Source organism: Gymnoscopelus braueri, assembly GCF_963280865.1.
Source record: "Gymnoscopelus braueri genome assembly, chromosome: 8".
In the NCBI taxonomy this organism is placed as follows: Eukaryota; Metazoa; Chordata; class Actinopteri; order Myctophiformes; family Myctophidae; genus Gymnoscopelus; species Gymnoscopelus braueri.
The window spans coordinates 22,824,762-22,896,850 of NC_137609.1; the positions used below are offsets into that span (position 1 = coordinate 22,824,762).

The 72,089-nt window shown below is 41.0% G+C and overlaps 4 protein-coding genes across 5 annotated transcripts in view; 2 read left to right on the forward strand and 2 right to left on the reverse strand.

Moving 5' to 3' along the window:
• The window catches only part of LOC308091125 (vacuole membrane protein 1-like), a 76,756-nt gene extending 76,434 nt beyond the window's left edge, over nucleotides 1–322 (reverse strand). The window contains exon 1 of the mRNA XM_080436496.1: nucleotides 218–322. Within this exon, the coding sequence (XP_080292622.1) occupies nucleotides 218–220 (3 nt within the window). The 5' untranslated portion in view covers nucleotides 221–322. The remainder of the gene's footprint in view (nucleotides 1–217) is intronic.
• A 4,231-nt stretch (nucleotides 323–4,553) lies between these two features.
• ptrh2 (peptidyl-tRNA hydrolase 2) lies at nucleotides 4,554–6,631 on the forward strand. 2 transcript variants are annotated; one of them, XR_013933588.1, is made up of 3 exons: nucleotides 4,554–4,673; nucleotides 5,380–6,107; nucleotides 6,146–6,631. XR_013933588.1 is itself a non-coding variant. In XM_080435221.1 (2 exons), the coding sequence occupies exon 2, from the start codon at nucleotides 5,392–5,394 to the stop codon at nucleotides 5,914–5,916; it is 525 nt and encodes a 174-aa protein (XP_080291347.1). In that variant the 5' UTR covers nucleotides 4,554–4,673; nucleotides 5,380–5,391; the 3' UTR covers nucleotides 5,917–6,630. The 2 variants fall into 2 exon arrangements, 1 of the variants encoding a protein (XP_080291347.1); XM_080435221.1 differs by having other exon boundaries at nucleotides 5,380–6,630.
• A 2,015-nt stretch (nucleotides 6,632–8,646) lies between these two features.
• Nucleotides 8,647–57,489, reverse strand: cltca (clathrin, heavy chain a (Hc)). The gene is made up of 30 exons (XM_080435027.1): nucleotides 57,214–57,489; nucleotides 40,708–40,915; nucleotides 33,461–33,729; nucleotides 32,589–32,750; nucleotides 32,367–32,480; nucleotides 31,999–32,172; nucleotides 28,105–28,302; nucleotides 27,606–27,806; nucleotides 27,236–27,388; nucleotides 26,429–26,551; nucleotides 25,145–25,282; nucleotides 24,393–24,557; nucleotides 23,885–24,065; nucleotides 22,777–22,940; nucleotides 20,266–20,391; nucleotides 19,927–20,069; nucleotides 19,008–19,242; nucleotides 18,455–18,577; nucleotides 18,219–18,364; nucleotides 15,822–16,005; nucleotides 15,433–15,625; nucleotides 15,184–15,341; nucleotides 14,625–14,897; nucleotides 14,114–14,431; nucleotides 13,469–13,600; nucleotides 13,208–13,318; nucleotides 12,936–13,106; nucleotides 12,615–12,836; nucleotides 10,350–10,425; nucleotides 8,647–10,041 (listed from the first exon to the last, which is right to left on the reverse strand). Exons 1-30 carry the CDS (start codon nucleotides 57,253–57,255, stop codon nucleotides 9,899–9,901), a joined length of 5,046 nt encoding a protein of 1,681 aa, XP_080291153.1. The 5' UTR covers nucleotides 57,256–57,489; the 3' UTR covers nucleotides 8,647–9,898.
• Nucleotides 57,490–67,551: 10,062 nt separating this feature from the next.
• spata22 (spermatogenesis associated 22) lies at nucleotides 67,552–71,275 on the forward strand (the record flags this gene model as incomplete). Its single annotated transcript, XM_080435984.1, has 6 exons — nucleotides 67,552–67,591; nucleotides 68,264–68,445; nucleotides 69,133–69,369; nucleotides 69,551–69,683; nucleotides 69,773–69,870; nucleotides 71,067–71,275. 6 exons carry the CDS (start codon nucleotides 67,552–67,554, stop codon nucleotides 71,256–71,258), a joined length of 882 nt encoding a protein of 293 aa, XP_080292110.1. The 3' UTR covers nucleotides 71,259–71,275.
• Between the last annotated feature and the right edge of the window lie 814 nt (nucleotides 71,276–72,089).

Genomic DNA, 72,089 nt, shown 5'->3' on the forward strand with positions numbered 1-72,089 from the left:
GAAACCAATACCATGCTTTGGCTGAGAGCATAACTAAAGCCTAACAAAAGCTAAATATACTGTGGGCTGATAAATTTTATATTTCACAAAATGTCAACTTGCAAGCATAATGATGGTGAATTGTAGAGCTAGTAGAGAAAGTACCACAAACTTGGGTTCTATATTGACAATCTAAATTAATTTGTAGCGGTTTATTACCAATAATAAAGCAACTCACCATTCAGAGGATCTTTAATCCAGGGTGAGCTCTGTGCTCAAATAAACCTCTGGCGGACCAGTAGCAATGTAGGGCAAAAGTAAGCTATACATGAACTGCATCATAGCTTGTGTGTGTGGTGTGGGTGTGGTGATGGAGGGGGCCAGGAGGGGATAGCACAGTGAGAGCGGTTTGAGGTTTGTCGGGGGAGGGGATGCAGATTGACTAGAGAGAGAGCGAGACAGACAGACAGACAGACAGACAGACAGACAGACAGACAGACAGAGACAGGTTTCATCATTTGCCAAGTAGAACCTTAAGGGAACCGGACTAACTCTATGTCTCTATAAATAAGTAGATCACTTTCCTGGATCACACTTCTAACACTTCTCAGTTCTAAGTAGGCTTCATATAGAATAGAACATGAATAGCAGATGGGTAAAGAGACCATGGCTCTTTGCAACAGTGAGAAAAGCATTCCAGGACATCAGAGTTTTCAGGTCATGAGTAGAAGCAGAAGATGTGAAGAAAAGTGTCATGTTAATTTTGGTAGAAGTGGGTTTTATCTAAGTGCAAACAGTACCTAACACAGTACCTCTCCAGATAATCAGAATTATTTTTATTGTCAGGTATCATTGTATATACGAGAAGTTTGTCTCTGTGAAATTGGTGCATATGAATAAAAAATATATATACACGATAAGTTCTCAAATATACTGTGTAAATTAAGTGTGTGTGTGTGTGTGTGTGTGTGTGTGTGTGTGTGTGTGTGTGTGTGTGTGTGTGTGTGTGTGTGTGTGTGTGTGTGTGTGTGTGTGTGTGTGTGTGTGTGTGTGTGTGTGCGCGCACGCACATGCGTGTGTCTTGTGTCTTGCTTGCTCTCCAGTCCTGGAGCAATACATTTTCCTTGTCCTGGAGAGATTCAGAGATCCGCTGCTGCAGCAGGAAGGAAAAACATCTTGCTGATGGAGGTGATGTTCTCCCAGCGATTATTATAGGAATCTGAATGACGCCACGGTGTCACACAGTGTTCAAGGACTCACACAGAACGAGGGGGGCTGGTGGGCTCTTACTGAAGAGCACCACCATCTCTACAGTCTGAAGAGTGTTGAGCTCTACTTGTTCAGGCTGAACAGGTGCGTGCACTCCAGGTTGTCAACCTCCCATCTGTAGGCAGACTTGTTCCCACTGGAGATTAATTCAGAGAGTTGTGCCGTCCACAAACTTCAGAAGCTTGACCGATTGGTGGCTAGAGGTACAGCTGTAGTATAGAGAAAAAAGTGTGTGTGTGTGTGTGTGTGTGTGTGTGTGTGTGTGTGTGTGTGTGTGTGTGTGTGGTGTGGGGGGGGGGCAGCCCTGCAGTGTTCCAGTGCTGATGTCGCTGATGCTGCTTCCTGGCTTCCTGTGTTAGAATCTAGGAAATCAGTGATCCACCTACAGGTGGACGCTCAGCTGGATGTACGCCAGAAAGAACTCGGCTACTGTAGGGCTACTGTCACCAGACTGATGTCCCGATATTCTTTCTGTTGGATTATTCTAACTAAGCAAATCCTATATTTGTTTACACTTTACCATCTTTGCATTGGATTGAGATGCTCTATCTATGCTACAATGGTAAAAAAAAAAATTACTGCAGAGATTTCTCATGAATGCAGTATTTCCATTGCCCATAAAGAATGACATTATGTTTGTGGAGAAAACTCAATTAGTGTTCAACCAGAGGATCTTCTGAGTTGCCTGTCTTCCTATCAAGTGGCTGATCGAAAATAATAAATATAGACAATAATATAGAAGATTGTAAATGCTCTACTTTGCACAATATTTTATATAATCAATAGTGTGTTTATCATCCTTTTTAAATTAATCTATTTCCAATTAAATCAGTTTCTGAATATGAAAGTAAATACAGTTTCTAATATTAACTATTCAACTTTTAAGTCTGTTGCTAGTATTTCACATCCTGAATCAATGTTCAATGTACAGTCTTTACTATTAGTTTAGAACAACATTTCAGATTTTTTCCCTCTCCATTCTGAGTGTTTCTCACAAAAATCAAGTAGCAGGGAGGAATATATTGTGTTGGTGTTCTATCTATAATACCACTTCTGCATTGTCTTGCATTTTAATTATAATTCATTAGGGCTCTGGTAAAATTCAGTAGGCTATGCCTAAAATCACTTACATGTGCAGTGCAGTGCATAAATAAAGATTACAGAAACATTGGCAACCCACAGACACAAGGTGTCAAACGCAGCGCCAGCCAGCGACACCTAGTAACTTGCACAAAGCAAATAAGCTATGGTAGGACCATATAGTTATAATATATCGGTGATACAATAGCCTATTCGTGTGCTAAATTAATCACAACATGACACACACACACACACACACACACACACACACACACACACACACACACACACACACACACACACACACACACACACGCTCAATTCTTTCCCTTGCTTACCTTCTCCTTCACCAGGGCTGTCATCATACACCGCAGCCTGCAGACGCACACCACGCATATCGTGTCCTTCCTTTCTGAAAGATAAACAGTACGGTGTGCAACTGTACCGTACAGGTAGCCCTGAAACATGACAGTCGTATATTATATGACAGTCATGGATGAACTTCAACCTGGTGTTTGCACTTTCTACCATTGTGGCCCGTACATCTACATAAACGTTCTGATTTCAAATATAAAGTGCTTACCTCATGGCCACGGATGTTACAATTACGTATGGGCCCTCAGAAGTACCTGTATCTTCCGTATTGTTCAATAAAAAGCATATTAATCCGATCGGTGGCTGTTTTCTCCGTATTTTCTCTCTTCTCTTTCAGTACGCGACCCTATCAGTTGGAAGGTGCATTGCACTCTGATTAAACATTATGAGAAAATGGCCACAGATCGGATTAAAATGCTTTTTTATTGAACAATACGGAAGATACGGGTACTTCTGAGGGCCCGTACATAATTGTAACATCCGTGGCCATGGGGTAAGCTTTTTATATTAGAAATCAGAACGTTTATGTAGATGTACGGGCCAAAAAGAGAGTAAGTGCAAACACCAGGTTGAAGTTCACCTATGACGGTTGTGACAGACGATCCATGGCTATTGGCTAACAGTACAGCTCTGGTCCATAGAAGGAGTTCTCCTCCTTATAACGCTATGGACCAGTCCAGAGCAGTGGTGTAAAGTAACGAAGTACATTTATTCAAGTACTGTACATAAGTACACTTTTGAGGAATTTTTACTTTACTGGAGTGTTTCCAATTTTCAATGCTTTTACTTAATCCACTACATCTTCAGAGGCAAATATTGTACTTTTTACTCCAATTACAATTTGAAAACTTTTCTTTGTAGATTTTTATTATTATTAGGAACAACATACATTAACCACTTTATCCCTATATACCCTACTTCGGCTATTTGAAAATAGCAAATCTACAAGATCACAACATGTTGCTTTGCAACCTGAGCTTGTAGATCTACTATTTTCAAAGCATTTTTATACATTTAGGAAACTTGTGAAATAGGACATTCTGCATAATGAGTACTTTTACTTTTGGTACTTTAAGTACATTTTGATGCAAATACTTTTGTACTTTTACTCAAGTACATTTTGAATACCGGACTTTTACTTGTAACAGAGTATTTCTGCATTGCAGTATTGTTCCTTTTACTTAAATAAAACATTTGAGTACTTTTTCCACCACTGCTATGGAGCAGGGCTAATAGGCTACAGGGCTGTCAAGCAGCAGGTGCAACCACACAGTACTTAGGCCTACAGAGCAGGTGCAATCCATATAACATCAGCGATGTTATGCTTTAAAATCCTTGGTGTTAATGAACTTAGAGGTTATGTTGTACTTGTACCCTCTCTGACACTGAGTTACAAATGGATAAATGAATGAACACTGTGGAGTTCACAGCGTAAAGCTACGTCGTTTCAACATAGTTTGTATAGATTTTTGTTGTCATTTACATCGAGCTGTGAAGTGTGAACGCGATACGACGTAACCATGTGGTCAAAAAGTGTTTATTATTTGACGTTAAACACGTCATCAGTGTTGCCATGTCGGCCTATTATAAGCGCCTTTGGGCTTCTTTTTCTGTAAAGTTGCTTGTAAATATTGGTAGTTGCGGGTTACGCCTTTTTTGGGCTTGTTTCTAAAGTGTACTTGCTTATTTAAGCTTTGCTTCCAACATTTGTAATTATTATTTAAACCAGTGGTTCTCAAATATTTTCATGAAAATGTTTTGCGCCACAGGGAGCATTTGTGTTGTTAGAATGTTTCAATAGCTGCCTGCTTGTTTATATCACAGAATATGGCAACACTGACACGTCATCAGTAAGGGACTAGCCTCGATCTCCAGGCTTTTATTGTTTAGTGTTGCTAAAAAATAAAAAAGAAGGCGAGGAGGGAAGGAGCATTAGCCTAGCCTCCATAGCTGCTCATAGTAACACACAGGTAAGTTTTGTTTTTAAAACATTTTGTTTACTAACCTGATAGAAGTGAGGTTGTACATTATGACGTTACATATTATTCAATAGTGTAGTTGTAATGATGGAGTACGTCGCTCTGCCATCACACTGAAAACTAGCACATGTCGCTGCCTCAAATCAATCAATCAAAGTTTATTACGCACGTTTCATACATCAAGTGCAGTTCAATGTGCTTCACAGAATAGGTTTAAAAATAAAGATAAAAAACCCCCCCGGAGGATAACAACAAAATAGAAAATAAAAACATTTTTTTAAATAAAATGGGAAAAACAAACAATAATATATTGTGTGTGTGAGAGATAAATCTAGAGTGATGCAGAAACATAGGTAAAAGCAATACTAAAAAGTGTCTTGCAAAAAAATAGCAAAGGTAAAGACAGACAGACATTGAAACGTTGTTAGTTTTGGATCACAAGACCAATATATACAGTCTTGTATCACGGCTATAACGTTGTATGATGACATATCAATGTTGTTATATGACACATTGATGTGTCATATTACGTCGATATGACCGTTGATGTGTCATATGACACGTCAACGTTATATGACGACATTAACGTTATAAATATGACACAAATTACATATTCCGCCATTGATTGTAAAACTAACCTTTTAATCAAAAACATAAGATAACATTACATATCTTTTAACATTTTGTTTTTGTGTAGGTTCATGGAATTATGGAATCCTTGCTTTCCCCTTTGGTCGTTGGAATTGTAGCTGGAGTGAGCTCTGGACTTTGTCTTGGATGGCACTTACGAGCCCGGATTGGCCAGTCATCCAAAAGCCTTGCAGCAGCCATGTCGAACGGGAAGAATGGCACAGGAGAAGACAGTGTCATGGGAGAAGGCGGCGAGTTCAAGATGATTCTCGTTGTCCGAAATGACCTGAAGATGGGGAAAGGGAAGGTAGCAGCTCAGTGCGCCCACGCTGCTGTGTCGGCCTACAAGCAGGTCCAGCGCAGGAACCCGGACCTGCTCAAACAGTGGGAATACTGTGGTCAACCCAAGGTGGTCGTGAAAGCCCCTGATGAGGAGAGCTTGATGGATCTCCTGCGCCATGCCAAAGAGGTGGGGTTGCCCGTCAGCCTCATCCAGGATGCCGGAAGGACACAGATTGCACCAGGATCGCGCACTGTGTTGGGAGTTGGACCAGGCCCTGCTGATCTAGTTGATCGTGTCACTGGACACTTGAAACTCTATTAGATCTACGACTTAATACTGATGTCTTGTTGAAATGACCTGTAAACTAAATCAGACTTTTATTTTTATATAAGATCAGAAACTGCTTCATTAAGTTAATTTGTTTATCTTTGCATTTAAACATTGACATAACCCCACAAAAACCTTTCTTGGAACAAGGGCATTCTACTTCAGCTTACTGGTTACAGCTGAAGGTCATGTTAATTGTAGGTGTGCTTGATGTCTATGCCAGCATGAAGTTAACTGTACAGGAGTTGTCTGCTGGCACACCTAAAAGCACAACCACATTAAAGCTGTTGTTTACCCATCAAAATGTGCTGTGTGAAAAGGATCAATTTAATGGTCTGTGATGGCATCGACACTGGAGAAAAGACATATCTCCATATATGGGCATAAAAGGGTCACAGGCAGACAGCGTATCTGTCCCCATGTATCTTGAGAACCATTCGTTTGTGTCGATTTTGCGGAGGGCCAGAATGAGCTGTGCCTGGTGTGAAGTCTGTCTTCATAACTGGTCCTCACCACCAATGCAGATATGGTGTCAGTCATTTTGTCTACTCAGTCTGTCAGGAGGGCTGTGGTCATTTCAGAAACCCGGCTACCAGTGACATCGATGGGGATTCCAAGCTAATACGTCAGGCTTTCTATCCCTGGAAAGTTAGCAATTAGCATGCTAAGGCATTGTTACCCTGATAAAAAAATAAGTCTTGTTCGAAAGAAAAGCAAACTAGAAAATGTGCTCCTCGGAGCACAAGTCTCCGCCAGCAGACTATAGCAATTATATTATCATAGCAATAACTAATGAGATACAGTAGAGTAAAAGATATATACTGTAGTTAAATAAAAAGGTGTATGTTAAAGAAATATTTATTAAAAAAAAAATGATTTAAAAATCATATTTTGTCTTATGTTTAAAAATATGTTTAAAAAAATGTTTAAAAAAATGTTTAAAAAGAGAGGATGAAAAAAAGAGATCCAAAAAATTATTTATTTATGTATTTCTTACAAAAATGTATATACTATGACGCATCTGATATATATCAATTATATTATAATAGCAATAACTAATGAGATACAGTAGGGTAAAATATATATCTTTTAGTTAAACAAAAAGTTCTAATACTTGTCTTCCAATGTTAAAAATAAAATAAGATGAAAAAAGAGATTAAAAAAAGATTAATATATTTACGTAATATTTACGTATTCCTTAAAATAGAACAATAGAAATTGTACACGCACAGACGGGTGACTTGGACTTACTGAAGGTACTGTTCCAATCAAGTCTGATTGATCCTGTTTTACCTCACTTCAAAAAGTAAGGGCTTTTTGAAGTGACACACCTATTTATAGAATTTTATTTCGTCACGCGTCCCTCTAGCCAATCAGAGGCATTGGTGTCAACAAATTGACACGTGTCACGTGGAGCTTGCCCAATGTTAGCTTGGCTAACAATGTTTGCTCACACAAAGCGAAAACATATTTGTGTAGTCTTCGTCTTTTGTCATTTAGCGATTTTTTGTCTCTGATTAATTTCATTCTTTCTTTATGATTCTTAGCTCTGTTTAATTGAAGCAATGCTCTGTTTACATTGAAGCAATCTATCATATGGGAGTCGTCATAATTGACTGGTTTGTTCAAATACTTGTCTGTCTTCTTCATCTTCATTGTCTTGAACAGTTTCAGCAGTTGATTGGTGTGTTTGATCAGCTTTGGCCTTCTGCGCCTTTGTTTGACCAATGTTAGGTGTTCTCAGAGGGACACACACACGCACGGACGGGTGATTTGGACTAGAAGATACTGTTCCAATCAAGACTGATTGATCCTGTCTTACCTCGCTTCAAAAACGTAAACGGTTTTTTGAAGTGACACACCTATTTATAGAATTGTATTTCGTCATGCATTCCTCTAGCCAATCAAAGGCATTGGTGTCAACATATTAATACGTATTAAGATTTCGGTCTTGTTGTGGGATCAATTCAACTCTAGTCCTCTTCTGTGTTACTGTTGTAGATGAGTATGCTTTCTTAGCTTTGGCCTTCTGCGCCTTTGCTTGACCAATGTCAGGTGTTCTCAAAGGGACACACACACGCACGGACGGGTGATTTGGACTAGAAGATACTGTTCCAATCAAGACTGATTGATCCTGTCTTACCTCGCTTCAAAAACGTAAACGGCTTTTTGAAGTGACACACCTTTTTATTATAGGATTGTATTTCGTCATGCGTCCCTCTAGCCAATCAGAGACATTGATGTCAACATATTGACACGTATTAAGAGTTCGGCTTTGTTGTGGGATCATTTCAACTCTAGTCCTCTTCTACGTTACAATTGTAGATGAGTATGCTTTCTTAACTTTGGCCTTCTGCGCCTTTGCTTGACCAATGTTAGGTGTTCTCAGAGGGAAACACACACGCACAGACGGGTGACTTGGACTTACTGAAGGTACTGTTCCAATCAAGTCTGATTGATCCTGTTTTACCTCACTTAAAAAAGTACGGGCTTTTTGAAGTGACACACCTATTTATAGAAATTTATTTCGTCACGCGTCCCTCTAGCCAATCAGAGGCATTGGTGTCAACAAATTGACACGTGTCACGTGGAGCTTGCCCAATGTTAGCTTGGCTAACAATGTTTGCTCACACAAAGCGAAAACATATTCTCCACCTTCGGCGGAGACAATAAGTAGCATGTTTACCCAGTAAATACAAAATGCCAATCACAAAAGACACAATGTCAGTCTTGACAAACAAGAAGCCTTTATTTTAAGTGGAAAACAAAACCGCCGTTTCATTAATTATGATCCTGATTATGCACAAATCAACTATCTTTAAGTGCACACTTAAATCTAAACTCATTTGTTTAAGAATATAAGGTCAAGGGAGTTAATGATTGATTTTATGTATACATGTAAGCCTTTGATAAAAAACTCCAAATTACCACAGTCCTGTAATTTTATTTCAGAAATATATGACAGGGTGAACTAAAAAAATAAGTAGAAACCCTAAGCAGGACATCAAGGTTATTGAGTTTTAAATTCCCGCCTGTACACTCAAAGTGGCCTAGAACACCATATCCAGCATACAAACCGCAGCACAAAGAGGGGGCACAGGGCAAGTTGAGCCTGATTTATACTTCGTCATATGAGGGAGTATAAATTAAGCATTTGTCAAATACACACTGGTCTGAAAACAGCAACAAAAACAAAGGGGTGTCTTTAATGCAGCAATGTCCTCTAAAATGGAATGATCCCACACAAACATTATGTAAAGCATAAGAACAGGTAAATGCAAAGACCCCAACCTCATTCTACAGAGTACAACTGGATAAGCTTTGGTGGGAAGAATAAACTATGGGGTCAAGGCTTGGAATTCATACTTTTGTTAAAATAATCTCTTGGGTTTTTCCTGATCCCCCTCCTCCCAGTGCATGGGGATGTTACCTGTATGATGTAGTGTTTCTAGTCATGATCATTAGAAGCGGCTGTCTCGTGCTCAAATATAGAAGAACATTGGAGCATTTTCATTTCCATTTCTGAATATACAATAATTAAATGCATTTTACAGACAGAACAAGCTGCTCACACACATCAAAATGAAGATTCTACATTAATTTCTCACTACAGAGTGCAAATCAGATGCTTCACAACAGACCTTTTTTAATTGAGAAGAGTACTTGCTCTTCCCACAGCCCCCCACCCCACCCCATTGTACATAAACCATTTCCCATTCAAATACAATAGAACAAAAAATGTATAATCTAGTAAATACGGAATGTGGAAAAAGTTTTTTCCTTGTGATTCGATCATTTTCTTTGACAAGAGAAATAAAATAAAGAGTCCTTCATGACAGTTTTAAAGGCAAAAAAAATAAAGTAAAAAAAAATAATTGCTTGTTGGAATTTTCCCTGTGGTGCGTAGAATACAATGATGGGCTGGTGAAGGACTGTGGGAGAGATGGATGGATGCTCCAGCCTGCACAGTGGGGCTTTACATGCCATAACCGGGTTGGGCATATCCTGCAGCGGGTTGTTGGGCATATCCTGCAGGTGCCTGGTATCCATAGCCGTAGGGCTGCTGAGGGGGCACGGGCACACTGGTGGGGCCCGCTGTCAGCATCAGCTGGGGTGTGCCTACAGAGCGCACGAAGCAGAAGGGGTTACGCCCAAGTTATACCTAGTAGTGCACAGATGTCGTGCAACGACAATAGCAGATCTAAGCGCTGTGATGCGTTGTGAGCTTGTGAATAGATCTGCTACCGTATTTTCAGTGCGTGACACCCGCACGCAGTCAACAGTCACTTTAACTAACCAAGTATGAATCAGGTTTTAGCCATTGAGAAAATTGTATCACATGCGTATAGACAGCTGCACTGGATTTGAAGTCAGTGTGACTTGTTATGAAGCAGTGTAGTGTAACGTTGAAGAGTTCAACTTCTTACCATAGACAATGGGTTGTGTCTCTGTTGCCTGTTCCTCCTCTTTCCTTAGGGACTCTGAGCTTTCTAACTTGTCAACCTGTAAAAATTAAATAACATCTTTGAAAGTAGTCACAGCAAAGCTATTGGGAGAAGTTCACAGCTATAGCGTACACAGTTCAAGAAAAGTTTCCGCATGGAAGATGGTTATCAACAACCAAACTATCTTGTAATATAAATAACACAAGCTACAGGTTCCTTTGTAGTACAATGCATCTGTGGGCATAAATAACCCCTCCATAAAACATCAGAAACAAATAAATTAAATGAAAAGCTAGTACACTTGCAGCAATATTGAAATGTCACCTTCCTTTCCTTTGAGGCCAGAACATATGAACAGATAACCCTGAATAACGCAAAAGAAAAGCTACATAGCTAACATAGGAGGAAACAGTGGTTGTGACAGGTGAAGCAAGATGCAAAACACAAATGGCTGTGAGGGAAGCAGCATTGCTTGATCCCAGGTCATTTCTGACCTTCCAGCATTTGCTCAGTAGTGAACTTGGTGCTATATTTTAGAAATGGAAATGGGCTCAGTATCCTTCATAACACTTAATAAGTACATTAGCACTATATTAAACAGATGACATATTTTCAACACGCTAAGGCTTCATTGAGTGGAAGAGGAATCCCATGCTGGTTATGTTAAACAGCTGGCTGTAACATGTGCACAACAAGAGGCAAAAGTAGGTGCATTAGGGGAGTGCTCACTACAGCTGCTCAGTCTTAGAAAGCAACGCATAAACAACTAACAGCTTGCCAGCTGCTCAGTGCTGCTGCTCATGAGCAAGGGTTCGCATGCTTGTTTTAAAAACAAGAGCATTTCTAGACCATGCATTTACTGTTAGCATTTACTGTTAAGATGTGAGCATTTTTTAAACAGCCTTTCTGTAATGTGCAGTGTCAACATCCATGAAGAAATGCACCTTTAAATGTCGACAAAAGATGACAATATTATTATCACAATAACATTTTCATTTATTGGGTCCAAAAATGACTAAACCATTTCCGAAAAGTTATTTCTATAAAAGAAAAATGAAACACCATATCTTTCTTGCCCTTGATATTCATTTATACAACTCCTTTGCATTCTTACTGTACTCTACTGTTTTACATTATCAAGGCTCCAAACATCCCAAAACAAACTTGTAAGGCTACTTCTTGGCCTCAATCACAAAGCCCATCTAACCCCTGCTCATTTTGCTAGGATTGGATGGCTTAGGGTTGAGGACAGAGTACAGCAACTTGCTATGGGCCTGGTCTTCAAGATACACCACAACATTGGGATCCCCCTGTATTTGTCAAAATACTTCCAAAATGTTAATGAAGTCCATGATCATAACACCAGAGGCAGCTCCACAAATCATGTTCAACCCAGATTTGGCTCAACTAAGGGAATGAACTCGTTCTCATGCTATTCATCAAAAATGTGGAATGCCCTACCAAAAGGAGTAAATGGCCCCTGTCTAAGTCTTAACCTACCCCCCCTACCCCCCCCCTCCTTCATTTTCCTCTTTTGTATATATATATATTTTTCTCTCTTCATACCAGTAACCTGAAAGCTGATTGTATGACATTCTGTATAGTAGTGTGTATATCTGTCTGCCTCTTATATGTCATCATGATTTGTGTGCATGGGGTTCTCATCTTAAACAAGCTGCGTGCTTAATGAGAGTTCCAGTTTAGTAGACCTTGTATTGTGAATTTGTACTTCCATGTACTGTTATGTACTGTCATGTACTATTCTCATGTCTTACTAAATAAACTACATCAATCAATCAATCAGGTCAAACACAGACACTTCCTTAAATAACAAAAACGGCTAGCCTCCCAATAGAGTGGACACAAGCACACCTTGGTCATCACTTCTGTTTGATTTCCTAAGCCTAAAACGTTCACCAATGGCTGAGCTACAGGCCTAACTTGGTGAGTGCCTCCAGGTAAAAGCAGCAGTGTATTGTGCAGAACAACTTAAAACACACAACCCATGCACACTCCAGGCTCCAGTCTTCCAAACTAAAATAAAGCAAACTTGGAAACGGACAAAAACTGAGACTGACTTTCACCTTTTCTCTAATTTCATCAACCTGGAAGAGAAGTCAAAAAGTTCAGCTTAGAACATTTTTACACATTACCCCATAAAGGATAATGACAAAGGAGGCATATGAGGGTGATTGTATACTATACTATTTATTTGCAGGAGAAATAGAATTCATTAGGGACACTCACCTTGCTGAGGTACTCCCTCATGACCTGGATGAAGTATGGCATAGAAAAGTCCATGATGTTGTGCCTCCAGGCCGTCTCCAGTACCACATCAGGCCGCAACAAGTCATAGCAGGTGAAGAGGCAGGCGGCAAAGCACTCCTTCTTGTCCTCCTGTAGGAACCAGGCCAGCAGCTCCTCTGCCAACTCTGTGTCCTTGGACTCTGACGCGTACAACATGGCGTCCTGTGGGATAAGAAGCGTGGACAGGGTTAATGAAAGGCCCCATTTAACATTTTGACAGACTAAAAAGCAGGTAGCAGAATGCAAACCGTAGTCAGGTACCTTGTATAGTTTGTCCTTCTTGCAGAGCTCCACGCTTTGCTTCCAGCGGTTGTTGCCCTTGAAGAGGTAGGCGGCGATTCTCCTGAACTCAATCAACTCATGCTTCTCCAAGCGCTGGGCCAACGAGATGTTGTCAAAGTTGTCGTAGGCGTCTATCGATGTCCTCAGTGCCTAAGAGGAGGATGAGACGATTATGACAAGACCCAAAACAGGGGAGATGAAATATAAATCTAGAAACTACCCCACAAAGTAGTTCTGTGAGAGACGGTCACCTGATAGTCCTCCTCTGTGATGAACAGGTTGTTAAGTGCTTCATTGACGGACTTGTTGTTGTGGTTCTGTACTGACCGCAGGTAGGGCTTGACCAGAGGCAGCTGTTTCACCTGTGGACACATGTGCAACACTCAGTTTACATTCAGATAAAAGTGTCTTGTTTTTTTTGTTCCTTTGTTTTTTCCCCAGACATTATTTAGACCACTAGTCTGAGCTACAGTATACATTTCAAGAGTTAAGGAGATGAGGTTAAGGTGTACCTTGGTGAAGAAGTTGACGGCGCGGGAGTGGTCCAGTCTGGGGGACAGCACTATCAGCAAGTCATTCAGTAACAAAGGTTTGAACTCCAAATAGAATTGGGTGGCTTTATAGTACAGCTCCACATTGGCCACCTGAAAAAGGACACAAAAGAGATTCAAACATCACATTCATTAATACTCTTTTCATAACACACCTATACTGAGATCCACAAACTACGTAACTTTGTGTATCAAAGATGAACGTGTAAATTACGCTATCCATTCACCATAGTGTATCCCAAAGCCACTTACCAATCAGTCAACAGTTAATTTCAATAGTTTTCCAATGAATTTAAGAGACTGAAAAGAACCATCTCAAGTGGGCAGTACAGTAAAAAGTCACAATGACTAGGCTTTCTGGCACGTTCATTTGTAGTGAGATTAAAACATGTTCTTTTCTGCTTTTCCAATTGAAAAAAACGGTAGACAGCGAGAGGAGGCTGAGGGGAGAAAGAGGGTACGGCCTACAGCACAGGTCCCTGATCAGGAATCAAACCGGGGATGTTGCGATTATACAGGTTGCACTCTATTGCAACTGTTTATTACACAACAGGAGCAGCCACTATAGCAAGACAAAATTACTGTAAATGATAAAACATGTTAAACCTTGGTGATGATGTCCTTGAACTGTCCCTCCTTCCACGCATCCGTTGCGTGGTTCATCATGGTTATGATGGCATTGTCGAACTCCTCATACTTGTCGTACAGGAAGACCAGCTCGGCCCACAGGTGAGCCTGCTCGGCTGCCCGCAGCACCTTGGGAATGTTGACGCGGGACCAGAAGAGCTCCAAGTGCTCCCGCATCTTCTGGGGCTTGAACTTTGAGTAGAGGATGGCCAGCTCCGTGAACATGCCCATGTGAGCGCGCTCCAGACCAAGCGCTGCCTCCAACATGGTTATCAGCTCCTCGAAGTAGGCACGGTCCTGAGAGAGGATACAGCATATTATGTGTAAGCATCTGTAAAATGTGTATATAGCCTACAATGTATAGAATATAAGGAGATTTCAGGGGCAGTTTTTGCTCTTTTTCCCGTCTGTGTATTTGTGACACTGTCATGTCTGTTTGTGCATGTACACTGGATATTTTGTTTGTGCACTCTTATCTCGCTTATTTCACCTGGTAGTAGTTGATGAGCTCCTCCAGCTCGTCAGCATGCACCACGATGTGGAGGCCACACATCTGTGCCAGTCTGAACTCCTTTCCATCTACGCAGGCGAAGCACACCTCCTTCCAGGTGCGGGTGCTGTTGGCCTTGCGGGCCCCATCAACGGCTGCCTGGTACTCGCCCAAGTGCACCAGAGTTGAGGCTAGCCGCCCGAAGTTGGATACGTTGTTGTACAGCAACTTTGCCGCATCATACATTTTCTCGTCGTAGCAGCGGTCGCCCACCTGAGATTTTCAGTGGAGAATTATTATTAAAAATACAGCCATACTTATGATCATCATGTCATATCAAAACATTTTTGCAGCAATAGCCATTCAATGTAATCATATTCTGTAAGCACTCTCTATAGTTGATGGTGGCAGGGGCTGCCATTTCTGGCAAATACACACATTTTGTGAATGCATAGGAAATAATGGATGGATCATTATTATGAAAATTCACTTTATGTGACCACCAGTCACCACATGGTGTCGCCAAACAACCAAACAGACGATCTTCAGGATGATTTACCTGCTGGATGTGGGCATTGTTGGGTCCGTTGATAAATTCTTCCAGTTCAGCCAGACGGTTGGTCTTGGCCAGGGCAAAGATCAGCTCCGTCTCCACATAAGACTCGCGGGCTTTCTTACGGGCCATCTGCAAGAACTTCACCAAGTCCTCCCAGTTACCTGAACCAGAGGAGACACAAAACAGTATTAATGCCATGTTAGAAATTAAAGGCAAATTCATTCCACCTACTCCACAACCATCAGTCCTTACCGCTCTGATCGGCAGCCTGTACCACCTCCATGTATGCGGAGGGGTCGTCGGCCTTGATGTAGGAGTCAATGGCCTCCTTGACCAGCTCCTTCTGCAGCTGAGCCTTAGCCAGCTGGCTCCACACAGCAGGCTCGTTGCAACGCTCTGCAAATTCATAGGCCCGATCCAAGTTGCCAATGTGCTCGATCAAAACCTGTATTAAGTTGGAAACAAAGTAAAATAAGGGAGTTTGTTGCACCCACTCCCAAACCCCCCCCCCCCCATCTTTGACTCAAGTGAGACAAAGAAGAACAAAGCAATAGTGAATAATCAGGGTCTACTACTAGGGACTAGCCACTAGGCTAGTGTCAGGGTGAATGTCACAGAGTTGGTGAAGGCCAGTGACTGACCTGCACGGCCGAGGTGTTGACATCGAATTTCTTGAAGATGGCGAAGGCTTCCTCAAAGAGCTCATTGCTGATGGCGATATTGGCAATGTCCGGGGCATCGTAGTTGTCTAGCCTGTTGATGTATTCCATCACACGCGTACGATCGGCCTTGATTGCCGTCAGGATCAGCAGATTCTGGAGGTTTCTGTGAGAATGAGAGAAAGGTTAAGAGTCTAAAAGTTCTGCTCGTAGTGGCCACTAGAGGTCATACTGCTCCTTATGCGACTGAGGGTAGCATAAAGGTGCACAGCAAATTCCAAGACAGTCCAGTCAGTAGTTTTAGTCTAGACTCTATTACAGGACAAAAATAGCACAAGAGAAACAGAACCGAAAATGTTCATATCACATATATATATTTCTGCTTTTACTAAATACTCTCTCACCAACTGCATTTTCTTAATCCTTGAAGTGTGTAATTTAAGATTCTGCCAGGTACTAGATGGAAATAATGTCCCATGTTGTTACATATATTGTACCCAAACAATAGCATATAGCAAATCTTTGGATTACAGGAAACCGTAATTAACACATTTTCCATACAATTTGAACACAAAGAATACATTAAAATTGCTATTATTAAGATTCAACCATATCTTGACTTTAAATTCAGAATTTTCAAAATTAGGAAAAAACAGATCCAAAAATGTCTATATTCCTCTTTTTACTAAATATTTATTGTTGATTGTTTTCTTGCGTGTTTTCGTGTGTGTGTGTGTGTGTGTGTGTGTGTGTGTGTGTGTGTGTGTGTGTGTGTGTGTGTGTGTGTGTGTGTGTGTGTGTGTGTGCGCGCACGAACGAACATGCGTGCGTCCCTGCATTCCCAGTATCAGGCTCATCTCCTGTGGAACCATCTTCAAGGTTTGGTCCAGGAGGCAGACACCCTAAGTTTAAGAGCAGCCTTAAAACCTTCCTTCCATTTGGGGAACAACAGCACCATCATCATCCATAGTCTCTAATGTCGTCATAGCCAGTGCAGTGCCATGTTTGATTACCTCATTAACAAATTACATGATCTACCTGGTTAAACATGTTCAACAACAAAAAAGTGTTGAACATGTTTCAGCACTAAGAGTTGTTGAACTCATGAGCTGCAGGGTCTATAGGTCATTCTTCGTACCAGGTTGGGCGGCAATAGTTGAATGGTGAGCCCGCCTGGGAAGCCTAAGGTTCAAAGTGTCCCTGAGCAAAATACTTAACCCCTAACTGCTCCCCCCCCAAAAAACATGCCCTTCTACAGGTCTCTTGGGTTGTTTTTAATCATTAAAATGCTTCGTGCTGTGTCTTTATTTCTGTTGTATGTAAAGCACTTTGTGAGTTCTCTCTGTGAGAAGTGTCATACAAATAAAATGTACATACTTACTTACTTCACCACACTACACATTCATAAGAGTTGTTGAACAAGCATAGCACTTGCCCTAGCCTTGACAACCTTGCAGGTTTATGCAAAGGCTAAAATGTAAATTAGATAGCATGTTATGTAGACAGATGCCAGGTTCATTTGTAGCCCTGGCATCCTATAGTGTGTATAGTTTAAATGTCCAGATTATAGATTTGTTTTATATTATACTAACTGATTATAGGTTCTTGGTTTACCTATGATCCTAGATTACTATTTCTATGCATTTGATGTATTACCTCGTGTTTACCTTGATTACTGTAAATCACTCTGGATTAAGAGCGCCTGCTAAATGCCTAAATTGTAAACATGTTTAACCGGGCAGGTCATGTCATTTGTTAATCAAACGTGGCACTGCACTGGCTTTAACGATATTAGAGACTATGATGATGGTGCTGTTGTTCCCCAAATGGAAGGAAAGTTTTAAGCCTGCGCTTACATTTAGGGTGTCTGCCTCCTGGACCAAACCAAGATGGTTCCACAGGCTGGTACCTGTTAGAATTTTAAAATACACACTTCAAGGATTGAGAAAAATCCACCTTAACTATTTAGTAAAAACTGAATTATATATGATTTTTTCGGCTTAGTTTTGTTGCGTTTTTTGTCCAGAAGTGCTTGAATCTGAATAATAACCACATTATTGAATTCCTTGGGTCTAAATTGGGAGAAGATTTGTCTCTGTAGGTTGTTTCTTTCAAAAGTTGTGCTCTTTTCTATTTTTAGTTGCTTTGGGAAAATGGGTCATTATTTCAGCCTGTTACCTGGCAGAATCTTAAAATACAGACTTCAAGGAATAAGAAAAACCAGGTGGCGAACAAAAATCCATCCTATGTGCGTGGACCCCACTTTCCATCTAGACCATTTTACTGATATCTTGTTTGGGACTTCAGCCCATTTCAATGTGCATCTAATAAGCCTTTCTTGGGGATTAAAATATATAGAGACCGGTTGTGGCTGAATACCTGTGTTCACTGAAGACAGAGTTGTCCAACACAATCTTTTCCAGCAGCTCAATGAGCTCGTTGGGCAGGTCTGCGGTCATGAAAGCCTTAACTGTGACTGACACCTCCTCTGGGTCCTGGGTCTCTGACAGGGCTGTCTGCACCACCTGAGACCAAAGACCAACACAGAATTATGTGTAAACAAAACCGCACAAAACCCACACAAATGAAATTCCACTTGACCCGTCCCGTCCTACCTGATCAATTAGTGGTCTTCTGAAGGGGTTGGTCTCTATCAGCACACTGGCCCACAGCTCAGGGTCCTTGCGGCGCACAAGGTAGCGAGACAGACTTTTGAAGAGGGAGTTTTCGTTGCACACCTGTAGGACGAAGTGGCACATCACAAGTCTCAATGCTAGTTAATTGACGGAATGGCTGTTTAGACCAGTGGCTCTCAAAGTATGGTCTGGGGACCCCCAGGGGTCCTTGAAGGGGTTCTAGGGGGGCCCAGCAAAATGTGTTAATAGAGAATCAAAAATCTTTTCGCATTCATCAGTCTAAGCCTATTTTATACGTCAGCTATTCAAAAAGGGCAGGTTCACAATGTGATGCTTTCTGAGTTTGTAGATCTGCTACATCTAGACATTTTTAACAAATTCTTCTGTTATGGTGGTCCCTGGCTGCCTGGCACAACATCCTTTCAGACGGCAGTCCATGGCCAAATACACATACATTTGGGTGTGCTTGACATGAAAATGATTGAGAACCACTGGTTTAGGCAGATTAATTGGTGTGTGGACAGATCCTCACATTGATGAGCTCCTGGTCACACTGTCCTCTCTCATAGGCCACGCAGGCCAGGTGGGGGTCTCTTTTCTCACAATATTTGCCCACAACGCGGCTGTCGTAATAGGGGTTCTCCCTGAGGAAGCGCTCTGGGTTGTTGTTGCTGTCGATGTAGATCTTTGCCAGGGCATTGTGGGTGGCTGGCTCCTCGCAGCCTTCATGGATACGAGCCTCCAGCCAGGGCAGGAGCAGCTTCAGTCTATTGGTAAAGAAAATAAAAAAGATTTAAAAATGAATTAAAAAAAGGATATTTTCTACTGCTGCTTTACACCACACCAGGCCTGGGTGATACAAGCTTTATTCTAACCTGGTTGCAGTTCCAGTTGGATGGATGGAGATGTAGCATCAGGTTTATAACAGGGATTACTTATCATTAAAAAATGGTTCTAAGTACGGATGCGCAATACCGAAATTTTGGCCGATATCCGGTTAATTGCACGGTCAAATTGATTGAGAACGATACTGCAATACAAGTTTTCCAGTAGGTTAACTTATAACTGTTATACAGTGATACTATGCATTTTTATGTAAATATAATACCGATAATGAATGATTAATTGTGCAACCCTAGTTCCAAGAATAGACTTTTTCTTAGAATATGCCCGACAAGTCATGCACATCCCTAATTTATAAAGGCCATATCATCTAAGCTCCCAATGTCAGTATAATTAAATGATGATCATCTAAGATTCCAATCACAGGACAATTGGATTCAATTATTATATTAATAATTGCTTGTAACCTGATTGATTTCTTTTAACCCCCATTTCCCCTCTCCCTGAAAAGGCCTAGCCTTTTGCCAGGCCACAATTGTAAATAAGAATCTGTACTTAATTTGTCTTCTCCGTGTGTCGATGTATAAGTGTCAGCAAGTTCTGTGTACCTGTTCCTCTTCTCCACCTCAGCCACCAGTTCATCAGTGGAGAACTGTCCTCTGACCACCAGGATCAGGCTTTTGATCACATCTTCAGAGCAGTCCACGTCCAGCAGACCTCCAATCACCACAGGTAGACGACTGGGATTCACCTGGACACACACACACCATTAGTCAAATAGTCCTGAAGTAATTAAGTAATGTTAACATCACGACGACAGAAAGACGACCAAAGTCTATTCATCACTTCAGTTCAAAAAGGTACATTTTGGCCTATATCCAGGTGACAATGCAACAAAACTGTCAAGGTAAATGTATCATCGTATTGGCCTAAGAAGTGTGCCTTACCTTCTGCACGTAGATCTCAATGTACTTCTGCAGGTTATTGCGGTAGAGGTAGAGGACCAAGTCGTGGACAAAGTCAAAGCGGTCGCAGACGATGATGAGTGGCAGCTGGTCGGTAAGCTTGGCCTCCTGTCACATGTGAACACACACAAACACAAGAGAGCGGGAAATTCAGCATGAAATCAAACAAGTCAACACCCTGACATAGGTCCCCACTCCCCACTGATCACAGTAGCACCTGGTTTGGACATAACAGTCCACTGGGAGGTGATGAAAATGTATCATATTATTTGGTTGATCAAGAGTAAGACATAAATCAGAATCTAAATTTGGTTCGACGGAGTGTTAGGCTTTTAGCTGGAGCGCTACAGCATAATATGCTTGACTGTGATCTGAGGGATCAATGTGAAAACTTGCGTACAATGACAAAATAGTATACAGTATATATATATATATAAGAATCACTGAAAATGAATGAGATCATTTTCCGGTTTACACCGATCCTGTGCCCAAGTGATTCGAAAATAACACAATACCCAGGAAAAACAAACAAACCACGAAAAAAACACAAAAACTACAATAAATAGAAGGATGATGCCACATTTTAATATAGGCTAAAGGATGATTAATGTCATAAAATTACTTTGTTTACTACTGACTGAGCAGAAAAATAGTAAGCAAGTAAAAACAAAAACACACACACAAGGAGGACAAGAACTCCCAAATAATTTTCAGACTTCAAGCCAAGGTCATCCGTTTTCATACCCACACAAGGAGGGGAGAGGCAGGACTCCCAGTGCAGACTCCACTGAGGCAGCCAGACTGACAACTTACTAGAGAAAACACACTACGAGTCCTCCACTACTACAGCTATACACACTGCTGCACTGTCTGCCATTGGGACATGTCTGCCATTCCCACTCCTACAGGATTTTCCCACTCCTACAGGATTAATAAAACTGGGATTGTGCACCTCACAGTCGTGCCCCAGTTCATCGAAAAGAAGACATGCTGCGATGGCTGGAAATGGGCTCTTACTGTATGTACAGTATACCAAGCAACACCTGTGGTGTCTTAGAGCTCTCAGTATGTATATTGTGTGTGTGTACCGGCATATACTGTTATTTCTGGCCAATATATTTTATGTATAAACACATTTATTATTAACTAATATCATACACAAGAAAGATAAATGCTAGGACTAGTCCTGATCAGTTCAAGACATGAGAATACACAGCTAAATCTCCTCAGTGTCATGGTCAATTGCGTGTGTACAGTATACGTATTATGCGCCTCCATATACAAATCCCAGTTTCAATCCTGTGCCTTAAGTCAGGGATGAAAACAATAAATAGAGTGAAATAAAGGTTGGGGGCAGGGAGGGTCCTATACTCAAGGGGGAGAGATTTACCTTATACATGTCCTGCCATTTCAAAGACAAAGGGAAAAGCACAAAACATAATATCTGCAATCAGGATGACTGTTTATCTTAACTGGTGTTACAATTGACTGCTTTGTTGGGAATGCTTTAACAATGTTATTAGTATAAAAGCATAGTGATTCAAAGAATGTCCAGATGATCCTATGAAGGATGGTTCTGCTCCATGTGTAATGTAATGTGAGATCAATCTGGTTCACTAAAATATAACCATAGTTCAGATAAAATAACACTCTAAGAGCAAAAAAAAAAGGGGGGGAAAGCAACAAACACAACAAGAGAAATGCCCCCAAAGATAACAAACTCAGATAAAGCACAATTAAACAGAAGGAGGTAGAACTGAAGCAGGAAGATATAGGGTGAGAAAAAAAAATATTGACCACATTGACCCTGGTGTCCCTATTTTGGGGGTGTCATTATAGGCAAAAATTCTCAGTAATAGCCTGGGCCTATATGCTCAATATTTTGCTACGTCATACGCACATGTCACGTGGCGAAAACAACAGATCTACAATATCACACTGTTCCACGTCACATTGTAAGCTTGTAGTTTGGCCATTTCTGCCACATGACACCGTCGTACAACATATATATCAAGCTTAAATAAAATAAATCTTAAATAAAGCTTAACCCAGTAAGACCTGAGGCCGATTCTAAATCCTACCAAAGTTTTCTGGAAAAGTAAAAAAAAAGTTTTGCTACAGTATAATATCGTCTGTCGGGTGGAAACCTCATATGTCCAAAACTGTGACTTTTCAGGATTCAGATTCAAAAGTAGCAGATCTAAAAACTCCAAACGTGTCACTTTGTGCCACGTTTCGAGCTTGTGGATCTGCTACTTTTGATACTTTTGTGTGACGCTGTAGTATGATGAATTAGGGCATTAATTTACGAAAAAACATAGAATATGGCAATACGAGGTTTCAGCCCGACAACAGCAACTAAAATGACACTGCGGCGTTCCCAGCTTGAAGGGCATAACAACGTATAGGTGTCACAGGTCTAAATGGGTTAAGTGTTTAAGGATGAGGTAAAGCAAAACATCCATTCCAGATACCCCCCCCCACAGTCCTGACCTTGAGGAAGTTCTTGACTCGCTCTGGGTCGTAGCAGTTGCTCTCCCTACAGATCCTCTCCACCTCTTTGATCTGGCCCGTCTTGCAGGCCGCCTGGATGTACTTGAAATGGACCTCCGGGTCCTGGCTGAAGTTCACAATGGAACCCAGGAAGTAGAACAAACCTGAAGCACACAGATCACGAGATCAAACAGAAGCAGCGACTGATCTATAGTAGGCAAGTACTACGTTACGGTACACTGATTATCAACCCTTTTCATTTCAAGGACCCCCAGTTCGATACGCATTACACCACGGACCCCCAGTTGATACGATTTCATCTCTGGGAGCCCGGGCCAATCTACAAATTTGGTAAAATCATCCGTGTTAATTTAACTCTGAGCGTGTACAAATGGAACCAAATGGACTCCAAGGGTTTCACCATAGTGTTATTATAGTATTCATTTTCTTGCTATTAATGTTGGCAATTATCTTCTGCAGGTAGGCTAGTTTGCGTTGACTCCAATGATATGTGCCAGCAGCTTGTCTAACCAGATGGCAACTTAGCAATGGTTGCTAAGCTGGCATTGGATGATCACTACTGGGGGTGGGGCTTTCAGCTTATTGAGCTGTGACTTATTATCTCAGTAGTACTAAAGGCGCTCCGAGCTCATCACCTCCAGGCCGCTTTACACAGTGTATTGATTGACTAGACCTGCCCCTGATCTGGCCTACTTGGCTAATTACTAGTTAGTGGGTATTTAGGCAAACACGGGCAGGAGAGGAAAGGAATGATTAAGCTCAAGGCTAAGTCAAGGTCATCCTCCAGGCTATTGTGTAGTTGGAGAAGAGAATTCTTTTTTTAAATGTCCATAATAAATAGTGAAGATATACTTTTTGTTTACAGTGGTTACAATGTTTTTGTTCCGGTGGAAAGAAGAAAGACTCGTCTCTCCACGGAGACATCGTTGGTTTACATCCAGGTTGAAAAAAAAAAAGATCGCTGGATTGTCAAAAAGACTCAAAATAAGGTAAAACCGCTGACACTGGCGGATGAATTAATTAATTAATACCTGACAGTGAATGTGTTAAAAGAAATGTAAGACACAGTATGGAGATGAGGTCTCACCCTCAAAGCTCTTGAAGGACTCAAAGAGCTCTGTCAGGGACTGTGTGGAGAGCTGCTCGTGGTACTTGGAGGCCACTTGGACACAGATCTGTAGGTTCTGGCGGATGTTGGCCGACAGCATGGCCCTGAGACACTCCAGAGAGTCTTCCACTGACAGGGAGCCAAAGAAGTTCACCAGCCACTGGGAGGAGGAGAGTGGAGTTAGCTGGGATTGTAGGAGACTGCATGATTTAGATTTTTCTTTATTTAAGTGTCATGCTTCCAAGGAAGCCCAGCCCATATGGACTTACAGGACACTTTTACTTTTCATTTGACATAGACAATGAACCGACATGACAATTCACAAACAATTATCAAACGAATAACCAACTAAAACACCCAAGATTGCATAATTATAATAATACAACCTAAAATACAGTGCACTGCAGTACCGGCATTGAATCAGCACTCGTGACGAGAACGGTTCAATTAAATAAACAAGCCAGCTGGCCCTCACCGAGTGACCTACCTCTGGGTTGAGCAAGTGTGTGTGTACTACGGCACGTTTGATGTCATATAGGTCAGTGTAGTGCTCCAGCGCCCTCTGCAGAAGACCAGCCTTCTCACACAGCTGGGCGATGTGGGCGCGATCATAGTTGGTGAACATCTGGTTGCCCAGGATGGCATCAGCAACCTACACATAAAAATGTTAAGTATTTAAGTCCAATAAAGCAGTGTTCCACCTCCTCCCAGTTATAAAGCCATTCAATATATTTTGAGAATCACAGCTACAATTTATCTCCCAGTTATAAACCCATTCAATATATTTTGAGAATTACAGCTACAATTTATCTACTTCCATTCCATTTACCCCGTAATACTCGGAAGTTGGGAACCCACCCCCCCCCCTTCACACAGCAGCCATCTGGCGCTTACATCATACTCTGGTAGTGGTAATGTATCTGTGAATATGGTCAATGTAGGTGCAAATATGATGCCATAGCTAACAAATATTAGCCTTTTCATATAATTGGTTATGCTTTAATATTTCAACCCCCCCATTTTGAATAACACTCCTTGCAGGCAGCAGCGCCCCTCTCTGGCAGGCAGCGCCCCTACAGTTATAGTAGGACTTATTTTTTCGGTCATGAATGCTCAAAGTGTTACCTTTCCATTGGAAATGACAAGCCAACACTGATTTTACAGGTCTCTGATGGACATGATGTCCATCAGAGACCTGTAAACATGTGGCCTAAAGTGTGTGTGTGTCCATGTGCCTACCTGGGGGGCATGCATGAGGTTCATCTCCAGCAGACGAGTCTGCAGTGGGCCCTCTGAGGGTCTGTTGTTCTTCAGGGCGTCCAGGAGGAAGGAGGTACACTGCTGGATCAAGTTGTACTCCATGAACACATCCACAATCTGGACAGAAATGGAAACAGCATGGCGACAGCTTTAGTATCCTAACAAATACCCATAATAACTCCAACACACATTATGCCTCTACGTTAATGACCTCAATGATATAAATGAACATAAAATGTAATGCAGATGTGAGGAAGACAAATCAATGTCAGTGTTTTAAGCCAACAAATACTTGCTTTCAAGAAAATTGTTTGAGTTGGTTAAACAAAACAACCCTTTCCCCTTTTGTTGTATTTTTTTTTATAAACATTGTGTTACCTGCCAGCACTACAGCAGATGCAGAATTGCTGGGTCAGGAGTTTGCATTCGTAGCGTAGGGAGTTTGCATTGGCAAGACAGAGGTACTTTTGATTTGGACTACAGGCTATGTGAGATATGCCGAGTTTGGCACACTTCATGTTTGATGATGTTGTGATACAATTTGCGCTTGTGTGAGGAGGTCTTGGGACAAATTCCAACAGCTGTTCTCAAACACAAGATGAGAGCATCCAGAGTATTCCTCACAGTCAAGGCTGTAATCTTAAACTCAACATGGGCCTTGAATTAACCACTTAAGGCCATTCAAACAGTTAAGAAATGGCCAATCTACAAGCTCAAATGTTGCAAAGAAACACATTGTGAGCTTGTAGATCTGCTATTTTTTTTAAACTTCTCTTTTTCTTTTAAACTTCTCTAATGACGTACCAAAAATAGGGATTGACCCAATGGCAATTAAGTAAATTAAATAGGGCCTGGTCCTGTTTGACTTAATCAGGTGCCATCAGAGTGTCCTTGGTAAACTTCTTGATAAACATACACCTAGGACTGCATGTATCAGTACCACACAGCGCTAACGTCTTGTTGACAATAACTGCCACTTCCATGGTTGCCGTAGTACCATTTGTGCATTTTGTTTTTCCTATGGCAAGGTAAGAGGAGCACTCCTTTTCCTCCTGTGTGCAAGGTTTTACAAATCAAGGCAGATAACACGTCGATACACTCCAGTACCTTACATTCATTTGCAACTTCTTGGTTTGTGCTGGCAGTCGTGAGGACTTTCTTGTAGAAATTATTCATGTAGTGAAGTTGTTATAAAAAAATAATATTGGGATATGTCTATGATATTCATATTTGGTAGCCATTTCGGAAAAGCAATAAGCCAACCTGTGTGATGTCAGCCAGAGGCTCCTCGTCTTGGACCAACATCTGGGCAAACTGCAGGCCCTGCTCTGGATTGATCCGCATCACATTCCTCAGCAAGAAGATCCAGTCTGGAGTGTAGCCCACCTGAAATCACAGCCATCACAAAGGCTAACTGTGTGAGACAATGAAATGGAAGCATAGACATAAATAGGTAGACACCTCACTGTCCACTGCAAGAAATATGTCTGAGTTGTATTTTACCTATTAAAACCGAGAAAGCATCTGTGTTATTTTAGATAACAACCACTTTAACCATTATTTTATACTTTGGCTATAAAAAAATAGCAGATATACAAGCTCATAGCGCCTCACTTTGTGCCGTGCTATGAGCTTGCAGATCTGCTGTTTTTGAAAAATCGTGTGTGTGCAAATCTTTTTTAAAGACATTTTAACTCCAATCTTTGCTTCTGGGGGTCCCTGGAACAAAATATTTTGAGATGGGGTTTCGTGGCCAAATACATATAATTTTGGGGGTCCTTGACATGAAAAATGTTGAGCACCACTGATATAGAAACATAGGTTTTTCAGAAAAATGTTAAGATTTAGAAGACATTGTAAGAATCAGCTTAATGGGTTAAGCAGTGCACCTTTTGCATAACTCCACTGGAAGAAATATGTCCGAGATACACCCATGGAGTGCCATAATCGTAATATTACGTTTTTTCACATCGCAGCAGGGTTTTATTGTTCTGTAATTACTTTATACAGCATAACAGGAGTATGCCATCAGTGCCAACGCCATTTGTCCCTGAGAAAGATCAGCCATACCTTCTTGGCGTACAGGACAATCTTGGGGAACTGGCCAGTCTCGGCAAAGCACTGGATGACCTTGTTGGGGACGTTGGCCCTCAGGTATACGCTGAGAGCCAAGGTGGGGTCCACTGCCTTCACCAGGTCACCCAGCTCCTCAGAGCACTCCAACTGAAATATTAAGCACACACACATCATGAACAATGGTAAAAGACAACCTAATACTGGACAATTTTAAATTAACTTATGTTTACTAGAAAGTCACTTTGTAGCTGGAGGCAAAACCCTTCAGATGCCCGTCTTACATTAATTCCAAATTAATTGGCAGGACATGTAAACAGGCTCCCCGCTCAGGAAAGCTCCGGCCAAGATAGTGATCTGGAAATACCTTGTCTTCCTTCAGCCATTTCTCTAGCAGCTGCTTGCGTCCCTGCTGGAGGACAGGCCGACACAGCTCCAGGGACTCAAACTTGTTGAGCTGGCCCTGGTCTAGTAGGATGCCAAAGTACTGCAGCAGGGGAGAGGTCTGGCCCGGCTGGGCTGGCACGCTCTGGAAGCGCCGAATGGTGTCTGGGGTACGCAGGATACCCTGGAGAAGAGAGGAGGTAGGTGGGGTGGGGGGGGGGGGGGGGGGGTCAGCTGTAGTTCAAGCAACACTGAAAGACATAAGACAGCCGATGTAAACCAGACAAGTGTGGGTGGTGGCTTGACAGTGTTGTGGAAGCTGGGAGAACCCAAAGACAACATGATAGCTTAAATGACAGGAAGTGAAGCATTTTCCATTAGATTAACGTTCTTCACAGTACAAATCATTAAACAAAAGGACAAGCCTTTTGTAAAAGACTGAAACTTCAACTGAGTGAGTATGTGTCATTTGGACGGCTAACCTTTGGTGCGTTAGCAGCCACCTTGGCTGCTTCTGAGTAGTTGCCGCTGGCAAAAAGGTTGTTGAACTTTCGCGCAAAGAGCTCCTCGGCACCAGCCAGATTGTTGCGCACAGCTATGCGCAGAGCCAGGTCTGGGTTCTGCAGCACGTTGGTGATGTAGGGTATGATGTTCTCCTCCTCAACACACACTGACAGCACCTGGATTACACACACATACACAAAGTAGGTGAGACAGGATGTTGGGATAAGAAGCATGTCACAGTAAAATAGAAACTGTACAAGTGGTAGTCTAAGCCAGCGGTTCTCAAAGCGTGGTCCGGGGACCCCCAGGGGTCCTTGAGGGGTTCCAGGGGGTCCCCAGCAAAATGTATTAATATAGCATCAAAACCAGTTTAACCTTATACATCGGCTATTGGAAAATTGCCGATCTACAAGCTCACAACGCGTCACACTGTGAAAGGTTGTGAGCTTGTTGTAGATCCGCTATTTTTCATAATTTGAAAGAATTTTTTAAACCTTTTAACACAAATCCTTTTTTTGGAGTTAGTTGGCACAAAATAGTTTCAGATGGGGGTGCACGACCAAATACATATTGATTTGGGGGTCCTTGACATTAAACAGTTTGAGAACCACTGGTCTAAGCTCCAATCACGTCATCACAGAAGGCAATTCTTTTCATGGCAAAAGTATATCCTGTTGAAAGCTGGTGATGTGTAATAAATACTACTTATTCATCCATTTCTAATGGAAAATCTCCTCATTTGCTGATCATATTCGCATCCCAGACTGATGGCAAAGTTTTCTTTCCATCCCCTGTCAAACATTATTATTCTGTCTGCTGGGCTACACTGACTGAAAGACATTTTTTTAAGTCTCTTTAGATCAAGTTACAGCCATGTAATGCTGGGGGAAAACCTGGTTGTAGCGTGTAAAACAATCCCCGGCAATCAATGTGAACATTAATGGACACAGCCAAGTGCATGGGTGGAGGGGTGGCAGAGTTGTAAATCGTTCCTTCCAATCTTGAAGCCCTGAGACACCAACCCAACATCAGCTGAAAAGCCGTCCTTGAGCGTCTGTGTGTGGATGACAATTTTTTTGCACCGTGACCAGCACCATTGGTGGTAGTCGACAATTTGTGGTGGCCGTTCAAGACAGGGGGGTTAATTGTCCCCAACAAGGCGGACAATTCAGATTCTGTCAGAGGTCAAACCACAGAGAACACCATTTACTTTTGCTACAACTGACAGACATATTGAAAATGTGGTTGAAACCACTTCCATGAAACGCTGGGATTATTCACCTTGTGCTCCGTTGACTCAGCAGGATCCAAAAGCTTACAGAGTCAATGAACTCCAGTAAGCTGAATTTCACTGTGGGCACTTAGGCATTAATTGCCACTGAATTGATTTCTGGCCCTGGGGTTGTGGCTTGCTGAATGGCAAATGTGTTTATTATTGGGTCAGTCTAACAGTGGGTTTTGCAGTGGGTAAAATGAGAGAGGGTTTGGGGGGGGGGGTGGAGATAAAAGATGCAGAAGGAGGCCCCCACAATAAACATAGTCTAGCAGGTCAATGCCACAGATGTTAACACGGGTGAGTGCAGCTCATTCGTCCTGCCTTCCAGGTCAATTGGCACTCTACGGGAGGAAAAATAAAAAGCAACTGGGAAAGAGAAAAGAAAAAGAATAGGCCAAAAATAGAGCTATGAGAGAGATACCATTTCACAATCTGTGCTTTAGTGTGTATAGGTCGATGAGTGGATTAGGTAGGAGGTAGGCCTAGGCAGGCATTATATTACATTTCTACAAAGTAATGGATATATTTTATGGAAAATGTGAAACATTCCATATAAAGATATCGAACATATTTTGTGCATTAATTTCGAAAGTGTAAAGGAAAAATTATTCTACCTAAGTCATCTATTCTCTACCAATGCTAGTTTGTTCCCTTGCAACCTGTGATATTTTGGATGGCTGATTTCCATAACATAATGATATCAAATTAAGATGATTAATGAATTGTGCATTTAAGGGAATTTAGAGATGGCTGGAGTCCAGTGTTCCACTTCATTCCCCCTCTCTGGCCACAGCTTACAGGACTTTTACACTTTCCTGTCTAAATAAAAGCAAAACACTGGCCAGACAAATTATGTGTAGAGAAATTTGTATTATATTGAGACACATTGAATTTAGACTTTAGGCTAGTACTAATGTCAATCGCTGAAGACAGTGTGTGTGTGTGTGTGTGTGTGTGTGTGTGCGTGTGTGTGTGTGTGAGCGTGTGTGTGTGAGCGAGCGAGCGAGCGAGCGGCAAGGGGATATTACAAAGCCTGTCCAGACATAAGTCATTGAACGCCGTTTTCACACCGGCGTGACACTTACAACCAAACATCAAAACAGCTGTACTGACTAAGCTAAAATGGGACTCATCCAGATAGGCGCCATTGATATGCCCGGCAAAACACATCTTTCATTACTGCCTATATCGATTAACCGGTCACTTGGACCATTGAGTACAATTAATATAATTTAATTACAATGGTCATGGGGACTGCAGGGGGCAGCCTGTCTGAACAGTTTCATTGGAGATGTGAAAATGTCCAGCATCCCGGTGACAGTTGAGCTGGAGTATCGAGTGGTTTGCTGGCCCAGAAAAGAACAGACAGAGTTTGCGTGGAAAAGGGAGGTGAGGGGTGCGACAGAGCCGACACTAAGAGGATTGAGGGCGCCGGGCAGCGCCTCCCACCACACAATCACATGCCTTTTTACCCCATTCCTACTGCTATTTTCTCTTTCTTTATCTATTCCCTTCCTTATGTGTCTGTTTTTCTCAAGGATCCTTCGATCTGAAGGACAGGTCAGGACAAGGTGAGCACACGCACATACATACACACACTAAACACACACATGGGGTGCTGCCAACCACGCAGCCCTCACTGAGACGAGTATAGGCCTCAGTCTGGCATGTTTGCATAAAAGCCCTCTCAGACATCCCTTGGTATTCTGCTTCGGGGTCAAATACAACTAAAAGTGGTAATAATGCCTCAAAATTCATGGCATGACTGCATTACAATTCTATTTACCATTTTATACACTGACTAACTGACCGACTCAAATGTAGCCACTGACAGACCTAGACGGTCAGATGAGATCACTACCGGTGTATGTGGGTACACACTACACACACACACGGTCAATTGCCTGGTACAGCAGGTCTCTTGTCAGCCTCCTCAGATCGGCTTTCCTCGCGTCACTCAATTATTCATGTGGTGTGCGTGGCCTGGCTGGAACATTATTCATCAGCTGGATGGATCCAGTTCTCCTCACTGGTACAGATTCTAGATGGCAACCAAAGACACAGCAGCCTTCTCTTTCCACTCCCTCTGTCAAACACTACACCTTGGATTATTTATAATGCCTCCTGGCAGAAAGAACGAGCTTGCCTGATAATGAAAGACAAACAAGGGGCGCAACAATGTCAGCGCTGTTGTTGTCCCGTTCAAACGCGTAGATTTTTGACTCCACCCTTGTCAACATTCATTTGACTCTAAATTAATGAATTGGGCCTGCTTTTCCTTGACATTGTGATTACATATGTAATCTGCGTTATCTGCCACAGCCTGCTCTACTATCATTTTGAGACGTGTGCATTACGGTTGGAGGTGCTGCAGAGTTGTATTGAACCAGTGGATCTCTAATGAGGTGAACACACTGCATTTGCATTACAGGAGAGGCTCAAGTGCTGACTTAACACTACCTCCATTTCAATGACCTCTGCTTGCTGAATGTGGTCTATGCAGCTGAAATGCTCCTCTAACCATAAATGTCACACCTTTCTACATTCCAGACCAAGTGGGACGGAGAGGGTCGATCGAGGGGCTTATTTTGGTTACCTGTCCCTTCCTGTTGACTCCGATTATGCCGGCGGTTGCTTCATGTGGGGCGGTGACGAAGATGGTCTCGCCGCTGATCCGGTTCATGTAGATGCAGGTGCCCGTCTCCAGGTCGTACAGGTGGATGTAGCCATATTTGGTGATGAGGAAAACCACATCCTGCTTGGAGCTTATCTAAGAAACAGGGGGAGATGTTAGAGAAATTAAAGCCTTAAAGTCTGTTGTGTTTATATTCACTGAATATGGCTTAAATTGTGAAAAGGATAAATGTCACAGCTGAAGTTCCTTTACAGGCCTGCATCGTGTGAAGGCCAATTTCCCAATATCGTAGCCACTAAAGTGGCAGTAAAGTGAATAGGGCTCCATACCTGCATGGCTACGGGGAAGTCATTCTGAGCCTCTGGAGGGAAGAATACATCAACTGCTTTCTTTGGAAAAGGCTGGTTGCCAGTCGGAGGGGTGCCCACTTCAATGATGTGCAGCTGTGATGCAGTGTGAACATAACATTGGTTAGCTGCTAATACTTACGGAGGACGTCTCCTCCATTCAAAGCGGTGCCATGTATAATGTGATTGACAACAATCAGTCACCTTTCCTCCAGCCTGGCCTCTGACAGCAAAGCAGAACAGGGTCGACTCTTCTGTGTTCCCCTCCATCTTGAACTGGGCAAAGCTGGCAGCGTGGCCTTCGATGGGCTGGGACACCTTTCTGTCTACAGAGTACAGCTGCATGGCTCCCACCACACGATTTTGCTGAACAATACATACAAAAAAGAAAAAACTATCTATATACTGTATAAACAAACAGAATGGCTAGTCTTTCTGTAGGGTACAGCTAGGGCAATTTGTATGTGTAAATGTTTATCTACATCTGTAAACGGACTAATCTTTAATCTCAAAGTGAATATGAACCAACCCAAACAATTTATAGAATATTCTGTCTCATATAATGAATCCACATTTAGGCAAAAGCCTGTGACACTACACCCTGGTACTAGACTACTATTGGTTTTCACTCAAGCTAAATTAGAGACTAATTTAGATCTGGGACACCAGACTACTAATAACTACCTGGTATAGAAGAGAAAAACTAGCAGTGGATTTGCGCTTCCCCAAGAGCCCAAGAGATATAGTACAAGTAGTAGGGGTGTCACAATTTGCCTAATCCACGATTAGATTTTTTAAACGTCCTTTTTTCAGCAGTGAAGGCTATATCATAATACATGCAGGCTATTGAATCTTAATTTGTAAATAAAAACACTAGTTTCTCAATAAGTAACATTTATATAATTAACAAATAAGTCGTGGCTGCCCTCAGTCATGCGCATGCATGATTAACAGAACAAAATAACGAGAATCACAATCCTGCTTGTAATTTCAATTCACTGAATTGAACATCAATTTCAATTCGATTTGTATTGAAAATCGTGACGCTCTTAAGTAGACATGAATCAGCCAATAACCTGGGCCGAGATGCCGATGAGCAGGAGCCACTTCTGCTTGGCGTCCGTGCGGTAGTTGATGATCTGGCAGCCTGCCAGGCTGGAGTGGCGGTCAAAGACTTTGACAGGTTGCGAGTCGCCCTCCATGCTCCAGTGGTATACGGCATTGTCGGTCACAAGTGCCACCGTATTGAGAGAGATCCATTTCCAGAAGGTCACATCGTCTGTCATGGTGTGAGCCTTCATCTTGCTCTTCATCTCAATGTTGAAGATCTGAAGAGTTTTGGCGGCTGTGGGAGGTAAGTAAAACAAAGGAGACCAGGGAGGTACCCGGGCATGGAAGAAGTTGTTATGGCTTCGTTTTTGACATCAGTCGCCAATATAACGCATGCAAACAGTTCAGTGTTGATTATCTAGGTACAAAAACGCACATACACACAGGAAAAGATTGAGGAAAGAATCCACTTAAACACATATGAGTCAAGTTTGATACATTGGTTGTTTAAGGTTCACAGATCTTCAGGGAGGAGGCCATGAAGACTGACTGACAGGGATGTGCCAATTCTCATGTTATGGACTTGGTGTCATATCTGGGAAAGTGACTGATGTGATTGGTTGATACTATTACTATCAAATTTCATTAAATTACATCTAACTGATTAACCTTCAAGGGTCTGTTCTGTCTTACAGCAGAATCTTAGCTTTAGGCTTCTAGAGCATTTATCACTCTTCTACATACACACACTACTATGGACACTGTTAAGCAATTTCTGTAGAGCTGCACTGACCAATTGTTTTTGTATTTTTGGCTGATAATTCCTTAATAAAATGTCACATGAATCATTTGAATAAATTACAAGATTTACATAATTTTTGGGCCATGAATACTGCACAGCATCAGGATACTAGTTTAGGATGTGATCTGTAATACTATTCAGTCTTAGAGAAACCTGTAGCCACTGATGGAATTTTGACATGTATTTCAGTTCAACACTCGTCCATAACATAAATGGCTAGAGAGTCGTCGGCTGCAACATGCACAGATTATTTGCAATCTAACTAGTGAGGGCATATAAGGAAAGTACTTTTCAATATATAGACTATGCTTTTGTTGAACATCTATGCTGCTTTGGGGCATAGTTTGGTAATGCACACATATACAAATGTTTCTGTTTGAGTGAATCCAATGCAGTTATAACTGCTAAATACAATACTTAACAGTTTACCTCTTACTAGAAACCATTTCTATTAAATGGCAGTCAATTTGCCCAACTGCTCAGCCCATACCTACAGACCAAATCATCACTGTTGGGCAGAAACCTTGTATCTCCACATTTTCGGTAATCATTTTATATATTTTTTTATAAATGAATGCCCTATTTTATACTTCATAAAGTTTTTCGTGAAAGTACCAAATGTTGCCAATCCACATGCTTGCATGTCATGATGCGACATACAAGTCTGTCAGCGGGTTTTCGAAATATTTCACCAATGAAAAGTATTAACAAGAGCTTGTGTCTAAATAATAACTACATTGGATCCAATCCAGTTTCTTTTTTCCATTTCCTGAGAATTAGAGGTCTTGGACATAAACGGTTTCTGCCCAACAGCAAGTAAATGGAGTTCATAGAGAGAATGAGCAAAGGAAGGGGAAGCAAATTACAAACAACTCACAAAAAGGTAAACACATCCAGGTCAAATACACAAGGAAGAATAAGACAGCTGATTGCAATTGAGAGAGAGAGATGGTACTGTAAATTATATGCAATGAGGAAGCTTGAGGAAGGGGGCAAGCTTCACAAAGTATTACATAAGATTAAGTCTATGGTAGATTGTCTACTAGTGATGAAATGTATTTTGGGGATTGTCTCACTATTATAAGTGATTAAATGGTTAGGAAAAGGTTGACTCACCTGTTGTTTTGGGTTTTTTATTAGTTTGGGTGAATTTTGTGAGCTAAAGCTTTTATTAAGAAGCAGCATGAGTTACCTTGTTTGTTAGTGAGTCTTTAGAAAAGACAATTACAGAAATATATCAAATCAGAGAGATAAAACACATTTGTGGTATCCTTCAGAATCTTCCTTTTTTGCCATGTCACTATCATAAAAATACGATAAGCAGTGTAGCAAAGGTGACTGTTTGCAGTGGCAGCCAAATTTGAAAGAGCAAATCAAGTTAGTTTTGATTCGGTTCGATTAAGCCATCGCATCGCAGGGATCTGTGTGTGTGTTGTGTGTGTGTGCATGCGTGCGTGTGTGCGTGCGTGCGTGCGTGTAACCGCGCGCAAGTCCATTGTGCCCATACCTCAGACACACAAAGCAAAGGACACTACAGTAGGTCACATGATGTGGTCACCTGAAGAGCATCATACGGTAGACTGAACAGGGATGGTATTGCGGTGGTAGTCTACTGTATACAACTCTGAACTGTTCACAACCGTGACAATAAAATAGGCGCTACTTCAGTACAGTAGGTTAGCTATCAAGGTCCAGCAGGTCTCCACATACTATCTGACTCATTGTTTCATTCTCTTCACAGAGACGGAGAATCAATTAATTGAAAAGTCACCACCACTATATATATATATATATATATATATATATATATATATATATATATATATATATATAAACAATGGCGGTATCTCCATGAAAAAAAACGTTCACTTTAATGTTTAACCCAGGCAGTATAATCTGCAGTGATGAATGCTTATCCCTGCTCTGAACTCTCCTGTATGTCACATGTTTCTCAGTGGTAAGCTAAGACTCTATAAAAGTGCAGCAGACTATTGTACTATGTCCTCAGACTACAATTCAGTCAACAGGTCAAACTGAGTCTTCCTTCCTAAGTTTCAGTTTTCTTAGATACTTTTGTCCAATACTCAAACATTGGTACACAATATTCTGTCTGGAGTCATGTGATCAACACGCATCAGTCAGATGTTTTCAGATTCCATTCCAATTGGCTATGATTGGCTATCAAAGTGTGTGGAGGGTGCTTTTAGCAAAGAATGCCTCAAATCATGAATGCTGCGTCAGATCTGACCCAAATTTTAATCACAAATGATCTTAACAATCAAGTGCCATTAAAACAATGCAGAGCCAAAAGCAATTTCACTTACACCCAAAGGGGCACAAATGGCACAAATGGTCTCGTGAGTCAAGTGACAATGACCGTCAAACAGGGTTGATACTTCATATTGTTTGCCTGTAATTGCCTCACAAATTTGTGGGCGGGCCTATTTCTTACAAAAAACACCATATATCATGAACGCAACATCCAATCATACCCAAATTGGAATCACATGTTGAGGGGCCTCTATAGACCGTGCCTCCCAAATCGCCATCTTCTGCCCATAGGGGCCGCCACAAATACCAACAGTTGCACTGTGTCATACAAACTGTAATTCCGCCAGCAGCTTACTCAGGTCCTGATGGCTGCACCCCATGACCGAAACAGCCCTGGCTAGGCAATCCGGCCTGGCGGAGATTTGCGCTCCAAGAAGTACACTTTTCTAGTTTACACTGATGTCCACCAGGTGATGCTCACATGGCATGACTGAGAGTTCTCTCTCATACACACAGCTCTAATTGGATCTGCTGACCCCAAACAATCAAGAGGCTTTAACTTCAACTACCCATCAATTCATAGCTAATCTAATATTCTGACACTACAGACCAATTTGAACTCTTCAAAGGACAGTAGGACTATTCATAATCTCTTCACTGCAGCCCATCTTCTCCCTTGGAATTACTTAGAATATGAAGATGTCCAAAATGGGCGCTAAATTCCAATGGGGTTTATCCACACCAATCTTGCTGATTTAACGCCATTATCTGAGTGCAAAGGTCAGTGCATGGTGCTAAGGGGTGGTATCTGAATAAGTCATGGGTGTGTGTTGGGCATTACATTAATTAAATCAGAGAGTCTGCTCACATTACCTTTAAGAAGCAGGTGCGCCATCGTCATAGAGCATTGATAGTTAAACGACGGATTTAGCAAGTTGGAGGAGACGCAAAAAAAATCTGCTGAGGGAAATTGCATTCGACAATCTATGGGAGCAGCATTAATAATGTAATATATGTCAGGAGATGCGGGCGGAACAAAAGCTCTCGGCTCACTGAAACATCACATGGAGGAGAGGTGGACAAACGCAGTGGCCATACTACTGCAGTCAGAATCACTGCAGTCAGAATCATCGTAGCCTAATGTGTCCACATCCCCAAGAGAGATCTGAGATATCACATATCAACTGAACTTAATATTTACATTCTCATTAAGGTTATTTTTTAAACTGCATATTAAAGCACGACAGACTCAGCCCTATTTGGATATTGAGGATGACCTTACTACAGCTATAGAGATAAAGAATGCCATGAGGCTGGGCTATGGATTCTTCTTATCCGACGAGCGGTATTTCAATACATATTCTATCTGCAATAAAATGTAGACAGGCTTACTCAAATGAATGCATCTCTTTTTATCTCCCTCCTCACTGCTCGTCTTTGGAGACGCATAACATCGGCAACCTTTAGTTTTATTTATTATTAATCTGATTAATGCTCTTTTTTTTTGCTTTACAAAAATGATGAATGTTTTTGATCAAATATATCAACTATAATACTTAAATGCTTGACATCACAGACCAACCTGTACTGGCACAAGTGTCTATACTTTTCTTCTCTTCTCCAAATCTCTGTTTCATCTGTATTATTAAAAATATATATATGTTTTTGTATGCCATTAGTGCTCAAGGAGAAATGGTGTGTGGCTAAATGAAGCTGATTGGTGTGCTCATGAAAGTCGAGTGTGATCATTTTGGTCTGAGTATACTGTGCTTGTGAATATGGATTTAACAAATAAAAACAGGATTAAACTTCCACAAAGGAGAACTTAAATGTTAACTCACCGTCTGCATACACATAAGAAAGCAGTAAAGGTAAAAAAAAGAACATACAAACGACAAAAATGTTTTTTGAGGCAGGCAACCATACAACGTACAGTACACTCCCAGGGCCTGAATTTCGGCGCGGGATTGCAAGAATTGTGCATATTTTAATTTATCCCCGCAAATATAATACTTAAATAATACTTAAATGCGCACACATTTACAGCGATGTTAACAATATAATCCGAGCCAACGTGAATGTGGGACTCAGTACTGGATGGCGCTCCATAGGCAGACCCCCATGCACTTCGCCCTTTCTCCCTCTCTCCAGAGCGTCTGTCTCTCTCTACAGTAGGGCTGGTAAATTAATATTCGAATTTCAAATATTCCTCGAATATGGGGAAAATATGTATATTCAAATATGAAAATTAATATTCTAATTATTATTATTATTTTCTTAATGTTTATTTGACAGGGACAATACAAAAAAACAATGTATCAAGTTCTAAAAACAAACAAAATATATGTTTTATTGGATCTGAGCACTTGATACATTTTTTTGTATTGTCCCTGTCAAATAAACATTAAAAGAATTATAATAATAAATAAATAAATACAGTTTTATTTCTTTTTTATAATTATAATAATATTCAAATATATTCAAATATCTGCCAATTTTTAAGACCAATATTCAAATATCATTTCTGAGGAAAGTTACCAGCCCTACTCTACAGGCAACGAGCCTCCTCACACTATGTGTAATTATACTTCGTGATACACCAGTGTTGTGCACAATGGCAACGCGTTGTGAGCTTGTAAAACGCTTTTTACGGCACAACACCGATGTATAATAAAGTATAAATCCATCTTAAACGTTAATACATCATCTGAAGAGAATCCTCTTCTGTGAAAAACATCAGACCAACATGTACTGGCGCAAATGTCTATACTTTTCTTCGCTCCTCTCCAAAATCGCTCTGTTCCATCTGTATTAATCTTCCCCCTTCCACATAGCTTTTGTCTGCCTTGTTCTTTAGTTCCTATGTCTTCTGTACAGTTGTGAAGTGTAAATTATCTTTTTTTTAAATTATCTAAATTATTATTATTATTATTATGAACTTTGCATCTTTGTCCCTTGTGTATTCTAACTTTCCAAGGCCAGTAGTGCATATAACATATAGTATGAGACATAGGAGACATACTGTAGGCAACATACCTAACCTACCTAATTCTACTGATCTTTAAAATCAATACAAAAACTGTAGGCTACTACAGTTTGTCCATAAATCATATTCCACGTCCAATCCAAGTAGTAACAGTCTACAGCCCTGGTACTAGCATCAGTCACTGAAATGACTTTCATTTCATAAAGAAATAACTAGCTAAGACAACCCACGTAGCCTGTAACACACAGTGATCGGTTTGAGGTGGCACATTTGCAGGAGGGGGGAAATGGGGATTTCCAGATAGAAAATGAAACAAATTCTTGTGCATCAAATTAAGATGAGATCCCACATTTGCCCACAGTATTTTCACCCTTACAAACAGGCACTAAAATCAATTGTACAACTAACAGAGATGATGTAATGCCAGCAATGAAGCTAGAAGGCTGTGAAAGCTAAATCCTGTTTAGGTAGGCCTAAGAAATATCATATTCTAGCCAAAAATTGCAAAGAGGCATTGTTAAACAAAAAAGGACAAGTGGATATTTTTGGGTTAAAATTACAATTTAGATTTTAACCAGATAATCTGTGTGAGCAGGCTTACTTAGAGAAAATATTGCCAAAACTATGCTGGAAAATATTTTTGTATGCCATTAGTGCTCAAGGAAAAATGGTGTGTGGCTAAATGAAGTTGACGGAGTTGGTGTGCTCATCAAAGTCGAGTGTGATAATTTTGGTCTGAGTATATTGCGCTTGTGAATATGTATTTAACAAATAAAAATTATAACAGGATTAAACTTCCACAAAGGAGTACTTAAATTTTAACTCACCGTCTGCATACACATAAGAAAGCAGTAAAGGTAAAAAAGAACATACAAACGACAAAAACAGAGAAAAACAAAAAAAACAAACACATAAAACAGTCAAAACAATCATGGCTGCTGGACAGAAATTATCAAAATATACAATGTCTATATGTGGAAAACAAATTGGCCAATAAAATAAATTTTACTTTACAAAAGAAAACTAAACAGCAGTATGGATGTAACAAACAGACGTTTTAAATATGTACTTAAAACAGTATAATGGACCATGCTGGTAAGCTGCATGAACATTTCAAAACTTAAAATCCTCTTAAAAATGGAATTAGTCAATATTCAACATTGTAACTATGTGATGTGTCATAGCTCCCATTCAGTGTGGGGATCTTACAGTACCTTTAAGTGCGATGACCTTGCTGGCTGGGTTCATAATGGCGCTGTCGGCGGAGATGGGCCTGCGGATGGGTGTGTTGGGGTCGGCCATGTCGATGATCACCACCTGGGACTGCTCGCCCACCTTCTCCCTGATGCAGATGAACTTGTCCGACTCCATCGTCAGGGTGCTGAAGCCTATGTTTGCCGGGTTGATCCCCAGGTTTTGGAGCTGATGGAGCAGAGAAAGGGAAGTGAGAGGCAAGGTCAATAATGCCGATTAGTATTCAGGATTATTATGTTGTTTACATGCCGACTACCTCATGCTATGTTCAGACTGCAGGGCCCGACATTCATTCATTTGTAAATGGGGGGGATTCCCTACTCATATTTCACATCTGTTATACACTTTAGGGGAAGAGAAAGATGCTGCTTATTGTGAGCTTAACTACAACGTATTATGTTTTAAATTAAAATAAAATAACTGCTCACATCAGTCTTTCATCACTTGCCATGTATAGGCTAAAACATCTCTTTTTGCTGTTGCTTCACCTTAGTAATACTGCTTAGGATCCAGAGGATTAATTAGCACTGTTCCTGTTATTTGTGTCAGTTACTTTATGAGTGCTAAATTTGCAGGAATCAATTAAAATATGTGTAATTCCCGCAATCCTGTGCAGAAGTTCAGGCCCTCCAGACTGTAAAGTATATTATGACATACTGTATGTTGCACTGATATTCTTTAACTGATATGCTTTAAATAAATAGTTAAGTTAGCTGACATCTATAGATTACTGTATGTTGCCTACCATTGCAGTATTTTGCCTCAAAAGAAAGGGGATGTGATGATTAGATGGCGTTATCTGTGTGACCATAAGGTGTCAGTGAGAGTTAAGTTGATATATAGGGGGAACGGAAATAGGAAGACAGTTCACAAAGACCACACATGGTGTGACATGTATGTCAACATTCTGATAAATCAAACCTGGATTTGAAGTACACTGTTCATCATTGTCTAAACGGACAGAACACCTCCTAGCTGACAATGGAAATGATGACAGCAGACATGCAGCATGCGCCGGCGTGCACCATGGAGGTAGGATATAATAAGAACGGCAAACGGATTCAATTAAAGTAGCAGAAGCACATTGTGCATCTGGTGTTATCAGGAAATCTCTCCACACCGTAACAACCCTAATGAGTTTGGCAAATCCCTTGAAAAACATAACCTGACAACATGAGACATGACCGCTTGGGCGTACATGCCACACATCACAAATTAATAAATTAGGCTTTCATCAAACAATTGACCCAATGATGAAGTGTACAAATAGTAGAAAGTCATAACTGATTCTTTAATCTCATTAATTACTGAAGACATGAGAGACCTATCAATATCATGGAAGTGATGTGATAAATCAAAACACAGAAGCCAAGGTATACTTTGCCTAAGCGAGAGACTATTTACTTTACTCAGCATAATTGCATACGTGATGAAGTACGTATCACGGGATGCTGCAGCATGAGGAGGTGTCAGGGGTTGGACTGTCAGCGGGGTGCGCTGCGCTAATTGACATACATTACACAGCTTTGCAGTAGCACTAAAAGAAACACCCTAGCGTAAGCCATACCGTGGCTACTGGAAGGAGACTTATTGTGGGTCACTTAAAAAAAGCAACTGTGGCATTGGAACTCAATGTGTTTTATGCTGGATCGTCTTTGTGAACAGGGGTGGCCCATTTCAGCACTCCTATCTGAACCAAATTTCACCAAAAGGGCTGATCGAACACTGGACCTGACAATTGCCCCAGTAGGTCATCGCAAAGGAAACGTTTGCCATCCTTTAGCCCTTTATTACCATGACTGAACTATCGTCACAAGAAGAAAATGTGACCTTGTCAGCAGTGGTGCCAAACTGCCAATGCTGACAAATTTGAAAAGAAGACATCTTAGAGATGATGACAGTACCACCACAAATGCATTGAAAGGTGAACTGGTGGAGGAAATTGAAAGATTCAGACTAGATTGAAGCTAATGTCCTCAGCGCAGCCAATGACCCCCTCCTCCTAAGAAGATCACATACATTTAGCTGCTGAGGCTCTCCCAAGTTCGATAAAACAAAATCACGTAGTAGCATCTAGGCTATGTTTTTCCTGCAGGAAACCCTGCATTCACCCCTATTATTAACATATTGAGTGCCAAACACGAGAATCTACGTGTTTTCAATTTTATTATTTTTTTTCCACAAGGGACGCTCTAACGCAACTTAGGAATGATCCTAGGTTCCTGTAAAATGGAATGGACGGATGTGACATGAGCCCAAAAAACTTTACTTCCGTCCGCTCCAATGATAGGATTTGGAGAAAAAGGTCCATATCTCCATACTTTTTTACAGTGGTGAAAACAAGCCATTTTCGACAGGCGATCAACTCTGCAATGGCGGAGCGTGTTAGAAATATTATTGTTCCAGTCGTTAGACGGGACCCTCGGCCATCGCCCAGACACCCTTTGTTTACATCCGGGTCCTCGTGGAGGCTTTTGCTGCTCTAAAACCGGCGTAAACGGTAAGAAACGCTGGCTCTGGATGCACCCAGTTTTTAAAAAACTCCATGTGTTAAGGGTCAAATGAAGGCTTACATTTTATTTTATCTTTGTTAATTTTAGATTGTGTGCAGTCATTAAATGTGGTTGGTTGGAAATGCATTGTTTCTGTCTGTCCCAAATGCGTAGAATCACATACTTATGAATACCTCTCGTGCGATTAAATACTGCAATGGTTCTCAAACCTTTTCACTTCAAGGACCCCAAATTAACATGTATTTGGCCGCGGACCCCCATCTGAATGTACAATATGTTGTTCCAGGGACCTCCATACAAGATATGTGTTGTTAAAATGTTTCAAAAATATTTCAAGTTTGTAAAAAGAAAAAGAAAAAAAGAAATAGAAGATCTACAAGTTCACAACACACTACATCGCGATGCATTCTGAGCTTGTAGATTGGTTACTTTCAAATAGCCGAAGTAGTCTATAAGGTTAAATCAGTGGTTAAACTGATTTTGATGCTATATTATCACATTATGGTGGGGACCCCCTAAAGCCCCTTGAAGGACCCCTGGACCCCACTTTGAGAACTGAAATACTGTACTCGTTATATTAACCTAAGGCGGTAATAGTGAAATGACGGTACTTCTACTTAAAGGTATAGACCGCCGAAGTCTGACGTCATTTACACATCCTTTGTTTGTCTACCTGGTTCGCAGTTTTCCACCCCCGTTCTGAATCCCATAGACGTATTTAATATCGCGTCAAATAAGAACTGTGTTCCAAAAATAAACAAATGACCCCGGCGTGTTGACTCTTATGGATATGAAGCATCAACTGACGGTGAGAAAACGCTAATGTTACTTCCGCCAAATTAGTTACATTTTCGCCAGAAACAGACTGTATCAAATATAAGTGACTGACTATCATAAACGATACAGAACCTCCTCCCTGACAATAACGCCGACACGCGGTGTTTATTTTTGGACCACAATTCTTATATGAGACGATTCTAAGATGACCCAATGTTATTCTCCATAGAGAAATTACTTCCGCAAACCTGGGGATGAACGAGTCACGTCAGGACTTCGGTGCTCTATTGTAGGCAACATTAAGCCTATATTTGAAAAATACCTCTATATATATATTTTGCATTTTTTCCCCTCTATCAGCCACTATATAATGATGCTGGGGTGTTTTCCTGCATTGAAAAACACTCCTCTTTCTGAAATCCGTATTTTCCCTACTATTTAGGTTACACATCCGGGTATCCGGTACGTAAATTAACGCACGCATGTGTGCATCCGTGCGCGTCCGTGTGGACTTTTTACTTTCGGTTTTAAAATGCTCTCAAACTTCGTTTTTGATGCATATAATTTACTTTTCAGACAGCGTTTGGATAGAATTTAGTTGTTTAACTTCATATATGTGGTCAATTTGTCATGAAAGAGCCTATTTAAAAATAAAAATTCAGAGAACCGGCAGGGGCGGGCAGTTCCGCGAATTGTATCCGAATAAAGTAACCTATATTCGGCATGGAAGGTTTAGAAGTCTCCTTAACTCTATGGAAGTCCTCCGTGCGACACCCCCTGGTGGTCGGGGAAACGAACTGCTGGATTTTTTTCTTTGTTTATCTCTGAATCGCCTACAATCCCTTTAACCATAAAGACGGACATGTGGGATCAACTTTCCCACTGCAATGCACAGGTATTCAATTGGAAACACAGCTGTAGTAGCATCACTGATTTGATTTTAAAAAGAAATAGGCCGCAATAGGCCTTAAAGAAAGGGGGCGGGGGGGGGGGGGGGCATAAGTGGGAAACAAAATTACACACAACAAATACTGATTGTCAGACATCTGGAATAGACTTGGGAGGGGGTTGAATCTCTACTTCTCAAGGTTTGGAGTTCAACACTACACTACACGTTCACCTGCAAAACACTAATATGGTCTTTTTGAACACCCACAGGGCTGACTGGTGCCGCTGATCCTCGGCGAACAACAACAACAACACTTATGTTGTGTCTTTGACTAGCAGCTCCACTGCTCTCCGATACAGCCAAAGCTGTGAGGTCACCGAATCTGAACACAGAACAAGCAGCCCCTCCTGACCAGATGGAGCTATGGACTCTCCATGCTGGTTATTAGGGAGCGGGAAAGGGTGGAGGCCAAGGGGCTAATCCGAGGCCAAGTTCTCAAAGCACTGCCCAAAGGAAGAAACTACAACTGCCAATAACAGTGTGGTTCTTCTGCAAAGCTCTCTTAACCCATTCAATCCGGGAACGCATCCGTGTCATTTTAGATTTAAGCTATGACCATTATTTTATACTTTTGGCTATTAAAAAATAGCAGATCTACAAGCTTGTAGATCTGCTATTTTTGAAAAATCTTTAAAGTTTGTTGATCTTTAAGTATTATATTTTTTAAAGCGAACATTTTGAACTCAAATCTTTGTTTCTGGAGGTCCCTGGAACAAAATATTTTACAAATGTTAGCTTTAAAAGATATATACCTACCGGTATATATATTCAAAGATTTGCACACATTTTCCACAATTGTTAAAAAAAAATAAGATCTGCAAAGCTCATAGCGCGGCACTCGGTGCCACACTATGAGCTTGTATATCTGCTATTTTTGAATAGCCAAAGAAATCTTAAAATGACACAGATGTGTTCCCGGATTGAATGGGTTAAAATGTTTTCAGCAGTTAATAACTCCAGTACGTAAGACCAGGTCCAACATCCTAACTCTTATGTTATACGTTACAACATGACAAGCTGGGCTTGGCTCTACTCTGCCTGTGGGAATGCTTTTTAACAGCATATCACACCAGCTCTGCTCCTACTTTACTACTCGGTGCTAAGACTGGCACAGGGCATCCTGTGTGCCTCAGACAACCCCTGACACAGCACTAGCAGCAGAGCTACGTAGTGGCACTGAGATTTCCCACCACGCTGTCTAAACCAAGGGGTTATTCTAAAGAAATTGGAGGGGGCTTCGCTTGTCCCTGAATGTGTATTTCGATGGCAAGATATAACCCTGCACTTGTAAATGACTTTGGCTGATAATTACCAGGAGTGAGCATCTTAAGATTTCAATTCGAACAATTCGATCAACTTAATTGGAGTTATTTAACATGGGTGTAAAAAGAAAACAGATTTCATACTCATATGGCGGTGTCAAGCATTTTTTGGCTCTCTAGAGCAGTGGTTCTCAACCTTTTCAGGCAGTTATTATCATACTGTAATGTTAAATGTCAAAGTAGTAAAAGATGCCATGAATGTATGGCGCTAGAGTGAAAAGTAAGAATGTAATTTAGGGGTGCCGTGGATGAAAGGATTATGTATAGGGATGACCTGAGCAGTTTGAGAACCACTGTTCTAGAATTACCATTAGGGAGTGAGGCGAACATCTGTCTCTTCTGTACTATCATGTAGCCAAAAATGAAATACTTTCATGTCCCAAAGGACTGGACGAACGGAAGCAGAGGCACACATTTTCAGTACCAGGAAGAGTCTGACAACAGCAAGATGAAAAAAAGAGAAGAACGGGCCATTCGTCTATGCAATGTTTACAGTACAGAGTATCTTTTGTGAACCACTGCTATGGATCACTGAACATGATCAAATGACTTTACAAAACATCAGTAAGGAAGGACCATTTAACTGGAAACAAAACAGACACATGAAAAGATTTTGTAATGCTCCGTTTTCTATGACTGCTTAATGTTTGGAAACCGCAGACCTGGTGAAGACAAAGTGTCTTTTCGCCAAAGAGGTACATTGGAATTGTGATGAACTTGCCGTAATTTTGCTTGAGGCTAGCGTTCATTTCGAGCCCTTGTAATGATAGCAGCAGGACAACAGTAGAAGGCGTCTTTCACTGGCGCTCTATCTACAATTCTCTTTGGCGTACTACTAATCAGCAAACACACACGGTTCCAGGAAGAGCCCAACGAAACAGGAGTACCTTTTATCAATGAATCGACACACCCTCTTCCACAAGCCAGCCCCACCCACATTCTTTCACTTATGGGTAACTCAGTTCCTTTTCATGACAGTGCTACAAATGACTTAACATGGGTAAGCATTACGACTTAGTTTTAAGGGACGAACTTCCAGTTTAAACTGTGATGTCAATATCTTTCTTTTTTAAATTCATAAAATCACATTAGCATTTATTCAACCTAACAGACATCGGGAGCCCTCTTAAGGGATATACAAAAACGGTCTTTAAAATAAATGTGTTACAAAAGGTCTCTCGGTACCATTAAACAACACAGCTGTGACAGACACACACACACACACACACACACAATATAGTCTTCTAGCAAGATTTACATGCTTTCTCTCAATTGCGCACTCCTCCATCTGCCATGTATTCTTCAGGGCCAGCAGAAGAACTGATCATTCACAATGGTAGTGCTCATAAAATGGGAAAGAACCGCTAGCTTGCAGCTTGTCCTCTACACATGAATATGTTACCCCAGGCACCCCCACAGTGAAGAGAAAAGAAAAGAAAAAAACAGACAGATGCTGGATGTTGAAACACAGTTCGCTCCATCAAACTGGTCTGCAGTGGTAATGCTAACATGGCTGTGGGCAAACACTGCCGTGACCTCAATGACTAGGAATTTCAGGGAAAAGCAGGTCAAACCAGCAGCGCTAGTACACAAACCTGGAGAAGTGACTCACTTAGCATGTAGCCTGCTCACTGACATTGCTTTTAGCCTGATGGACACTTAGCTGACTGAATACCTATTTTGATCACACTATCTTGATAAAATACGACAAGTTAACCAACGACAAGTTAACCAAGGCGGTTTGTAGGGAACACAGATGAAGAGCACCAGAGAAGATAGAGCGTGTGACACACGTGCGAGGGAAAGAGTTAGAGCATTATATGGCTACTGTAGCGCTCTATTTTAGTAAATTAGTGATGCATTGTGTAAAATCAAAATGCGAATCCCTTGTCTTTGTGACATATTATAAAATGTAGGGATGCACCGATTGGGAGATTCAGGGCTGATACCGTGGCGCAACCAATATTTAATAAAACAATTTGGCTGATAGCTGATGCAGATATCGATGTTTAGCTAGTTTTTTGTTTGCTTTGTTTTTGTTATTCATTCCTCTTGGAAAACCATTCAGTGACATTGCACTTTTAACAAGGCAATGTCACACCTGCCTCTGCAGTTTGCAAGCATTTTCTGTAGCAGTGGCAGAGGGAACCCATCATGTACATCACTGAGGGATCAAGTATGCTGCGTTAAACAGACCAAGCAGTTAGATAGCGTTCTAGAAAACTAGATGGCAAGCTGCTGAATTACTGAGAAACTACAGGAGAAGACAGACATTCAGACAGTATTACTCATGTATTACAGCTAACCAGATAGCTAAAGAAAAATAATGTTGTTTACATTATTACTAATACTGCACATCATTATTACTAATCCTGCACAAAGACACAGAGATTGATGCTCATCTGTATTTTTCCATTAAGCCAGACAATATCACCTGGGAAACCATAACAACCTACTGAGCCTAGGCATTCCAACCACATTCATAGCTAGCTCAGGTTTCATTATCATACCATACCAGGGTTGCATTTGATGAATACTAGTCATCATTATTAGATCCTGAGACAGAAATCACGTGTTCTCCCATCATTTCAATTCTACTACCCTGTCCTGGATAAAAGGTCAAGAGTGAACTAGGCCTGTCACAATTATTACATAATCGTATAATGGCAATTATTTGAGATAATCGCAATTATTTTTGCACTTCGTGACACGTTGTAAGCTTGTAGATCAACTATTTATGCTATTTTACATGTATAAAATTATTAAATGTCAATAATGTATTTGTATTTTTGAGCTATTCGTCATATCTACCCTGTGCAATTTTTTATTATGAAGCCTAAAAAGCAAACAGATTTTTTTTTTATTCATATGCTCCAGTGTTCAACGCCAAACACACAATTAAACCGTTAATCGCAATTATTTGAGTGACAATTAATCGTCAACTTAAAAGTGTAATCGTGACAGCCCTAGAGTGAACGGCTCAAGTCCTGGCAATTATCAGGTAATGGGAATGTTGGAGCAGAAACCAAATTTTCTTCCACCCAACATGCTGTGGAGATGTAATTATTTTACACTTGGGAAGTGCAATCACGTAATAGAGTAATTTCAGACTTAAAGGGATACTTCACTTTCGGGCCGGGGACACATTTAAAAAAAATATTAAAAATAAATGAAAAAAGTTATGGAAAATTCATGGCCCCCTCACGACACGCAGTGTCCTGCTAATGTGTGAGGGGGCCATGAATTTTCCATAACTTTTTTCATTTATTTTTAATATTTTTTTTAAATGTGTCCCCGGCCCGAAAGTGAAGTATCCCTTTAAAGGTTGCCTTGCAATTTTGGTAGGTTTATAAATAACGGTGCCAACTGACCACTGACCAGAGCGAGTGCAAGCTGCTCTTAAAAAGCTAATGTTAGGGAAATGAATACAGAAAGAGGAACTATGACATAGTTGAGTGTAAATTTGGCTACGTTCTGATTGCATTCTCCCCTCTCCCTCTCAACAGACTGAACTAGCAGAACAGGTCCAAGGGTAGACATATACATTAATATACGATACGTTAACGACGTGAAATCAGCATGTAACTGCAATTTGCTCCCGTTTGCAGATAACTCAGAGCTCCTGGTCTCGGACAGGGACAAAATGCAGGTCGGAAAAGGCCACAGCACTGAGCTCAGCAACAGCTGCACTTGGCTTTCTGATTAACTGTCATTACACCTGAGAAAAACTGAATCCATACTTTTTGGGTCCAATCACAACCTCAGTAGGTCCTCCCCTGGCCTTACGATCAGTCGGTGAACTCATGCAATCACAAGCAAAGATGATTGGGTTGTATTTTGGATAAACCTTCCGGTGAAAAAGTTGCATCAAAAGTGATCATGAAAGTCAACCAAAGAAAAAGATTTTTGGGCAGGAGCTCCTTGTTTATCGAGTGCAATCTAGCCAGAGCCCTCATCCAGTGTCATTTTTAGCTATGCTTCCAACTCATGGTTCACCAACACCCCCATGTCATTAAAAACAAAACGACCCTTTCAAAACAAACTGAAAAGACTGCTACTAAACCTCCACCCCAGGACTCACCTAACCCCAGCTCACACCATCTTAGGTAAGTTGAAGCTTCTGGGCGAAAAATCGATTTTAAATTCAAACGTTTCAACAACGGGGACCGGAGGAGGGATTATTGCCGCAGGCCAGTGACTTTAAGATTACTGGCCCCGAAACATTCATCAACAATTGTCCCCTGTAATAAAGAATATAAAATAAAAACTTGTGCAATCTGTGTACACATACATTTTTTATTTCAGGTTGGGTACAGTATGTGGGTCATGCATTTTCAGTGTTACTAACCATTAATTAACTGTATAATGATAAACGCTAAACTATCCGTTATTCCGCCATCCCTACATGGGACAGCAGCTTTTTGTAACCCAGAGGGATCCCCATTTGTTTATCTGACCCGTTTTACTCTTCCTTCGATGGAAAACGGCACCTTGCTCAGCAGAAACGTGCCCTGTGTGTGTGTGTCCTGTCAGTGTGCATGCAAAGTTCAAGGAAGGGCAAGGAAGGATGTGCTATGCAATGTGCTGAGGCTTGCAGCGCTTGAGTGCAGCACTCCAACAGGAAACCAGGAGTCCATTGTCTACAGGAGCTGAAACAACAGGCATTGCTATGCACAGCCTTCCCCTGTACTGTACCATGTGACACAGAGGGAGACATGTGACCAAGTCCAGGGGTGAGGAGGAAGAGGGCTGGCCATGGCTTCTAGATAAAAGGGAAAGAGAGGAGGAACAGAAGGAAGGACCATGCATCGTGTGCATGCCATCCATCTCCACTCTGCACAATTCTGCTGAGGTGTTTGGAGCTGTAGTTTCCTTTTTCTTTCCCCCAAATGCATGCTTCATTGTACAGTGGGACAGTGACAGGGAATGCCAAGTGTTCAGCAAATCCATATCCTCACCGACCTGTCACGGGATATCAGCCGGTCAGTTACAAGAGAGTTCAAAGTGCGCTCGCTGTGCTAACAATTTAAGATGAGCACAATAAAACCTCCTTTCCAAGGTTTCTAGCAGCATTTAACAAGGTCAACGGGGGGGGGGCATGGATGATAGTAATTCCAGAAATCGTACCTTGCCTTGTCACATGGTGTGAATATAAACAAATGCTCTCAAAAGATGATTCTGAAATATATTGTGGCCAGTCGTAGAATTGCAGTGAAGGAGACTGCAGAAGTAGATGAGAGCACTTGTACAGTAGCTTGGCATCTGTCCATCATCTAAACTATCTAATCTAAAGTATACCTAGTCTAAAGTATACCTGGGCATTGACAAAATGTTTCAATTCAATATCATGACCATTGACCATACATACAGCAATATTGCTGAACTCGCATTAAACTATATAACCTGATAATAAATGATATGCATAAAATCCACTGCCTCCTGTTTTGTCACCAGTAGTACTTTATGTCATCTCCAAGACTTTAACACTTTCAGGATTCTCATTCATATAAATAAGATTGATATGCTCTCAGAGCATTCACATTTCACACAATACTTGGGGCCAGATTAGAGGTATGACACAGCCTTCAAAATGTTTACAAGGGTACACAAATGGCATCAAGGTGACTTGATAATCTTGCTAGCAAGCTAGCAGTGCCTGTACTAAGTAACTTCTACAGACCACAACCGTTTTAACTTACATGCTGGCGTGGCCAGAGGGTTTACAATGTGTTAGATTATAATTATTTTTCATCTTTGTTTGATAATTGCGATCTGATTCTGAACCCATTTGTAAATCTCTAAAATGTTATTTACTCTACTCCTTTGGGTCCTAAAGAGATCTCTTTAGAGAATATCCCAACATAAATCTGGCTTGGTGTGTGTTGGGTAGGGAGCATGGGAGCCAGAAGGGATAAATGATATCTTGGGGGGTAACATGCTATTTAACATAATTATGAACTGTATTGACCACAGAAAACGTTCTCATTCGTAGAGCTGCTTAAGGAAAGTGTCATCATCTTATTACAGAATAAGTTAACAAATGTATGTGTCTTGTTGACCAAATCCACTACTACCTATAATTTAATAAGCTATGATTTTTCCCTGAAGACTTTAAATAGGACATATTTGTCAGAAGCAAGGAAATACATGGCACACCCTGTTCTGTTACTAGCTAGTATTTGCAAGGGAAGCCTTTGTCAACAAAGAATGGGGACAATGTCGTCACTCCATAAATAGGATCAAGAAGCAACAGCCATTATATTCTACGTACTTGGACCCAACTCCCAGGAAAAATCATAGTAAATTATGCAGGTGAAATGGAATATGAACTGTGCGTAGGTTCTGTAAAATATATGAGACATTAGAACCTATTTTCTCATATATCGCATGTGATACAAGTTCATAAAGGCAACCCAATATATAGCCATAAAAATGGATGATATATAAAAATGCCAGCTATGCAAGTGGACCGGATGTGACACACACACACACACACACACACACACACACACACACACACACACACACACACAGTTTTAATGCTGGACTGGTTTTGATGGACAACCAGAATAGAAAACAGTTACTCAGGTATAATGTCAACAAGAAGGTTCATTGCGATCTGAAAAGTGGTCAGTTACAGGCCAGGGAGAGAGAGCTGCAAGGTGTAGTGCAAGCCAACTACCTAAGAAAAGGGAATGAATGGAACAAATCCAGAAAACAATGTTCAGTTATACGTTTTAGGGAAAAGCTGTGCTTAGCTTGCCCAACTGTACGGAAAGCTGCACTATTTCAGCCATTAACTGGCTTTTGTTGATGTGTTTCACAATACTTTTCTTTTTTTTAAGAAATAAAGGCAGTCTAGAGGTATGCATCGTTGAGCCACGTGGTTCATTGCCAGATGCCCTCAGAGTCCTAAATATGTGCTTGAGACAACCTTTCTCATCCTTCTACAATTAACTGTTCAGACGATATGTTAAATGTTAATAATTTTACCTTCTTGACCTTGACCTTTGACCACAAAAATGAAAAAAAAATGCAAGGTTCCAAGGTCTATGGTTAAATTTTATAGTCAACAATACCAATTACAAGTAAAAGGCACGTGAAATTCATTGTGCGCTAAAAACCAACACAGCAACACCCAAACACAACACCAGCAGCTACAGTCTCAAGAATACCACGTTAAGACACTGTCAATTGTGATCTGTGTTCAAAACTAAGCTGCTTAAATAAATAAACAATCTATAGAAAAGATCTAAACTACCTAAATGTGCAAAATAGCTCAAGTGCAAACTGCATAGGTCTTAAGTCCAATACATTAGCCGGTACCAGTGTTCTGGTCATGTAGTGTGGCCATATAGTCCGGGCCATGCAATGTTCAGTGTGCACATCTGTGACAGTTTTGTTGCACCCGTATTGATGGTGTAGTCTGGCTGGATACAAGAAGAGTGGGCACTAAGGAAGAGTGGGCACCTCAATGTAAAATTGGCTATTTTGTCCAAAATGTAAAAAAAAAGAAAAAGTAATGTAAATTATACACGATGTGAACATGCACGGTTATCAGACTCAATTTTATCCTTCAACTTATTGTTTACATCCAAAATGACTGGATATACAGGTTTTGGAGCAATTGTAGAAATATTAGACCTTAATTGGCAAATGTATACTTTTACATGACTTACTATTTTCCCAATATATATATATTTTTTACATTGTGGACAAAATAGCCAATTTTACATGGAGGTGCCCACTCTTCCTTAGTGCCCACACTTCCTGTCACCATCTGGCTTCAGTGGCTTGCTAGTTGTTAGCCACTGCTAGCATCATTCAACATCACTGTCGGGTGGAGTAATTAACTATCACAAGATTACAGTACATACACCCATAGTATCACATGAACTTTTTTCTCAGTTTAAAACGTTTTTTTTTATTGTAAAGGTTCACCACTTTTGTTAATGCTTAACATTTAAACATTTAGAAGTCCCACCCCTACCTGAATGTTATTGGGGGTTTTTATTACACTGATGGCGTGTAGTAAAACAATGACCTGTACCTGCTTGAATGTATAGGAGACAAACAAGACAAAGCGTATTACTCTGTAATGTCTAGGAAGCAAACAAACGATAGTATTGAGGTTGATGAGTGCCATTTGGTTGATTCAGGGCATACCCATTTGTCCTAAAGCAAGCCACATCAGAAACATGAGCAGGTCACAAAGACCTCAAGGTGTTTTTTTTTTTTTTTTTAATCTCATCTTGTGTGCTGCAACCCCACAACTGACAGGAAGAAATCTCCCAGAATCATTTCACTGGAGCACAGTGACATCACACAGCTGATACCAGGCGCTGACATCACGATGAACTCACTTGGGCCATGTGACCGCACTGTAACCAACGGGCTGGGAGTATTCTGTTCCTGCTGCCGTTGCCTGGGTGCTCCAGTGTAAGGAGTCATGTCAGCATGTTATACCACCTGACTGCCAGCAGGAATTTATGGACAAACTCCACTGTATAAGTGAACATAAACCTGACAGGCTGACTGACATGCACCACAGAACGCTATATAATAATATGTGTGACCTAACCTACAGTGCACAAACACCTTGCTTAATTCCAGTTGCCCTGTTCAAAAACAACTACCATTTGAAAGGTAATGTGAAGACAATATTCTGTACGTATGATCTGCTGCTCAAGTGACCGCATGCTGTCAAACATGCCTGGAACAGCATACACAGGTCATGCATTAATGATAGTAGCTGAAGGGCCAATGGCTTTTTATCAGTCACAGAGATTGACAGTGACTTGTCAGGCAGTGACACAAATCTGGAAATCCAGACTTCAGGTCACAGTTTTGCAGTTCATATCACAGGGTTGACCCTGAACTAGCGTAAACAAACTAAATGAAATGCAATATAGGCTATGACTCTCTTTTATAAAAATGCATACTCAGGGGGAAAAAAGCCAGCAGTCATCAGTATTCACCACCTACCAGGCTCAACCGAAAACGGAATTCCTGTTAAATGTGTGTGCTGAAATACTATAGTTACAGTTCAAAAGCTACTACTCACGATAGCATGTCACTCAGAGCATGACAGGGAGGTAAAGGCTCAGTTGCACAACAAGCCTCTCCCTGGCCTGCAGATAAAGTGTTGCAGTGTCTGGGAAGAGTCATTTGACCACTTCTACCATACTCCATCTCTGAACTGCCCCTTTTGCAATTAGAGTGGCTTGACATAAGAATCAAAAACCTCTCCATAATCCTTGCATTGTGTTCCACACAAAAGGCCCTTGCGTAGCACTGTCAACAACAACTATAGGTAGTAATATGGAGAGCTGTGCTACAATGAAGGTAACCGTTAGGTATAAAGGCATCATAATGCCCTAGACTCTAGGCCTCTCTGTAGGGCCTAAGCTAAAGATCTTGTTTATATTTGTGTCATGAGCACTGTTCCCATCTAACACAGGTAATATCTAAGACCCACTTCCATCATGTTTGACACATGGAAAGCGCTCTTTTCTATATAACTTATTATCTCTCACAGTGCTGACCAGTGGATACATACCGTACATTTTCTTCCAGAAATTAGGTAAAAGAAGAGCAAAAGAGCTACATCGATCATGGCAAGGATGTCTCATATTAGGTCCAATCTGTCAGTCTGACAGTGCTGTGAATTACAGAAATACAACCCTGCTTCCAGTGAAAAGGGTTTTGTATCAGGACAAAGCTATTCACTAAAACAAATGCTTCAGTATGTTTTGAAAACAAATAAACCAAGTTGTACAAACTATTTTCTTGAAGCCAAGATGTAGGCGGATCGCATGTCTCATTTTGAGGCACCACTGAAGCACCAAAGACACTATGATTTATTCATAAGCTCACTGATCTTGCAAGCCAGCAGTCCTGAATTGAGCCATGAGAGGCATCAATGTTTTCCACTTGCTTAAGAGGACCAATTTAGTGGAATTACAATAAAGGTGGGCCCATCAATAACAAAAATGAGAAATATAACATCCTTGACCTTCTTTCAAAATTGGACAAGTTACTGACCAGCAGTGCACCAGCTTGAAAACGTTTCTCTCTGAGATTTCACTCATTTCCTACAATAACCTTGGCTACGTTATCTATCTTGTGATAGTCAGCTGGCTCTCAAGTTAACATGCCACCTGAGCTTAATGGACAGGCAGCTGGTGGAGGCATTGAAAGCATAGTGACAGGTTTAACTATCTTAAAACATAGATAAGCAACAAGGCATATACATTTGTCTATGGCAAATACACCATGTCATTCCACACACAGAATATAACGAGGGAAACGTTACTGAACCTTATATTTCCAGTGGCATTCCGGTGTCATGCACATAATGGGTCACAGTAATGAATCATTTAAACCTATTCGTTAGAGTTAAGAGTAGACCAGAGAAGACCATCTTTATCTTAGCCAAGGGTGGGCATTGTGCCCACCCTTGGCTAAGAGATAAAGATGGTCTTCTCTGGTCTACTGTCTGTAACTCCTGCCTTTGGTAGTCGTGACAGACGACTTTTGACTGAGAAGTTGGTCATGTCAGTACAATACAAATGTCAAAGTAGACACTAGCCATTATTAACCACAACGTTATGACTGAAGTGGTTTGACTTCACTCAGAACACTGGTACCGGGGTCCTGTGAAGAAGACAAGGGTGGCTAGCTGTCGTGTTAGCACCACGAAAGATAGATAAACGTCATCCACATACAGGCTAGCCACTTAGCTTAGCTTGTAGTAGCCAACTTAGCTTAACTGACACTGGCTTCACGTCATATTAGAGAAGTCACTTGTCAATTGTGAACGCTGTAGTTAGGGTTAAATCATTTAGACGTACACACACGGGGCCCGCACTGTGGAGGAGTTGAACAATTCATTCATTGACGTACCTGCAGGTGCTCCTGAAAGCGGATAGGCAGGATCTGAGCCATGGCGGTTCCTCTACTTTCCTCCTATTCCTTCTGCTATTTCTAATAAACTACGGCCTCTTCTCTCGGATCCCAGCCGGACAGCCAGGGAACGGCTTGTCTAAAGTCCGAACGGGTGATTTCTGCGTGTTGTTTACAAATTAATGTCAGTATGAAGGTGGTTTTTGGTCGTTCTTTTAACTGTTTACTTGCGCGCTTCCCCTGACTGCCGCTACACTCACTCCCTGGACCTGGACCTGCAATGGCGGTGTAGGCTGCTCACAGACGAGCGGAGGAAGGTACACCTTTACATCCCATAGTCCGGGGAAATGCCTGCACCGTGATTGGCTCCTTTGGTTGTCAGGCAACCGTTGACCGTTCGCTGACGGTTGACAGCCATAGTAAACATTAGTCAATTATAACAGTTTGGACCATTACTTGAAAAAAAAGAAAAAAAGAAGCAATGAAAACAATAAAAAATTATAAAGCCTTGAATATTTAGCTACTTGTGACATTCCTATGCATATAGTTTTGTATTGTCTTTATTATTTATTTATGTACTTTTCCTTAATAAAAAAACCCATAAAATGTGATGTATAATATGAATGACGTTGAAGAATACATTAGAAGATACAGCATTCCACTTTTTAAAAAGTATAAACTTGATACTATACACTCAATATAGTATACTGAGCGCAGATAGCAATAGCATTTTCTCCATGAGAAATAATAGCAATTATTGCCAACATTTAACTCGTTATATTAAAGCCTAGGTTTAGGTTGTATTATCTATGACTGTAAACTCATTCAGTCTGAGTCAGATGCAGTGTTGGAAAAAGCACTCAAATATTTTTACTTAAATAAAAGTATCAATACCACAATGTAGAAGTATTCTGTTACAAGTAAAAGTCCGGAATTAAAAAATTACTGGAGTAAAAGTACAAAAGTATTGGTATCAAAATGTACTTAAAGTGCCAAAGGTTTTCAAATGTATAAAAATCATTTGAAAATAGCAGATCTACAAGCTTCGCATCGCATCACGACACATTGTGAGCTTGTAGATCGGCTATTTTCAAATGGGCAAAAAGTATATAGCTGTAGGGCTGAAGTGGTTCATGGATGTTTTGTAATAATAATCTAAATCTACAAAGTAACTAGTAACTAAAGTTTTCAAATAATTGTAGTGGAGTAACAACATTTGCCTCTGAAATGTAGCGGAGTAGAAGTAAAAGTACAGAAAATTGGAAACACTCCAGTAAAGTAAAAATACCTCAAAATTGTACTTAAGTAAATGTTATTACTTAGTATTAGTTCCAATTAGTTTGTGTCGATTTATACAAAAAAACATCAGTGACCTTATAAGCAGCCAATCAAGGCCCAACCGACTGTCTCTCCGGGCTATGGGATATAATCTACCCTGAAAATACTCCGGAAATGGATGGTTCAGGCGGATGAATAATAATTTACGTTTTTAAATGGTAATTCTCACTGTGTCTGTGATTTCCAGCTCATGTCAGACATTTATTATTTTGTGCGCTCACACATTTTCAGGCCAGAACTGTTTAAATTTCAAAACGATAAAGTGGGGGGTATACAAAATCGGCACTATTTCTTTGCGATTCGCCCTTTGATTTTTGCCACATCATTCGTCTTTGTGAATTAACGTCAGTTCCCACGTCATCGTGTACACTTGTTCCGCACCGCCAATCAGAGTAGTCACCGCACCAGGAAGAATTTGTTACTTTTTCATCATTGAGAAAAATGCAGCTATACAGCAGTAAAATTATCTCTTTGTTGCTCCTGGTGCTTTAGGCTATTGCTTACACCAGGGGTCTTCAACGTTAAGCAGGGACCGGGGACCCCCACTATTGTATAAAACTGTGTTGCAGATTAAACTTCTTCATAGATTTCATAGATAGCTTCATAGACTTGTTTTACAGCATTATCATCAATGTTTTACACATTCATGTTTTTGTTTTTTTATACATTAGCTTCTCTATTAATTCATGTTAATGTGTAATTATCAGACATTTAACCACTTAAAGCCTCAATACTAAACTTGACCGTTGGCTCTGAACTTGGTTAGCTTTTCCCCCTCTACATCAAACCTCTGTGCCAAAAAATAGCAGATCTAGCTTGTTTGTAGATCGGCTATTTTTGGCTAATGTTCCCCTCACTCCCCTCAGAATCCTATCACACAAAGATTTGGAGGACCCCCAGTAGTAACTCTGAGGACCCCCTAGGGGTCCTGGAACCCCTGTTGAAGAGCTCTGGCTTACACATTCCTCTTTCTATTGCTAGAAATCAAGTGAAGTTATCAATGCACTGACCAAGGACAGGACCTGTACACATAATAAACGAAAATAACAAAAACTATACAAGCTCCCATGGCTACGTGCATATGTTTTACATTACATCCTGCATAGTATCAGTGGGGGGAAACTGAACGTTCCAAGATGATAAAAAATATAAACATCCTTCCAAAGTGGATCTGTGATACAGCGAATGTATGAAATCAGTGCTTTCTGTGTGCACCTGTTAATGTGAAAGGCCCAGGGCAGTGTGTGTGTGTGTGTGTGTGTGTGTGTGTGTGTGTCTGTGCGTGTGTCTGTGTGTGTGCGTGTGTGTGTGTGCGTGTGTGTGTGTGTGTGTGTGTGTGTGTGTGTGTGTGTGTGTGTGTGTGTGTGTGTGTGTGTGGCGTGCGTGCGTGCGTGTGTGCGTGCGTGCGCGCGTGCGTGCGTGCGTGTGTGTGCACTATTCTGAGGAAGTAGAGGAAAATATGCTTACGCAAAGATTTTGTGAGGATTGAATCATTTCTCATACAGCACTTTTGAGTGAGTCAGAGGGTGTTTTTGATTAGTTGACCGTCTGCACAGTATTGCACTCTGGTAGGCCTATACCGTATAGGATATGTTGATTGGTGGTATAACATCCATTCTAGAATGAATGTTTGGTTGGCCAGGGCAGGGGATCCTCATATTTTAGCACATTTATATAACACTTTTGTCAAAGTTGTGAGGTCCAAAAAATTATATTCCCCCTAGTGATAACAACATCACAGTATGCTTTATTCAACCACGACCTTCTTCAGAATCTGCTGTTACGTGTAAATTAAATGTTTGTTGTTATAAGTGTGCTTTTTGTTTTATCTGCCAGGCCAGAACAGCGTGGCGGGGATTTTGTTTTCGCCCTGTCAGTGTGTGTGTGTGTGTGTGTGTGTGTGTGTGTGTGTGTGTGTGTGTGTGTGTGTGTATGTATGTGTGTGTGTGTGTGTGTGTGTGTGTGTCATTCACACACACATTGACAACCCGATGGCAGAGGAAAACCAAGCCAACCTGCTCATTTCGAGCAGCTAGTGTCTTGCTGAAGGACAAGGGGTTAAATTTGTTCTCCTGCTATGCCACAAAAACGTGGAGCGCCCTACCAACAGTCGTAAAGGAGTGTAAATCCCTACTCTCCTTCTAAAAGTCAAAGCCTAGCCCCCCCCCTCGAACTGTTTACTGTACATATATATTGTTTTGTTTTCTAACTGTTTACATGATGTTTTGCATAGTAGTGTTTATTTGTCTGTCATTAAAGGTTCTATGACATTCACTTTCACTTTTTTATTTTTTTATGTTTTTTGGGGGGTTTTATGACCTCAATTACACCCCAAAAATCTGAACTTTGAACATTCAGTGGATTTTCTGTGGTGTGGGGTTTTCTGAATAATTAGGCTGAAAAGTAATCTGAGCTTGGCCCTTCGGCAGTGAGGTCACAGCCGATTAATCCCGCCCACTCTCCTCCTCGGAGCAGAGGCGATGATTGACAGGCAAAATCCCTCACCAGCGACACCCGCAGGCAAAGATTTATTTTTCATTGCAGTTGAAAAGGCTTTAGAAATGTGAGAGAAAAACACCTGCCATGGATCAATGGAGTGGAATTTTTTGTTAAAACTTTCTATACACGTTTGAAGGACCATGACAAAGACTTTTAATGTGTGGTAAAACTGAACGTCATGAAACCTTTAATGTTTCGATGAATTGAGTACTAAGTACCCCAATGGAAACTGGCCATAGGCTTGCAGACCCTATTGAACTGTACTTTCCTTAGCTTTGTTTTCCAAACTGCTAATAAAGTATTCAATCAATCATTCCAATTGACGATGATTGGCTTCCAAAGTTTGTGCGAGTGGCCCGTTTTGCAGAAAATATCACAAATCTTTTGGCCTCAAACAACATGGGGGTCAAAAGCGATTTCACTTACACCCGTAGGGGGCACCACAAATGCTACAAATGCCACTGTTGCAGAAATGTGACTTTTCCAACCAAATTAGGCACAAACAGGACCTGCTTAACGCACTGACTTTAGGGGCTGCAGACCACGGCACCAAGCTCTGGGGGGTACCATAGGAGACCTATGTCCCATACCTGTCACTCTGATCTAGTGAACTGCACCTTAAGAACACTGCACTTGATGCTAATGTTCTAAACAACATGTACACTCCTGCCAGCCACTACATATGCTATCGGTATATGTGTGTTTTATTATTATCTCTATCCTCTCCCTTCTCACCGATAACTACAAAATTATGGAGCACACACGAAAAACAATGTGACTCACATCTTTAAACCTGTGATATGACAATAAAATCTGATTCTAATTCTAACCCTGCAGCTTCCTCGTGTCCTGACGGCTGCACCCTACGACTGACCACAACTATCAGCCCTGGGTAGATAACCTGGCCTGGTGGAGATCTGTGCTCAAAGGAGTGCACTTTTTAGATTATTCTGCTGGGTGGTGTGTGCAACTGACCATTTCCTCTTTCTTGCTCAATATCTGTTAGGGCAGGATGTAACATTATTGCTCAATTTAATATTAACTTCAAGAAGATAAATGAGCTGAGCCAGCATGTGCCTTCTGTGATTTTTTATATTTTCAAGTTTCTGTTAATTTGTTTGTACAATTTCTCAGAATCCCCCCAGAAACTGGGAACATGAGAAATTATGAAAGCAGAGCAGCACTTTTGCTTGCACATATGGCGTGTCTTTTTCAGACAAGGATATTTTAAAGATGAAAAATTATTTACTTCAATTACTTGATAAACAAACAAATTTAGTACCCAAAATCTATCAAATTTAAATCCGCTCAAAATATAATTTAGAGAACCCTCCAGAGAATCATCAGAAGGGAAGAGAAGGAGTACAAGGTAAAAAGAGAGAAAACCGGATGAGCAGAGAAGAAGCTGAATGCCTTTTACAACCGGTTCGAGACCAACTCCACCCGCACCAACCAGCCAGCACCACCTGAGGAGATGAATAGCACCAACACCAACCAGCCAGTATACATATAACATTTCAAATCAATGGAGGAAAAAGTACTCACATTTCCACTTTTTTTATTGGCACGCACCAATAGACGAATGCTTACGCGACCAGCCAGTGGCAGCACCACCAGAGGAGGCCAGCCAACTAATCATCTATCTCTGAGGCCATCAAGGGCCTTCAAGCGTGTGAACATCCACAAAGCTGTGAGTGTTTTGAAGGAAAAATGGTGGAAAATCTTTTCAGGTAGAAATGGGCAGGGCTTATATTATGGGAAGTTGTGTCATGATCCAAGGAATCCAGTAGAAAAATATATAATTTGTACAACCTCCGGTTCAAGAGTTATAGGCCAAAACATGAAGCGGCCTGTTATAGCGCCACCATTAGGCCGATTAAAAGAATGTGAGGTAGAGGTTCTTCCTTGGCCTACTGGGAGTGTGCTGCAAAGTTTCAAGCCATTGGTCCAGCTGTGCCTGGACCAATGGCTGCTCACCGTCACACACAGACACACAGACAGGGGCGAAAACATTATCTCTGCCCTTAGCCATTCCGTTCTGGTGGAGATAAATAAAATTACGGCTATGATGATAGAGTAGAACAGCAGGGAATATGAATAGCACACAGGTTTATCAATATCTCCCCCTGGGCTGTGACTTAAAATATATATATATCAGCCAGTTTGAGAGCTGTTCTGAAGAAAACATAGGCCTATTGCTATCTGTAAAGTGGTAACTGACTAAACGAAAGCTAATGATTCCTTTTAGGTCCTGACCCATACTTTTAGATGAAAGTGTAAAGTCAAGGCTTTCCTCTGAATAGACTATTCAAGTTGCTGTTGCCATGGATGCAGTTACCCTCACAGGGAGACCAAGTGTGTCATACAACAGTGGCCTTCAGACTCTCCAAGGATGTCAGAGGCTTAAACCTAATTCACAACACATTGTGTTGCATTGCTAGCTTGCGAATCTGTTATTTTTGACGAGCGATACCATCACGGATAGACTTTACAGTCAGACTCTGATTAGCTTGAGGCTCCATGCTAACCATGGTGGTGGGTCTGTAGCCTTTACACGTGTCATTTACAATTGCCTCTCTCCAAGTCTCCTCTATTTTCTAGAAATCAGGCACCAGGGTGAATCAAGTAAGATCCATATCAGTATAAGAATCTGTGTGATTTAGTCTGCGTATACTCAGTATATAGCTCTGAAATTAGATGACGGTTACAAAAAGGTAACTGTCTCCTCTACAGATTGTGACTGTTAGGACTCTCCGCTTGGCTGGCAAGACTTTAGGCACAGATGGGAGCTCTGTGTCTGCCTGTGCTTGAGAGGATCCCATCAGTGATAAAAAGGAGGGGGGTCTTGCACTGGTATCCGGAACTGGGATTCAGAAGTCCTATAGAAGCTCTATTGGCTCTTTGCCTGCCCCCCCTCTCTGTATCTTTTATAGCCTGAATAAATCATGCATTATTAGTTTTCATGACGTAGCACTTGCCCTTGAAAGAGAATTGGCACAGTATATAAATAAATAACGCTGTCAGGTAAACTGAGGCCGTGTTAACATACTTTGTGTAGGTTATCTAATCCTCATCTCATTCTGGGTGTTCAGGTTCAGTGAGCGCCTTTGACTGTCATGTGGGGATATTAGTCCCACATCTGTTATTATCATTTTAACATTAATGGATAACCCTAACCCAGAGTCAAATCATGGATTCCAGATTGATTTGGAATTATCATTTAATCTCAGCAATATACAAATACATTTGAACTAGTATTAGCCATTGGGCAAAATTTTAAAACTAACGTTCTCTCTCTCTCTCCCTCTCGCTCTCTTTCTCATTCCTATAAAGCCTAACCTTTGAACGACAATTCAGTTGGAGTTACTAATTGACTGTGTAACCCTGTCAATATATCTGGAATTCTTTGTTGCCTGCAGCCTACCACATAGATATGAATGTTGGAGAAATATTTGTGAAGACCCAGGTCTGACTCTGATACAACTGTATACCAGGCAATAAAGTGGAGAGTCAGAAAATGTCTGTGTTACGGTCCAATAGGAATCAGGCTGTAGATGTTATTTGGGTGTGGAGTGACAGAATCTGGAGCTTGTTAATCATTCAGCCTGGAATAAGTAATACTTGGAAAAGCTCCATTCCAGCACTTGCCATTCAGCCACTTCACAGCCACCTACAGCAGACAGATGCTTATAGTCGCTATTGTCTGTAGATCACTGTTCTGGGAAGCCAGTTAAGAGTCTGCAGCAGTAGCCTTTTACTGTAAAGAAGAAGTCACATGATCTTTTCCCACAACGTTAGGCTTAATTTATGCTCCATCCCATGACAGTGTCGCAAGCAACAAAGACCATTTTTCTTGGAGCAAAATATATTTTTAAATAAATCCTTTTCCTATTAATGCCTTCATTTTTAGACTTTGTGTTTGTTTACATTTTGTCATTTTGTCAACAGTTCAAGTTATTAAAATGTTTCCAAACTTAAATGTGTTCTGGGTTCGATCCTGGGCATTGCCTGCAACTCAGTGTATGAGTAGCCATCTGGGAATTGCCGATTGCAGAAGAAATATGATGTTGATCTGTGCTGTAGTTTGAGAGATTAGCTGCGGACAAACACAGACACACAAACAATAACAGTGGCAGACAGGGGCGAAAACATAACTCTTTGCCCCTGCCCTCCCGGACCAGCAGAGGCAACAATAAGCAAACATGAACATTGTGTATGGGGCGACAAGACATCTCCGTTTGCCAAGACAGTCTGCAGATTAGCTATCTTGTCCCCAGCTGGCACTCTTAATGTCCCCAGATTGTGGGGGGTATGTCATACCTGCCCCAAATCATGTCTACCACCTCTCGTGAAGTCTCAATTTCTGGAGAGAAAGAAGACCTTCCACACAGTTCTGCCCAAAAGATCATGTCAGTTCCTCAGGGCTGGTATACCACACAGAGTTCCAGCACATTTATATGTTCCAACTTCTTTTGGATGTTTCAAAGCCTTCTGACAGAGCTGCGCTGCTATACTCCCCAGCCCAACAGTGTGGAATTTGTCTCTACAACCTTCTGACAGATGCTATTATTCCCAAGGGAATCACCCCATTTAGGTATTCTCTCTTCCTCTCAGATTTGGGGGCCAGGAGGCAATGCTTGGACACTCTGACCATCCTGTTTCACTGTGCCACTTAAATTGAGCAATTTAGAAAATCCTATTTTTTCTTTACATATTACTTACTTTACTTTACTTATGGCTATAGCCCATCTTCGGGCATAGGCTACGAACAAGTGCTTTCCAGGCATCCCAGTCCTGGGTCATTTTCTCCAGCTGTCCCCATGTATGGCCAGATCTCTTCACATCTGCATCCAGGTCACACCGCCAGGTGTTTCTTGGTCTGCCCCTCTTCCTTTTCCCTTGTGGGTTCCAGAACAGGGCATATCTTGTGACATTAGATGGAGGCTTGCGAAGAGTGTGGCCAATCCATCCCTAGCGTCTTTGGAGGATTTCATCCTCTACAGGTCTCTATTATAGCTGAATAAATCATGCAATATTAGTTTTCATGACATAGGCACTTGCCCTTGACAGAGAATTGGAATGGTATATAAATAAATAACCTTGTCAGGTAAACTGAGGTGACATTAACATACTTTGTGGGGGTAATCATCATCTTATTCTGGGGGTCTCTCTCTCTCTCTCTCTCTCTCTCTCTCTCTCTCTCTCTCTCTCTCTCTCTCTCTCTCTCTCTCTCTCTCTCTCTCTCTCTCTCTCTCTTTGCTGATCAAGCTTTGGTTTGTCACACAGCCCCTCCCCACTCTCTCTTCACAAGACAATCACAAGACAAAACTATATAACCTGCATAACATAACAAGTAACAATTTACAAATTACTGGGCCTACTGCAGTTTCATTGTCATTGCTTTACAAGGCTAATGTTACAATAGTGTCTGATTTCTGGTTGCATTTGTGAATGTAGTATTTTCCATATAAAGTATAAACAATTCCAAATAAACATATTTTACAATCAATATTTTATATTTGTTTTACTTGAGTAAAAGTACAAAAGTATTGGCATCAAAATATTCTTACCATATAAGTACCAAAAGTAAAAGTACTCATTATGCAGAATGTCCCATTTCAAGTTTTCAAAATGTATATATATTTTTTGAAAATAGCCGATCTACAAGCTCACAAGCGATGCCATGCTTGTGAGCTTGTAGATCTGCTATTTATTCAAATATCCAAAATAGAGCTTAAGTGGTTAATGTATGTTTAGTAGGCTAGGCTAATAAATTAATTAATCTACAGAGCAACTAGCAATTTAAGTTTTCAAATAATTGTAGTGGAGTAAATGTACAATATTCGCAGCTCTGGGATGTAGTGGAGAAGAAGTAAAAGTATAGACATTTGGAAATACTCCAGTAAAGTAAAAGTACCTCAAAAGTGTACTTATAAGTACTTGAGTAAATGTACTTAGTTACTTTACACCACTGCTAAATAGCTGACACGTCAAACTCTGCGTTCAAAGACTGATTGCGTCACAACGTCGCGACGTCACACCATGCTCCTTCAAACGTTTTGGCGCGAGCCTCGTCACTCAACACGCTCATTAATATCAACACGTTCATTAATAGGCTGTAGTCGTAATTCAGATGTAGTTAGAGTTTGCGTCTAAATAACAAACATTTTAACGCATATACAACGTTGTAAGGAAACAACATATTTACTCATAAGTTCACTGAAGCTACTTAAGTTGGAGATATATTTGGAGGTGAACTAACGCCGTAATTTGATAACATTCCTCTCTGCTAACCAGCTTAGCTTGCTAGTTTTACTAGTAGCCCAGTTAGCAGTGAGTTCAACAGGTGGGCACTCTATGGTGGGCACACACACACATAGATATTTATGTCATTAGTGTTGCTTGCATCCCATCCTTGAGATATGGATGCAAATACTTTATATAAATGCATTTATAAAACAATGACTTTTTTTCAGTGAGATTGGATGAACTACTTTCAAGATGTGGAGAAATGAAAACCAGCCAGCGAGACCAACAGCAGGTGTGAAAACTTTGAATGATGCTTTGAATGCACTTATTGTAAGTCGCTTTGGATAAAAGCGTCTGCTAAATGACTGTAATGTAATGTAATGTAGCAGTGATGGAAGAAGTACTCACATCTTATGATCTATTACTTAAGTAAAAGTATCAATACTGCAATGTAGAAGTACTCTGTTACAAGTTAAAGTACAGGATTCAAAATTTACTTAGTACAAAGGTATTGGTATCAAAATGTACTTAAAGTACCAAAAGTAGAAAGTAGGCTACTCATTATGCAGAATGTCCCATTTCACAAGTTTTCAAATGTAAAAAAAAAAGTGTAAAAAAACTTTTGAACATAGCAGATCGGCTATTTTCAAATGGCCAAAATGCATAGGGCTGAAGTGGTAAGTGTGTTTTGTAATAATAATGAAAATCTACAAAGTAACTAGTAACTCAAGTTTTCAATTATATAGTGGAGTAAAAGTACAATATTTTCCACTGAGATGTAGTGGGCAAGTAAATGTATTGAAAATTGTAAATACTGAAGAAAGTAAAAAAAATACCTCAATTGTACTTAGGCCTAAGTACAATTGAGGTATGTTTTTACTTTCATGAATTCAATACTGTATGTGTGCAGGATATCTTATTTTATCAAAACGATTACCATGTGTTTCCACTATTGTGTCCCTAGGGTGTCTGTCTGTGCCTCTGTTTACCCAGAGGAAAAGACCCAGATTACCTCTGACATCTACTCCCTCAGCGAATGATTCTGTCTCAGTCAACGAGTACATGTCAAACACCAGCTCTGTTCCACCCAACAGCACACCAGGTGTCAAGTTCAAGCTCATATTTTATGTATTCTCCACACCTAGGGTCATGTAATTGTACAATGTTCTGTTTTAGTCACTAGATGGCAGTGCACACAAAGCAAAATAATCCAAGGACGGTTCAAAACAGCACCTTGAAGTTGGTTATAGTGTATCACACAAAAAGCGTTATCCTTGCAATTACCAGACAATGAAACACCAAGTAGTATAGTATTGCTTCTTAAGAGTGTGCTTTTCCTCAGGGCCCTCTGGATCTTATCACCCTGCCACTACTGCTCAGAGCAATCAGTGGAACCGGCAGGGCAACCCACAATCTTATCAGCAGCCGCAGTATGGCAGCAAAAGGCCTGCACCTAGACCAGCCTCTACAACAAGAACCCTTGCACCAATGCCACATCCATACAAAGCTGTAAACACAAGGTGTGGAGAATTTACGTCTGTCTCTAAGTATGATAGGTGGTATTTTGACCTGCATGTGATGATGTTTTGAATCCACATAGCTTTGAAAAATACAGCATATGTAGGGGGGGGGAAACTGGGGCTGCATCACTATTGACCCATAAATGCTGGTCATTGTTACAGTGCACAGCCGAGGCAATCCAACCGCCCAGTAGGAGGGCAGAACTCCGCGTCCATTGTCAATCCTGAACAGAACACCTATCAAGCCTCCTACAACAGTGGGGGCGCAGAGAGCAAGTCTGCACTCCATAGTGGGTTCCCTCAAATGGGTCAGAAGACGGCGTACAAAATGGCCTGTCCCCCAAAGCCCTACCATTCCCAACAGCCTAGACCACCTCCTCCTCCGACTCCTCCCACGACTCCTACTCCCAGCATACCTGCTGTTCCTGAGCCGAAGCCACAGAACACCTGGAGATTTAAAGGTGCCAGTGCCTCTGGGCCTCAGAGAGTTCCTGTTGACAAGGACAGATGCACACATCGCCCTGAAAATACACCCCAGCTGCAGACTCAGGTAAACAAGATAACTATTATCATAATGATAATTAAAATACAGGATGCAGAGATGTTATATAAGTAAGGTGTTCTAGAATCAGGCAAGAATGTTAAGTTGTTACGGTTTGTGTGGTAAAAATGAACATAATTAATTATCAGTGATTTAATTCTTACAATTATTTCCTCCCGGTACTTAAAAGAAAGTGAAACCACAACAATCTCAGACGCAGCCAACCACTGAGAAGTCACTGAGGATCCTGACTGCAGTTATTGCTGGCATGAGACACTGGAGCCAGTTCAAGGACAGAGCCCCCGTCTTATTTGAGATTTTTGGCAAGTTGCTTTAGGATTAACTTCTTCTATAATGTCTAATCCGTACATTTACTGTATTCATATTCTGACAGGCTGTGGTCTTCCGACAGGTACACTTGACTCTGCAGTCACATTTGGTTCCCATGGGTCCAAGAAGTTCCTCATGAGAGACGGAAAGGAGGTTGTACAGTGTGTCTTCTATGAAAATGTAAGAAAGGAAAAGAAAAACTGTTACTTAAGTGAGAGAGATGCTACACCCACACCACATGTTAGGTATATAAGGCAGCATTGGGCTAAACTTTGACCATGGGCTCTGACAATGAGAAAATAAATGAAACTAGAAAGGGTCATATGTCCACCAGGCTGGGTTGCCTACCAAGGCCTGTGTAAGTCGTGGGTGGCAGCTGTTAGGACCTGAAGAAGCTGCAGGGGGAAATAGCGTTTCTGTGATATACGGTTCAACTTTTCACACTTGTGGCGCCCTATATGGGCACAAGTGAAATTGCTTTTGGAGGTGCTCTCTATAGGGGCCCTATAACTTGTGATTCCAATTTGGGGTTGAGCATTTTGGTAGAATTTATGGCACCCTCTATTGAGTGAGTGTCACAGGGGCAAAATAATAATCTCTGCCTCTGGCTTACCGGAGACAAAAAACTAATAGCACAGGTCCTGAACCTACCCTCGATTAATTTCCAAATCAAATGTGTCATTTATGAGTGAGACAAACATTTACAGGGGTGATTACAATACTGCCACTCCTTTTGGGTGTGGGTGTAATACTCACTTGACACTTCCCCTCTGTAGTCTTAAAGGTTTAATGACATTCACTTTTACACCACATTCAAAGTCTTTGTCCTGGTCCTTCAAAAGTGTACAAAAAGTTTTAAGTGAAAATTCCATTCCAGTGATCAATGGCAGGTGTTTTTCTCCCACATTTCTAAAGCCTTTTCAACTGCAATAAAAAAAGAAATCTTTGCCTGCGGGTGTCGCTGGTGAGGGATTTTGCCTGTCAATCATCGCCTCTGCTCCGCCCCCCCCAAAGGAAAGGATAGGGGAGGGGAGGGGCGAGGAGGAGAGTGGGCGGGATTATTCGACAGTGACCTCACTGTCGAAGGGCCAAGCTCAGATTACTTTTCAGCCTGATTATTCAGAAAACCCCAGACCACAGAAAATCCACTGAATGTTCTAAGTTCAGGTTTTTTGGGTGTAATTGAGGTCATAAAACCCCAAATAAAACATTGAAAATAAAAAAAGTGAAAATGAATGTCATGATACCTTTAACAACAATCAAGTTCGCCCTTGTGTTACTTGTGTCTTTCTTTTTTAACAATGGTCTCTTTTTGAGTTGTGTGTGACCCTGGTGTGTTATGTGTGTGACTGAGCTGCATAATGATTTTCCAACAGGAGCTGGCGCTGCCCCGTCTGATCCGTGGTCAGGTTCACCGCTGTGTGGGAAACTACGACAGCACCAGAGATATCCTTGTGTGTGTGTCCGTAAGACCAGGCCTGCCTTCAGAACAAAGGAATGCACAAGACGTTGTTGAAGCATGTGATCTGGAGATGAGGTCACTGGTTAAGTCACTCAATGAGCTATGAATAAGTAATGTGCTCACTGCCCAGAGGGCTTACAGTTCAGTATTTGTATACCAATACATTACAAGGAGACTATATTTAACGGGTCATATTTTTTTTTGGAAGATTATTCAAAAAGCACAGTCAATTAGTTTGATGAGTATGTTCAAGTTGTGAAAACTATTTTAGATTTGTTAAAGTTGAATAAAACAAATCTAAACACCTGCACATTGTCTTTACTATGACTATGTTATTAGTTTGCAACGTTTCTTCAGGCTTACTGATATTTATAGAAGTACAAAAAAGGTGGTTAACACCCCTTATTAGTTAGGCTGGAGTACATCTTGTGGCAATGATTAATAAAAAGTCCATAAATCTGTACAATAAACAAGAAATATTTTTCTTAACACAGTAGTAATCTGAATAATCAATCACAATCTTAGAAAAGTAACATCAACGATAACTGAAAGTATCAGAAAAGTACAGTACATCATGTAATGATAAACTATAAAAATACAAAGTAAATATATATATACAGTATATTACAATGTCACCAGTTTCAGCCATCCATTTGAAGTCAAGCAGCGATTAAGTTACTATACATAATATACTATACTATAGTGCCGACATTTTCAAAACAAAAGAGTTCCCATATTACAGGTTTACACAGAGGTTGATTACAACATCACTTCTTCTTTCGTGTATCGTCGTCATATGTCCAGCTCAGAGTCGCAAAGCCACGCTCTTGTCTCTGGTCCCACTTGGAAGAGGCCAGCCTCTGAAGGAGGTCTGTTACAGAGGACAGGTGGTACAACATCACTTAAAGTGATAGGTACTAAATATTCAAACTCAGGT

Coding starts and splice junctions, on each gene's coding strand:
- cltca (XM_080435027.1), bottom strand. CDS start 57,255: ATGGCTCAGATCCTGCCTATCCGCTTTCAGGAGCACCTGCAG. Junction 32,751..33,460: donor TCATCGGCATCTCGGCCCAG/GTTATTGGCTGA, acceptor TGTATTGTTCAG/CAAAATCGTGTGGTGGGAGC. Junction 32,173..32,366: donor ACTTCCCCGTAGCCATGCAG/GTATGGAGCCCT, acceptor CCTGTTTCTTAG/ATAAGCTCCAAGCAGGATGT.
- ptrh2 (XM_080435221.1), top strand. CDS start 5,392: ATGGAATCCTTGCTTTCCCCTTTGGTCGTTGGAATTGTAGCTGGAGTG.